This window comes from Thalassophryne amazonica, chromosome 7, assembly GCF_902500255.1.
Source record: "Thalassophryne amazonica chromosome 7, fThaAma1.1, whole genome shotgun sequence".
NCBI classification, from domain to species: domain Eukaryota; kingdom Metazoa; phylum Chordata; class Actinopteri; order Batrachoidiformes; family Batrachoididae; genus Thalassophryne; species Thalassophryne amazonica.
This window is the reverse complement of record NC_047109.1, coordinates 55,431,257-55,483,311: the sequence shown is the minus strand read 5'-3', so window position 1 is coordinate 55,483,311 and position 52,055 is coordinate 55,431,257. Positions and strand designations below refer to the sequence as shown.

Here is a 52,055-nt window from a genome sequence, read left to right as displayed (position 1 = left end):
CAAGGGCCCCGAGTGATTTTCCAGTCTGACAGGGCTTTAAATAAAGCATCATTTGGTCACATGCCCACTACTTGACCATGAACCCCCCCACCACCACCCCGCCAGTGTTAATGGGCTGTGGAAAGATTACAATATGTAGCATAGGTGCTCTACGGTTGATCCTTGACTTCAAACAATATCTTCATGTTCTTAGGATGCGTCTAAATCTGTTGTACTTTTAGCATAACTGACCCCAGGACCCTGATTTGTGCAACAGCCATTTGTAAGGAAAGCAACATGTTACTGAGGATTGAGGAAGGTATTTAAGAGTCGCCTGTGCTGCTGGAGAGCTCTTACGTTTTAGAGTTGAAGATGGAAATGATGCTGTGCTAGTCTGGAAACACCCTTAGTCCTCTATAATTATGTGGTTGTGGTTTTTCTATCTTTGTCATATGAACACTTGTGTCCTTGCAGTGTATTTCACATGCAGAGCAAGTGCCTGAAGCAGGAAAGAACAAGTGCAAAGAAAATCAACTCTCCAGCTATAGATTTTTACTGATATCTCTTTATAATTGGATGTAAAAACACAATTATTGGCTTGTGTAAAGAATAACCACTCTTGCTTCACAGTGAGAAGGTCCAGAGTTTGGTTTCAGCACTGCTCAGTATGATGTTTGCAAGTTCCCCATGTCTCCTTGGGTTTGTTTTTAGCACTCCAGTTCCCTCTCACCATCAAGAACAAACATGATCATCATTGCATACATGCTCCTTTCACTGCTTGTGATGGAGTAGTTCCTGGATGCTGTGGCTACACACTACTCCAAGTGGGTGGATTTTGTGTGTGTGTGTGTGTGTGTGTGTGTGTGTGTGTGTGTGTGTGTGTGTGTGTGTGTGTGTGTGTGTGTGTGTGTGTGTGTGTGTGTGTGTGTGTGTGTGTGTGTGTGTGTGTGTGTAAGTCTAAAAATTAGCAGCTAGTAGCAGGTAATGATGAACCACGTGTCAGCCATTTTTAATTTCATTCCAACAATAAATGCCCTTCAACAAAACACACTCGTAGTTCCGAGTTCTCAAATGGGATGCATCATCTTCCCGATAACACGTGAAGGCAACATTAGTGCGTGTGCACATCCATGAACTTTTGAAATGACCAGAAGTTATCTTTGACCTCAGATGATGTACGCACACGTAGCGTCCATATGTCTTGGAAATCACTTCAGAGGTGTTATCTGGTTACAAATAAACAGTGTTTTTGGAGTTAGAAGTGTTCATTTCTCACTAGCTTTCACATAATATAGTAGAAACACAGAAATGAGCTGTTTTGGAGCATTTTCTGCCATCTTGCATTTTTTTGTTCAAGTGGACAACCAAATGACGTTGCCATGTGTTTCTGTACTCTGACTGGTTGTCACTGTGCTTCCCAGCATCTCTTGCGCAAGTTGGGGGAATCTCACCATGTGATCTATGACATTGCTCTGGTCGCTATCATAGACTGTAAGGGTCACTCCCCTAACTAGTTCAAGGTCATCTGTCCTTCTGAATTTTTTTCCCTTCTAGTTATTCTTTTTTTTTTTTTTTTTTGAACATTGCAAATTTTGTTCATATTGGCTAAGGGTCATGGGGGCTGGACTCTATCCCAGCAGCCACAGGGCGTGAGGCAGGGCACACCCTGGACAGGACACAAGTCTCTCACAGGGCCACATATAGACAAACAAGCACATCTCAGTTTAGATGGGCAACCAGCTCTGGGAAGAGTCCTGGTTGGTCTGAATTTCTTCCATTTATGGATGATGGGGCAACTGTGCTCATTGGGACCTTCAAAGCAGGGGAAATGATTCTGTACCCTTCCCCAGATTTGTGCCTCGAGACAATCCTGTCTCTGAGGTCTACAGGCAATTCCTTTGACTTCATGCTTGGTTTCTACTCTGACATACACTGTCAACTGTGGGACCTTATATGTAGACAGGTGTGTGACTTTCCAAATCATGTCCAATTAACTGAATTTACTCCAGGGGGACCCCAATTAAGCTGTGGAAACATCTCAAGGATGATCAGTGGAAACAGGATGCACCTGAGCCCAATTTTGAGTTTCATGCCAAAGACTGTGAATACTTTTGTACATGTGATTTCTTAGTTTGTGTTTATATATATATATATATATATATATATATATATATATATATATATATATATATAATTTGCAAAAATCTTTAAAAAAAAACGTTTTACTTTTTTCATATTGTCATTATGGGATATTGTATGTAGAATTTTGAGGGAAAAAAAATTTCATCCATTTTGGAATAAGGCTGTAACATAACAAAATGTGGAAAAAAAGTGATGCGCTGTGAATACTTTCTGGATGCACCATGAAATAAAGATAGACAGGCCTATCAAATTGCTTGGGAAGTCTCACATGCTCCTGGTGGACACTTCTGCTTGTGGTGGCAAAAAGTAAGTACATCACTCAGCAGAAAAGCAAAAGGAGAATTTGGAATGTTGTCCAGTGCCACATCTGGAAACCTTAAGGCATCTGGTACTGTTCTACAGAATGTGACCAGCTCAGACAGCCTTTAGATGTCAGGAAAAATATGGTAATTACCAGACAGGGCTGAGATCAGATAGACACAGTTGTCTCCGTACCTGTTTGCCAATGGAATAGTTGAGTCAGAAAGAATTTCAACTTTCCTTTCACTTCTTAATGAAGCAAATCTCTCTGGAGTCGTCCATGTTTCCACTGGCAAGTCGTCCAATTCCACCAATGAGCTCAGGCCACCCAGTGATCTATGAATGAGAGAAAGCATGTTAACCTTTGTGAGTAAAGCAAAACAAGACAACAAAATGAGAAATATGATAAAGGAGACTTTTAAAAAAAGAAAACCTTTCTGATAAAATACCACAAAACACGTCAAGATAGCGTGCGTTCATTGTGTGATCTTTGAATTTAGTTTGGGGCCTCCATGCTTGCGCTCCCACAGGCTGCACACTGCAGCAGCTCAGGTGGGTTAAAGGGGCTTTTCACACAGAACTGTTGAATAGGCAAAGTGATGCTTTTAATTAGACCAAAATGACTCTTCCGTGAACACGATTTGCCCACACAGCCCTGCATTGAGTCCAGCCCATCAGGTGACCTCAGGAACGCAGAAAAACATCACGTGGCTACCAAAAGATGCGACCGCCTTGCTGGAGCGCATTGTGCAGCCATCACCTCGGTGTCAGCCTGAAAATGGCTTAATTCATTTGCAGTCGAATAAGATTCATTTTGTCTCAAAAGAATTGCCTACATCATTTTCCAGTTGGTGGAGATTCCACCACCATGGTGATTGCATCGTTAACGCACAATGACCAGAGGAGCAAAGTTTCTGAATGGTGTCGTTTGTTGCTGACGGATTTGAATGTCTCTGACTTTAAGACTGAGCATATTTTATATTGTAAGCCTACAGAGTGTACGAATGCCAGGTGATAGGAAAAAAAAATCCAAATGTTAAAGTAGTCTGACTCTCTGAGTCTGACTCTCTGAGTCTGACTCTCTACACCCAAAGGGAATAATGTGATTATTAACCATCAGATGACAAAGTAAAACATCTTAAATCATTCTAAAGTCAGTTTTAGGCTGAAGCAAGGTGATAATCTGTGAATCTCTGCTGATGCTCCGAAATAATGTGTGCAGTGAAGGCAGGGGACCGATTTTTAGGGGGGACCATTCTGTTGGCGACACCGGTAATCAAAATGGTCAAGACACCTTTGGATATAATGCAGCCTGATTAAAAAAAAAAAATTATATTAAGGTCCTTGCAGTAAATAAGCATGTACTTAATGCATGTACTGGTGTTTTTTATAGAATGTAAATGTAAGTAAGTCCCTTTGGCTGCTCCCTTGTTTGCACTCGGGGTCGCCACAGCACATCCAAGGTGGATCTGCATGTTGAATTGGCACAGATTTTACGTCGGATGCCCTTCCTGACGCAACTCCACATTACATGGAGAAATGTGGCAGGGGTGGGATTTGATACCGGAGCCTTGTGCACTGAAACCAAGTGCATTAACCACTTGGCCACCATCCCTGTGGTGTTTATTATAGAATAATAAACATTATTGTAACATAGACATTCATTCAAACATTTTATAGAATGCAAATAAACCAGTTCAGTTTATTTATATCACACCATACACCACACCATTCGTATGTCACCCTAAGGCGCTTCACAAGGGTGAAGTCTAACTTTACCAATAGCAAGCACATAGGCCACAGTGGGAAGAAAAAAACTAACATACAGCACTATATAGTTTGTATTTGTTAATGTTTGATGTAAATGAATTCAAGACATATCAGTCACTTTGAAATGTTCATCATGTGCCCTGAAATGTGTAAAAAAAAAAAAAGGCTGTGATATGTGTTAATAAAAATAATCCTTACATATATACAGGCAAACACATGTGTGATTCAAGCATCAAAATAACCAGTACAGTCTTTTAACTTTGTATGTTTGCTGGGGTTTTTTTTTCTTGATGTCTTAAAAAAAAAATCCCCTCATTCTATGCTACATGGTTCAGATAATGCTGATTAACTCTGACTTTCTCTATATACACTCTTTACAAAATTCTTGATTAGTGTCCACAGAGAAATTTAAATATTATGACTGAGGCTTCTGATTTGCAAGATAAACAAAAGCACTATGACAAAAAAGAGCTTGTGAACAAGAACAAAGGTGAGTTCTCATTCACTGTTATTATTCGTCCTCGAGCACTGTTTTTGCTCCCCTCCTTCTATCCTGTGTCCTCCTTTCTTACATACCGATGTCTGAACAAGCCCAGACAAGCTTAGGTGGCATTTGACTGTCAAAAAAGTCTCTACTATGGAATGTTAGAAGTGGGATTACATAAACGTCTTTGTGTTGTTTGCAAAGTATAACCTCAGGCCTCTTTTACATACTTCCATATTTTCTGCCTTTTAAGATGCAGAAATGATGACTAATATAATCTAATTACAAGTTTGCAGTCAACAATGACCTTAGCACAAACTGCAATGTCACCGTCTCTATTGCCTCAATCCTCTAACAAACTCACTGAGTTCCTTTGCCACAGTAGCAAGAACAAACTGGAAGATATTTACCTTTAATGATGGTAAAAGATGGAACATGACCTTAATTACTTTATTGTGGACACACAAGGTTTGTGAAGCATGAGGCTTAGTCACAGACCCCAGAGCAGAGAACCCACATTGACTGAAACAGCAAACTGGATTTATTTACAGTTCTCAGAACTGAACAGTTCACGGTACACCAGAGAACCAGTCTGTACGTTGTTATCATTCAGGTGGATCCAGTGACCAAGGATAACTGTCATTGAGACTTAAGGGTCTGGCAACAGACAGGCAGTCCACAGAGTGACCTTATCTATGAGGGAATTGGCAATCAGGAAAACCAGGAAAGCAGTCTGAGGGTCAGAACACAGAAGATCAACTTACCAGGCAAACAATCCAACACACGACAGTCGAAGATCAAGGTAGACAGAAAGGCGGCGTGGTCACCAACGAATGAACATGAAGAGTGAACGTGAGAGAACAGACACAGGATGTAATATAATCCCACTTCTAACATTCCATAGTAGAGACTTTTTTGACAGTGAAAAAAGGGGAGTTGATGGTCTAGTGGTTAAAGTGTTGAGCTTGAGACCAGAGGATCCTCGATTCAAATCCCAGCCTGACTGGAAAATCACTAAGGGCCCTTGGGCAAGGTCCTTAATTCCCTAATAGTTCCCGGTGTGTAGTGAGTACCGTCTATGGCAGGACCCTGACATCAGGGTGAATGTCAGGTATTAGTGTGTAAAGCACTTTGAGCGCCTGATGCAGATGGAAAAGCACTATATAAATGCAGCCCATTTACCATTACCATTCAGGATGCTTTTGCAGGGTTTTATCAGTAATGGCCAATTACTTGACTAGGTTCCGGTCCATAAAATCCTCATGTGCTTCATAGTTGATCAACATGTCGAGCTTGATGGGACCAGAAGAAGCTTGCAGGGTGGTGAGCACCGCAAGACGGGCTGTAGATAATTGGGTAGCTGCACAGCTCATCAGAGATTTACTACTTTTACTCATGAGTCTACCCTTCTGAAGTGTCCACTATGAAGTGCTCTGATGCTCCACAGTATGTACAGCATCCCATTCAGACTCAACACTGTCATTCCTCCGGTTCCGGTTCCAGCATCGGTTCTTCAGAGGATGGTATAGATACAGACACTAGGGTTCATAGACAGGGTCAGGAGACAGCTGCCAGAGCCTCAGGGGTTGAAGTCCTCTACCAGCGAATGGGTGTTGACCAAAGTCATTGAATATTTGGTGCTTGAAAACATTGGTCAATAGTGTTGACCTGTCCCTCATCCAGATGTTCCAGGGACATCTGGTTACATTCATTGCTCATGTTTGATCATTTCTTTGGTGTTTGTTTTCTTGATTACTACCTCTCTTGTCATATCTGTTGGGCCTGTTTACCTTTTCTCATAGTAGTTCTGTTCCTTGTGATAGTTCAATGGTTTACTTCTATTCACAGGTATTGAGGCTTCTGGTTTCATATGCACACTCACTTTGTGCATTGTGATGCAATATACAGCTGTCCACATCTTCACTCCAGTGCCAGACTATATTAGTTTTGGGCCTCCTTTCTTGCATTGTTTCTCTGTGTTAATTTCCAGTTGCCAACCTACACTACCTCCTTGTGTCTCTCGAGGCTTGCCTGCCGTTTATTGGACTGTTTGTCTGGTCCATTTGATGACTGTGTATTGACTCCCTGCCTGTTAACCCAGTTGCTGCCCAGTTGCTGTTTCCCACATGGACACTGCTGCCCCACAGACTAACTTCCTGTTGTGCTTTGACTGACAGCCTATCTCACCAGTTAACCCTTTAACCTGTTCCTGCAGACTGTTTTACTGATCAGACTGTGACTACTCAGTGTCCTGAATCCAGCATTTTTTTTTTCCACTGTAAATAAATCGACTAAACTTTTACTACCAGTCCTTGATTTTGCTAAAATCGTCACAATGTCAAACTATTAGAAAGAAATAGCAGGTTTCAGGACTTTGTTTTGACTTTTGGGAGAACCTTTCCCTTTATGTAAAAGTTAAGTAGAGAGCTTACTGCTCACCATTCACAGCTTATAATGCACAAAAAAACACAGACATACTTGTAGAGCTACATTAAGCCGCTCTCTGTTTGACATAGTATTGTGCAACAAGAATTCAACCTGCATCAACAAGAACATTCCAGGCACCTGTTGCAGAAACCTCAGATCACAACAGAATGATCTCAGGGGCAGAAAATGAAACAGGTGCCCCTATCATGTTCATATATGTTGTAAAGTGCAGCATCCAAAAAAATAAATAAATAAAAACCTGTCCATGTTGGTTTGTTTTATATTGGCACAGATTTGGAGGTCGGTTCAATATGCACTAATTGATTTAATATGGGGCAGCACCACAGCTTGGTGCTAAGCACTGTTGCCTCACAGCAAGAAGGCCCTGGGATCACTTCCTGGTCCTTTCTGTGTGCAGTTTACATGTTCTCCCCGTGTTTACGTAAGTTCTCTCTGTGTACTCCGGCTTCCTCCCACTTCCAAAGACTGGAGGTTATTTGAAATGGAAACTTTAAACTGACTGTAGGTGTGCTTGTCTGTCTGTATGTGGCCCTGTGATAGGCTGGCGACCTGTCCAGAGTGTACTCCACCTCTCTTTGAGTGGCTACTGGGATAGGCTCCTGCTCCCCATAACCCTTAATTGGAATAAAAAATGTAGAAAACAATGAATGAATGATTTAATATGGCATAAATGTTTGACCTACAAAATCTCCCCAAATTTGCTGTTATGTCTCACACTGATGTCGGACAGATTATGTAATAACTCAATACTTACAATCACCATTTTATCACTTTGTCTGTTAAACAGTGTTGTCAAAGTAACTTTGAAAAGTTACTTCATTAGTTACTTTAAAGTTATATTTTACAGTTACTTTATATAGTTACTTCATTAGCAGCAGCTGCTGAATGTAATTAATAAAGCAACTCATAATCTAACTCGGTTATTTTTAAGATTTAGTACTCAGAAAAGTAACTATTAGTTACTTTGCTGATTAGTTACTTTGCTGATTGCTCAATCTTAAGAGTAACCAAGTTAGATTACTATGTAGTTACCTTATTAGTTACATTACATATTAGTTGCAAGTTTTCGGCAGATTCTAATAAAGTAATTGCATAAAGCTGCTAATAAAGTAACTGCATAAAGTAACTGTATAAAGTAACTAAAAAACGTAACTCTTTTCAAAGTTACTTTGACAACACTGCTGTTAAAGCAACAAGTAAAGATGAAACACAACTTCAGCATGTTAAACAAAGATGATCATGAGATTTACAGTGCATTACTTACACGTGTACTTACTGTTTATTTGTACATGTAAAAAACGTAACAGTATAACCGGAAAAACAAGGTAAAGTCCACAGATAAACAGGTTGTGATCAGCAATTATTGTGCTCTAAAGTGACAGAACAGCGCCTATTGTTGTGCGATCTCACCTCAAGCTTAACTCAAAAGAAAAATAATATTTGACATGTCAATACTGAAAAATGTAGTAAAACTATGATCAAACTGGCCTTATTTAGAATTGTGACAATCGTGAAAATATATGGCTTCAAAATACCATGACACTTTGACGGTTAAACACAAACAATGCTGTCATGTCAGCAAGATCAACAACAAACACCAGCACTCAGTTTTAATTAACCTTTTGTTTTCTGATGAAACAATGTTCTTCATTTTATTTGTCTTTTTATAAACACAAATTCTAGTACAGACTAATTTGATCAGGAAAAAGTTAATTTAGTCTAGTTTTTGCCTGTGAAATTTTTTGTAATGTAGCATTTTGTCCAGTTTTAGTTTGAGTTTTTTTTTTTTTTAATGTCTTGTTAATTTGTGCTTCTTCTTCAATCTTTAAAGTGGTATTTCATCAAGTTCCAACAAACATCATACTGAATTTAAAGATGTGCAGCCCGCAAATTTCACACAACAGATTAAATTTAGTTTCTACCAAAAACTAAGCAATATAATGTAGGTTTATTTTGTAACTCACCCACTCACCTTCAACTGCTTACTCCAATTAAGGGTCACAGGAGGGCTGGAGCCTATTCAGTCATAGTGCATGAGGCGGGGTACACCCTGGACAGGACACCAGTCTGTCGCAGGGCCACGTATAGATAAACGAACACTCTCACACACACCTACGGACAATTTTCAGTTTCCAATTCACCTAACTTGCATGTCTTCGGATGTGGGAAGATGGAGCACCCAGAGGGATCCCATGCAAATACGGGGAGAACATGCAAACTCCACACAGAAAGGCCCCAGGTAGGAAGTGATCCCACAACCTTCTTGTTGTGAGGCATCAGTGCTAACCACTAAACTACTGTGCTTCCTATTTTTGTAACAAGTTGAAAACTTACAGCTGACCCCCCCTCATTACAGCCCTCTTAACCCCCTGCCACTTTAAGCATTTTTTTAATGTAGATGTAAATTAATATTTAAAGTTTTCAGCTCGTTGACAGAAGGGCTGTACAATATGGTACAATATGGCCAAATTATTGTATCTCAATATTGTCATGTAAATGTCACTTACAGTATATACATGCTGTCCATATTCTTGAGCCGCTTGGGTAGGGAGATTTCCCATGGGATAAAAAAGCTTTTCAACCTCCCATCCCTGGTTCTCAAGACCAGGTACCTAAGTGGCTCTACTCTCTCTTTTTTTTACTTTTTATTTTTTATTTTAAAGATATTTCGGTGTACCTTAGTAAACACTAGTAGAGTTCCACCTTAGATTTGGAATGTATAATAGAACCTTACTGAATTTTCATATCAGTATGATATACTATATGACTATGATTTGACACAAAGTGCAGCAACAGTGAAAATTAAACATTCTTAAACAGCACAGTGATTAATACCACACTCATTTTGCACTCATCATAAGGTTAGGACACTGTGCCCTCCAAAAGTATTGGAACACTTGGAATTTCACACATTTTAATTTGTTTATGCCATTTTAAATACAAGAAATACAAAAAAATAAAGAATAAAATTTTCTAAAATTATCTTCCTCAAACTCAAACTGAAAGCAGATCTCTAAAACTTGATAAAAACCTGTAAATAATAATCAGTTTTATTGCCAGTTTTCTTTAGACAAGTCAGGGGATGGAAACATGAACATTTCCAAGTCACTGAATATGTCTTGGACTTTATTTACATCAATTATGAAGAAATACAAAAGTTTCTTTGACCAAAACATCAAATCTAGGCTTGTATCTCAAATGTGCTTTCTGTCAAATTGTAGCTGAACTTTCAGGTCTTCTTTTTAAGAAAATCCTCCTCTACACCACTTCATCAGGAAGGTGGATTTTATATTTTTAATTAAGATAAGAAGATAATTTTAGAAAAAAAAAATGTATTTGAAATGGAATAAACAAATTAAAAAAGTGTGAAATACCAAGTGTTCCAATACTTCTGAGGGCAACTGAGAAACACTGAGGAGCAGCATCTTACATTTCATATATCAGCTCAGTCTCACTTTTTTTTTCACGCTTGATTTTGAATGTCATGTAATCCCATTATTTCAAAAGTACAGGGGTATATATATGCCTTTATTCATTATTCAAGCTGGAAAATGATTAAAACAATACAAGATTATAGAAGCAGTAAATATTTTAAACATGAGCAATCACAATGTTCTATTAGTGAATCTACAAGCAATATGTTGTGTTGCTCATTTAAGCACCAGGACTGGTCATGATGACTTCCTTCAACTGCGTCTGCTGATTCTCAGGATATTTGCCGACCTGTTGAAGGAAAAAAAAATGACCAAAAACCATCAAGAATACACAGCTTTTTGAATATTCATTGGTTTTTGCAGCACCTACTACCAATACCCCATTTATCCATTATTTGAGGCTGTTTTATTCTGTTTTGAGGACTACAGGTTTAGGGGTACATGCTGGTCAGGCCACCAGTCCATCACAGGAAAATTTAGTCACCTCTTCAATACTTCACCCATGGCGTGATGTGTATTTTTTATTGATCAATAGGCTGCATGTCTTTTGAATGTGGCAACGTAAGCTCAAATTATGTGTATTTTGCCTTTGTTCATACCTCTCCATCCTTTTTGATCAAAGCCTTGATACCCAAAACAGCCAAGCTAATATTGACACACAGCTGAAGAACAGCCAGAATGATCAACGTAGCATCCATGGAGGTCAACAAACTCTGATGAGAGAGCAGTGAAAAATCTGTTATGTCAGCTCATTAAATAATCTGGAATACAAAATGTAAATTGTAATACAAAATGTAACATTTTAAACAGACACTTCTACATAGTCACGTCATTGACTGGCTGTGTCCCAGTGCAGGACGCTTCTCAGGACTGTGTCTTAGAAAATTCTTCAGTCTGCAGCCCTTCAGACACAGTGGAGGCCAAAACAAATGATCTGAAATGAAACGGTCTAACCTATGGAGCGTTTTGCTGTTGCTTCATTTCATTTTCCGCTACTACCTCCTGTGGCTATGCAAACCTTGACAGCTGCATGTGCCAAGCTAGCGTAGTGGGTTTAACCCATAGTTTAGTAATAATTTTTCAGTACTTAAATATACTTATTAATATTGCTTATTTGCAATTGTACATACAGAGCCTAAAAGTGTCCTTTCAGGGGTTTTTTTTTGGGGGGGGGGGGGTTGTAACTTTACAAACCTTTTGTCTTGAAGTCAAAGAAAGACCTTTATGGACGGTCACAACAAAAGGTCATTTAAACAATTGGACTTTATTAATTGTAATACTACTTTTGTTGTTTATTGACTGTTTTATCCTTGTCCAGAAGATTTTTCTATGTTGGTTGAACTAAGAGGTGTTTAAGAGATCTCCTTGCAGAACATAAATATGCAATTAGAGTCAATAACCAGGACTATCCAATGGTGAGGTATTTTAATACGCATCATAATGCCAATGACTCTCTCCTCCGAATTGAGGCTATTGAACATACCAAACCTCTTACAAGAGGAGGAGAATTGAAACTAAATCAAAGAAAGGCCTTTTGGATTCACAAGTTAAAAGCATGTGTCTATCCTGGACTAAATGAGAATTTTGATTTGTCCTGTTTTCTGTAACTGTGCACTGAAGGGGGAGTCACCTTTTTCTCTGGAGGCAGGTTAGTTCTCTGCTGTCCCGCCAGCTTCCCACACCTGTGTCTGGTTGTTTTTTGTTTGTTTGTTTGGTTGGTTGGTTTTTTGTGCTGTGGGGATGCCTAGTTTTTACTTCCTTTTTAAGTCAAGTTTGTTTGTCTATAATTTTTTATGAAAGCCCTGAGGAAGACCGGGTGTATGGTCGAAACATGTTGGCTTGGCCATTAAAATAAAGGCCTTTTAACACCTCCTTGTGCAGCTCATATTTTTGGAGTGCCTGGACTGCATTTGTTTTTGTTAAAAGTTGTTGAAGTCTAAACAGAAATGCAGGCTAATTTCTAATTTTTTTTTTAAGTATATTTTTTATTCAAGAAAGCACAAAGTAAGATGCATTTAAATACAATATCTTGAATTGGATTTGTGTTCTTTTTTTTAACAAACAAAACCCACCCACCCACAACACCCATATACTGCTGTAACGGAGAGAAAAAAAAACAAAACACATATAAGCATAGATAGCAAAGTTAAATAAATGAACAATACAATAAATAATAAATAGATTAAATAAATAACTAAAGGGAAAAACAATAATAATGATAATAGTAATGCTAGTAAGAGTTGAATTGTCCATACAGTGATAAAGTTGAGGGGGAAAAAAAAAAATTAATGACAGACAATGGGGGCATTACATATTCAAGTACATGTCAATAACTGGGAAAGATCAAATATATATCTCAGGGCTCCATAGGTTTACGGAAGGGTCTTGAGGTTTTTAAAGTACTCAATCAAAGGGTCCCACATCTTGTGAAATTGTCTTGTTGAGCCTCTAGTGAAGTATTTAATTTTCTCTAATTTCAAGAAAAACATTAATTCAGTGAGCCAGACAGACACTTTGGGTGGTTCAGGGGATTTCCAATGTAAAACTATATTTCTACGGGCTATCAAAGATGCAAAGGCAAAAGCGTTCATCTTGTCAATGGGTAGCATGTGCTCATCAGCCAACACTCCATAGATGGCCATATCTGCAGACGGTTTGACTTTGGTGTTAAATGCATCATTTAGTGTTTTACAGATAGATGACCAAAATTCAGTTAGCTTAGGGCAATTCCAAAACATATGGGTCATATTTGCTGGAGCAAAATTGTCATCATAAATTCTTGAGAGCTTAGATTTGGTGTAGTAAGTTTTATGAAAGACTTTGAACAAATATATCCAGGAATTTCAGAGCCAAGTTCTTCAGACCATGCAGTTCTAAGCCCATCTAATGACGTTTCCTGAAGAGAGGTAATTATATTTGAGATGTTTGCGATATGCCTCCTGAAATGCATAGGGTTACGCAAAATCTTCTCAAGTCCTGAGTCTGCTGGAGAAGTAGGAAATGTTGGACTCTGGCTTTGAACAAAATGACAGAACTGAAAATATCTGAATAGGTCAGATTTTTGTAAGTGGAATTTGGCAGAGGTCCGTAAAATTGGCAAAAATGCCATCTATATAGAGGCGGTCACGTGCATCCAAACCATTCCTCCTCCATAAAGTGAAGGTATGGTCTATTCTGGCAGCAGGGAAAAGGTGATTATTACAAATAGGGCTGTATATAGAAAAAATATTTTAGTTTGAAATGTTGTCTGAATTGTATCCATATCCTCAGAGTAGAAGATACCACAGGGCTAGAAGTGAATTTAGAGGGTGAAAGTGGTAAACCGGCAGTGACCAAAGCAGGAAGTGAGGTAGAGGTACAGGAGTTTGCCTCAATCTTACACCAATCTAGCTGTGGACTCTGGCACCAATATATGACTTTTTGAATATTAAATGCCCAGTAGTAGTTTCTCATATTAGGTAGTGCCAGGCCACCCTTGTCCCTAGGCCTTTCTAAAAACTCTCTGCGGATTCTAGCATTTTTATTTGCCCCCCAAAAAGAGGAGATTAATTTATTTAAAGATTGGAAAAAAGACTTAGACAAAAATATTGGGAGACACTGAAACAGGTACAAAAAACGGGGAAAGACATTCATTTTTATACAGCTAATTCTACCTGGAAAAGATAAATAAAGACCAGACCATCTCTTAAAATCAGCTTCCAATTTAAGCTAGAGGGGTTTAAAGTTCTTTTCATAGAGATCAGAGAAAGCACGGGTGATGTGTATGCCTAAATATTTAAATCCAGACTTTGATATATGGAAAGGGAATGCATTGTCTGGTAACTGAAGAGCCAAATTATTAACTGGAAAGCATTCACTCTTAGAGAAGTTTAATTTGTAACCAGAGAAAAGCCCAAAGTCGTTAAGGACATTGACAATATTAGGAATACATGATAATGGGTCAGAAATATACAGAAGTAAGTCGTCAGCATATAAGAGATTTTATATTCGGTTTGGAACCCACGAATAGCAAAGATATTAGGGGTTGTCCTAAATTTAATTGATAAAGGTTCGATAGCTAATGCAAATAAAAGTGGGCTAAGGGGGCAGCCCTGGCGTGTACCTCTTGAGAGAGAAAATAGTTGGGAAGATATCCTGTTTGTACTGATGCTTTAGGAGATGCATATAATAATCGTATCCAAGATATGAAGTTTGAGCCGAAGCCATATTTCTCCAATACAGTAAATAAGTAACTAAATTCCACTCTGTCAAATGCTTTTTCCGCATCCAGGGAGACAACAACTTCAGGAGTCTCCCCGGATGCAGGAGAGCAAGTAACATTTAAAAGTTTACGGATATTTGTGAAGGACTGACGACCCTTTATGAAACCAGTTTGTTCTGTTGAGATGATATTGGTGGTAACATTCTCTAGTCTTGAAGCTAACATTTTGGCTAAAATTTTAACATCAACGTAAAGCAAGGATATAGGTCGATATGACCCACAATCATTTGGGTCCTTGTCTGGCTTTAAAAGAAGTGAAATGGAAGCCTCTGTTAAAGTTTGTGGTAAATGGCTCTGAATGAAGGAGTGATTAAACATTTCAAGTAGCAGGGGAGCGAGTTGAGGAGAGAACTTTTTATAAAACTCAACAGTATAGCCGTCCGGCCCAGGTGATTTGCCACTTTGCATTTTATGAATGGAGTCAACAATCTCCTGTAACCTTATAGTTTCTTCAAGGCTGTCTTTGGCCTCTGTATCTACTTGTGGGATATCAATGTTGTCTAAGAAAGTCATCATATTTGATTTATCTTGTGGGGAAGAAGATGTATATAGTTTGGAGTAAAAATCTCTAAAAGTGTTATTTATCTCTATTGGGTCTACGGTCAAGGATTGTGATGTGTTACGTATTGGAGGTATTAAGCGAGACACGGATTTACACTTAAGCTGGTAAGCCAGAAGATGACCTGCTTTATCCCCATGTTCATAATAATGTCCTTTTAACCAAAGCTGGTGTTTTTCTGTTCTTTCTGTTGACAATAGGTCATATTGGGTTATCAGTGCAACCCTTTCTTTATATATCTCAGGTGTTGGGGTGGTAGAATATTGTTGGTCAATGTGTCTTATTGATTCCAGGAGTTCTTTTTGTTTTCTCTCCTTACAACGTGAAATAGAATAAGAAATAATCTTCTCTCTTATAGCGACTTTAAGCGTTTCCCATAATGTAGATGGGGATATGGAGTCAGACCTGTTAAAGTATATGAACTCATCTATTGCTTCACCAATGAATTCACAGAAGTGACTGTCTGATAGTAGGGATGTGTCTAATCTCCAAACTCTTGGCTGTGTAACATTTTGAGAGAATGAAATATCCAAGGAAACTGGTGCATGATCAGATTCGACAATTGCAGTATATTCAGTTTTCTTTGTAAAAGGGAGAAGTGTCTTTTCAATGAGGAAAAAATCAATCCAACTATATGTATGATGAACGTGTGAAAAGTAGGAAAATTCCTTTTTGTGAGGATTAAAGACCCTCCAAGGGTCAACACAGCCTGCTTTGTCAGCAAACTCACCAAGAGCAAGAGACATTTTAGAGCATGCCAAAGTTCTAGGGCTGGAGCGGTCCATAGCTGGGTCCATAACCATGTTAAAGTCACCAGATAGAATAAGACTGTTTAAGTTTGGGAAAAGAGAGGTGAGTTTATGTATAAAGCTAACATCATCCCAGTTTGGAGCATAAACACTTGCTAGTATTACTGGAGTGCTAAATAGCAGCCCAGATACTATCACAAATCGCCCTTGGGGGTCTGAGATGGTTTGGGATGGTGTAAACAATATTTTTTTATGGATCAGGATGGCTGCCCCCCATGCCTTATTATTGAAGTTAGAATGGAAGCTCTGTCCAATCCAGTTCTTCCTAAGCCTGATATGATCTGCTATTTTCAAATGTTTTTCTTGTAAAAATATTATTTCTGCGTTTAACCTCTTTAAATGAGAAAATACCTTTGCTCTCTTATTAGGCCCATTCATTCCTTTCACATTCCAGGTAATGAAACGTGTTGACGTTACACCTATATCCACCCTGACATTATTTGTGTCATGCGACATATGACATGATTAGAAATGAAAAGCAGGTTGTGCACCCCAAAGCGTCTGTCAGTAACAAACAAAAACATACTAAATAATATAAAAAAGCAGTATAAAATCTCTGCTCAGTAGAAAAAAACAATAACACTTTCATAGGAATGAACCCCCCTTTAACCCCAAACATAACATAACCTATGCCCGCCCCCGGAACATGGGCAGACTGCAGGCTCTCTTCTAACTCCTGGACCTTCCGATACACCCTCTCCTTCTAAACTGTGAAGAGCCTATGACCATTTAGCAGTGATGGCTTTTATTAGTTGAAACCATTTCCATGTTAAAATTTAAATGAAAAGCACAGTCAAATATGCTGCTGACGGTCCTTCAGTCACGTTCAACACGTTCAATGAATAAACAAAAGGGAAAAAGGTCCGACCACCATCAAACATTAGCAGAGCAACAGCCAGCAGGTAAGCTATCAGTCGACCATTATCTCCAAAAAAATAAATAAATAAATAAAACACAGGTAAAGGCACTTACCAAGGGAAGGTGGAGAAAAAAAAAAAAAAGGGAAATGATCCGTTAGATACCATAGTCCTCATAACCAAGTAGACTGACCAAAGTAGACGTTGACGAAAGTTCGAATTCACAGACATGTCAAACCGTCCTCCAAACAGTAAAACAGCTTCCTTCCATCAAGTATGCATAAACTGTCCAGGTCCTATCAATCTTCTTTGCCAGCCACCTGTTGATCATAGTAAGCCTGTGCCTCCTCCGGTGTGTTGAAATCGTAGGTCTTTCCCTTGTGGAAGACTCGTAAGACAGCTGGATAACGCAAGTGGAATTTTATACCCTTCTTGTAAAGTGCTTGTTTAATACCGTTAAACCCAGCGCATTTCCTCGACAGGGCAGCGCTGTAATCTGGATATATTCTCAGTGTTAACGCCCTGGTAGGTGATAGTGTTCTGCCTTGCCCATTGCAGTAATCGTTCCTTCTCCTGGTGCCTTTGAAAACTCACCACAAAGGGACGTGGGGGGTGAACAGCATCGTCGGGTTTTCTGCCCACTCTGTACGCTCACTCCAGCACTGGAGCAGAGTCAAACAGTGCATTGCCGCCGGTGATCTCCATAAACATGTTCGCCACGAAGTTAACAGTATTCTCAACACCCTTGCTGCCTTCTGGAACATTTATAATCCTCAAGTTATTGCGGCGTGACCTGTTTTGTCAGAGCACAAACCAAGCATGAAGTCAAAGGAACTGTCTGTAGACCTCAGAGACAGGATTGTCTGGAGGCACAAACTGGGGGAAGGTACAGAAACATTTCTGCTGCTTGAAGGTCCCAATGAGCACAGTGGCCTCCATCATCTGTAAATGGAAGAGGTTTGGATCCACCAGGACTCTTCCTAGAGGTGGCCACCCATCTACAGTAACGAAGAATGCGATGGTCACTCTGTCAGAGCTCCAGCATTCCTCTGTGGAGAGTGGAAAACCTTCCAGAAGGACAACCATCTTTGCAGCAATCCACCAATCAATGACCCCAAGCACACAGCCAAGATATCAAAGGAGAGACTTCAGGACAACTCTGTGAAGGTCCCTGAGTAACCCAGCCAGAGCCCAGACCTGAATTTGATTCGATTGGAGCCTGTCCCACCAGTCATATGTCGTGAGGCAGGGTGCACCCTGGAAAGGGCCCTAGTCTATCACTGGGCCAAATATGGACAGACAAAGCATCCATGGTCAATTTAGAGTCATCATTTCACTGAGCTTGCATGTTTTTGGAAGTGGGTGGAAGCTGGATAACCTGGAGGGAACCCACGCAAACATGGGGAGAACATGCAAACTCCACACAGAAAGGACCATTTGGTAAGCGAGCCCATAAGAAAAACCTGAACTTAAGACCAAATACTTATTTCTGTAATTTTGGGGTGTATTGAATGTTGCTTGTTAAGGGGGAAAGTATGATCTTCTAATTTAGTTTTTGCATATGGATGCATAAAATTACTTATTTTGCCTTGTTCAGTGTTAACACAAGTCCAGATGATGGAGTGTGCCAAAGTATAGGAGTCTATGTTTGTGCTTTACATAAATTAATGTAATTCTTCACATTAAACAAAAAATGTGAGTCATCTCAGCTAACAACAATGGTGGGGCTTATTGTTGTAGCAGTCAATGTATGTACCTAAAATGTGTTTAACAGGTCTCTGGCTATATGTTGAGGTATGCTTTGTCTATGGGATATTTTGGCTATAAAATCTATATTCCAAACATCTGAATGGAATATACGTAGATTTGTGATTGTTTGTGATTGATTGTTTAATCAATATATTTTTTCTAAGTGCTCAATGGAAATTACTCTTACCTGCACAAGGAAGGCCACATTAGCACAGTTGTCACTGTTATAGTCACCGCTGTATTTGAGCAAAGAACACATCCAGAGGACAGAAGCATCACCCAGGTCTATGGCATATAGCGCAATGCCGGTAATGGCAAAGATCGCTCCAGAAATGTTCATAAACACAGTGAAGCCCACCTGTGAAGCAAGATTAAAATGTGAAAGAAAACTCCACATTGGTGTCTCATTTGTTGGGGTTTGTTCTACCACTTTATTTTTGAGTAAGTTACTGGTGGTTGGGGGACTTGACTTACCAAGCAAACAGTAGGACACTGCCCGGCCAGAAGAGACAGGATTCCAGTTACAATGTACTAAAGAGGCAGCAGCAAAAAGCTCATATCAGTAAAACTTTGTGGAATATGTTGAATCTTTTTAACACTTTTATCACAGTGTCACTACTTTTGCAATGGTAAATATTTGTGTAGCACTACCTGAATTGAATGTTAACACAGCAATATTCATTTACCACACTTCCCAGCCAGTAAGCAGCACCCAAACTGGCAAAATCCCCAGAACGCAAGCTTGTTCTTCCCGGTCCAAGTCCAATGTTGAACAAACCAAACATAATCTGTATAGTCTGTAAAAGATTCAAAGCATTAAAATTTTTCACCTAAAATAAAAAATTTAAAAAATACCCAAATGGTGTGGTCACAAAAGAAATTGGTAACACAAATTTGTATCAGGCTAGTTTGGGACAAACTTGCAGATTTCCAGTTTACAGTAACTTCCTTGTGCTTCTAATTTGTTGTCAGTTTGGCATCAATATCAATCATTTTGCTTGGGGTTACTACTGAAGATCTTGTATTGGATCCACATCTTGATTTGGTAAAAGTTTTACGCCGATACCCTTCCTGATGTAACTCCAGATACATGGGGCATGGATGACCTAGAACCATGGACTTTCTGTTGAGCACCACTGTGCTACGCGTTTTTAACATCACAAGTGCAATATTAAATCTGCAGTAAAGCCATTAATTCTTCTGTAGCCTATAGCAACCCTTTGAACACAAATTAGCTGAATGTGGATACATTTTTGACTTAGCAACATGGCTGAGTGAGTCATTATATCAACTGAACTAAGTTAACCAGTATTGTTGCTAACCAAATAAGTTCATTATTTCCAGAGTTTATTCTTTGTATTATGCAGCTAGTATAGCCATCACCATATTTGGCGTCTTGTCATCACTCATTATGTAACATCACTACGCAATGCTGCAGGCACATAAATTTTTTTTTTAAGAGTTTCAATTTGTGTTGAATTGAAGACAATTTAAATTTAAAATTTAAATTGTTTTCAAAATGTATTCACATTTTCAATACTAATATTTCAAATCTTTCGAGAACATGCACAGTAAATTTTGTAAAGTATACAACATTTGGTCCCAGTTCAAATCAAGTTAAATATACTCTATCACAGTGCTAAATCAATTCTATCACTGGGTAAAATCACCTCTATCACACTGTGAATGACTCTTATTGGAGTTGAAAAATGTGATTTGACAAGACAGTAGAGCTGATTTCACTCTATAATAGAGTGTATTTAACTCTAATTGGACTTGGACCAATGTTATCCTGGCAGAGTATATTATACTCTACAAAATTTACTGTGTGACTATCTTAGGATCACCAAATCTTAGGGGACTGTTAGCAAAGACGATTGCAGCCGCAAGACCAGATTGAAAATGTCTGACATTCCCTCAAATGGTAAATGGACTGCATTTATATAACGCTTTTCCATCTGCATCAGACGCTCAAAGTGCTTTACACATCAATGCCTCACATTCACCCCGATGTCAGGCTGCTGCCATACAAGGTGCCCACTACACACCAAGAGCAACTAGGGGATTAAGGACCTTGCCCAAGGGCCTTAGTGATTTTCCGATCAGGCTGGGATTTGAACAGAGGATCCTCTGGTCCCAAGCCAAACGCTTTAACCGCTAGACCATCACCTCCACTAAAAATGTCAGCAGTGACAATACACATTTGATATTGACCCAAATTATTTCATAGTTGACCAGCAGGGCAGCAGGGTGGCTTAGTGGTTAGCATTGTTCCCTTCCAGAAAGAAGGTCATGGGATCTATTCCCACCTGTAGCCTTTCTGTGTGGAGTTTGCATGTTCTGCCTCTGTTTGCGTGAGTTGAAGATGAGTAAGTGAATGAGGTGACCAGCATTTTACTTGTAGCCTAGCAGGAGCACAAACATTTGCTCTGAAATGTGTTACAACGCTTGTGTGACTAACCCATAGAGAAAAAGAAAACCATACAACACACACACTAGCGTGGACATCATCATACATTGAACCAGCCATTACAAGTAGCTTGGGTTGCCATCCCTTTAAAGAAGTTACACAGTTTAAAGACAGCAAACTGCTTTGTTTTCACTAGAAGAGGGGTTTTTTTGGGGGGGGGGGGGGGGGTAGCAGCTGTTCAACCCGTTTACTGGCCAAATGCAAATGCTTTAGCATCAGAATCATCACAAGAACACAGCAATTACCTGGATGACAAGTCAACTAAAAGCTTCAAACAATTGTAGTGATAAATATATAAAGATTAAACAACTCGAAGCCGTGCATTACACGGTTTGAATGCACGACGCGGAGTCTGAAACACCGCAAAGTGCATTCAAACCATGTAATGCACGGCTTCGAGTTGTTTAATCCGCTTATACCACGGTCCCACACAGTGAGCTAACACAGAAATATTTATTTAAGTTGACAGAACTTGATAAAAATGTGTGAGTATTTGGGACTATTTTATGTTCTGTCTCTGACGCGCGAGTCTGTGGGCTCGCGCCGCAGCGGGCCGCTCACACCGCCCCTCCTCTCTCTCTCTGCTGTGTCGCGCTGTGACAAAAACTCTGTCAAACAGGTCCAGAAACTACGCTCGCTGTTTTGATGCGGAGCGCTCGGCCGTCCACAAGGATAGAACCGTTCTCTTCTTCTTTCCCGTCTTCACTCTTGTCAAGTTCGTCCGATGTTAAATCTTTACGCTGTTGCTTTTGCTGTTCTTCTTGTTTGCTCTCCTCTTTCCATTCCTCAAACGTTTTATTTTGGCCAACAATATTAAAATTCACTTGGAAATCCATGTTTTATCGCGTTTCTGTCATTCACTTGTAAAAACAGCTGATCTGCGGCGTTTGGTCCGTTGCTATGGTGATGACCAGAGCGGAGTGATTATTACAGTGATTTAACTCGCCGAACTACGTGTGCGTATATACGAAAATAATGCACGCCAGTTAGACATGGAATTCTCACTGACCATGGTATAATCCATTTTAATGCACATAAACACAGTGATGAGACTCATTTACATTATGTGGAGTTAATTAAATAGAAGGCTAATGGAGTACCTATAATGATAGATTCTTATTCAAAATGCCAATGTAATTCCTTTCATAAGATAGCGGATGAAACAATCGCTGAAACAAGCATTATAGTCCATGAGTCAGTAGTAAATTCTGGCTAAATGACTAAATGATTAGTAAATGGAGTACTTTTGACCATGTTGAATGCTGGGTTTCCAAAGTCCAAACGTCAAACAAGTTCAACATATATTGGACTCTGTTCTCAAGGTCAGTCATCCAGACATTTAACCTCAAGGGTTTTGTCAGTGAAAACATCGCCGAACTCAATACAAGTACATGTAATTTGGTCACTTTTCAAAGGGGTCAGACTCATCTATAAAGTCACTTTAATGTACAAAGGTTAATTTCAGGTCAGCTTGGTGTATAAATCGCAATGATAGAACATCAGCTCACCATTAGAAGCCAGATGTTTTAATTAAGCAGTTGGATTCCCCTGTTTAATTAAAGTAGTTAAAAGGTAAGACCTTAAAGTCTGCTGTCACAGAGACAGGAAGCCATCGAGGGAGATGCCAGAATGGGGGTAACATGGTCAAACCATCTGCTTCATGTCAAAAGTCTGGCAGCAGCATTTTGAACCAGCTGGAGACCCCTAATGCTGGATCTGTTCTCCAGGTGATGCGTCAAGCTCAGAGCAACTGATTTCAATAGAACAGCATACAGACGGAGCGTTTTCACCAAGTGTCCAGTCATAAAGCACAAATGCTCACCTTCAGATCGGTCACTTTGCTGAAGCCATGTAGCACCGACCTCGAGAATATGACATATGTTACCCCATAACGTGATAACTAAGCATCACACATGGTGCAGACTATTCCTTTTTAAAAATCCTGTTAAGTCATCCAGTAACTTGCATCACTTTTTCCCAAAATTGGAGCAACTTTAACTTTTGACCCTTGTAGAAACTGAAATTGATCTTTGTCATCATTTTCACTGATCTTACCCTGTAACTCCATAATATTCAGTCATAGATAGTGCAACCTATACCATTTTACAATTTTTATGATCAGACAAATTATGTGGTGTACTTTTCAATATGGTCGGAGCATTTTTTAAATTTTGACCTCTGTAATTCTTCATTGACTGCTACCTGGCTGTAGCTTCCACCCTGGGATAGCTGTCATACATTTTTGTGTAGGCCATGGTACACTGAGGCTGGTTTGTAAGTGTCATTTAGTCCCCTAAAGTGGTACAGAAAACCTACTCGGCCCATGGGCTATGATATGAATCATGTGTCAATATGTAGACCTTCATTTGAATCCTGCTCATGCTGTTTTTTTGGTCAACACACTTAATTTACAGTTCACACAGCTGTAAAAGAGTACTGGCCTTGACTGGGGAAGTAACTGGTGCCCCATTTGGGGGAGTCATGGAGTCTCATTCACTTCACGTGACAGAACTTGTAGATAAGCACCGACACCTCAAGGCCTACATAGGACTTACTTCTTCTACATGTTCTTTCTTCTACAGAGTAACCCCTTATACTAGCCTTTAATATGCACTGGATTGTAAATAAATGGATTTTAATTCCACTCACGCCGAGTGCTGCAGTGACACAGGGTTGTGTGAACCTGAGGCACCGTGAGCAGCACTCTGCACTGCAGCAAAGAGCCTTCAGCAGCTGGCACAGCGGTGGAAGCATATTCTTACTATCAGCTGTCACAGTGTAAATGGTTAACGCTGCATCTTTGGTGACAGCCGCTGGCATCCTTCAAACTGCTGCTGACACACCTGTAACATGAAATGGAGACTTATTTTGTTGACATATAACACCTGGTTTCATCCAAGTCAGAAAAAAATAACTGCCTTTGAGTGAGGTGATGGATGAATATTTTCACTTAAGGGTAGTCTCTTTGTGTGTGTGTGTGTGTGTGTGTGTGTGTGTGTGTGTGTGTGTGTGTGTGTGTGTGTGTGTGTGTGTGTGTGTGTGTGTGTGTGTGTGTGTGTGTGTGTGTGTGTGTGTGTGTGTGTGTGTGTGTGTGTGTGTGTGTGTGTGTGTGTGTGTAACAATGGTAGGAATGTCTTAAAATGTCAGAACCTACAAAAGTAAACAGTGAGTCAGAGTTATCATTCAGCAACCATATCAAACCCAAATATGCAGAAGGATTACAGCCACTTCTGCGTTTTAGGGAACTAAAAGCTACGTTTTTAATCATTTTTAAAAATTGCATTAGATTGTTGATATACAAAGTCCAAAATGTTTGAGGCTTTGGATGATGAGCTACACTCTGGAATAATAAATGAATTCATTTATTTGGCACACACAGGTCCAGAACAACAAAAAACTTACAACGAAAGAGAGAAAGAAAATAGTCCAACAATGCACCCATGTGCCCTAAAGGGTGTAGGCAGAAGAAAAAAACTGTAAACGCCTACCCCTTAATACTAATACTAATAATTATGCAATAATATTATGTTGTCTCCTGTCTGTTGGTTGTGTCAGAATGGAGGACTCTCTACTGCAAACCGACTGTCGATGGGTGCAAATGAAGTAACCTGAACACAGAGCAGTCAAAAATCAAAATTGAGATCCAGACTAAATGTTTTATTCAGCAAAATATTCATGATCCAATCCACCATCATAGAATAAAGTTGACAGTTTCAGATAATTAGGACCTCATTTACAGGAAATCTTTATTCATTATACAACTGTTATGTTTCTCCACCGAGTCCAACTTTTGTCAGCTACAGTGAAGCATATTCACATTTATAGCAATTTATCACCTGATACAAAAACAGACTCTTTGCAAAAATGTCAAAATAATCAAGCTGGAATACACAGAAAACTCACCTGTCCCAAGATCCAACCTGTGACTGTCTGGCTGAATATCTGGGGAATATTTAGAAGGGGGAGGGGGAGCCATTGGACAGCTTCAGAATAAAAGCATCATATTTACAACGTTTTCATCTGAAATGAGGAGAAAACATGAGTAGTAAACACCCGAGCAAAGTGACGCTGTAAAATATGGGCTTATTAATAAATTTGTAGTATGTTTTTGTTGTTTTTTGCAACTTCTAAATGTAGAAAAATCTTGCTAGATATTTATTTGGTTTCTGGGAGTGGTATTTGCTGTACGGATTTTCTCTCTGTACTTTTTAACTCATAATTTTTTGGTTTCCAACTACAAGATAAATTTGGCATTTTTTAAATGATGTAACCCTTTAGATGCAGGAAACAGCAGTCACTCAATCTCAAGGTCAGTTACCGTGATGAGTCAGTGAACTCAAGCTGCTCATTGGCATGCTGTATTTAACAAATCCAGATTTTTGTACCTACTTCCTCCATCCTGCTGGGACTGAAGCAAAGCATCCTTTCCTTGTTCATCTGATGGATGGTGACGTACCAGTAATTCACACAGCCTTACATCTGGCAATGATACATTCCCTAATGACTATTTAAACATAACCTTTAACATTACACCTCAGACATGCTCTTGGGTCAAGTAATTTAGAAATTATTATTATTCCCACCAACAGGAGTATTTTGGAACAGTGGTGGTCACCAACCCGGTGATCACCCATCCTTCATGTTGTCCAACTCACTGCTCCACCTACTGCTAATTCACTAGGTCAGGTGAACTTAGACAATCAAGAAACACTACAAGTGACTAATCAACTGTGGTTCCAGCAGGTATAGATACACAGAAAATATGTGCGGTAGGTGATCTCCAGGACCAGGTTTGGTGACCTCTGCTTCCCACATTATGTCTGTGTAACTCTTTTAGCTTTGCACACCACAGTGTTCTGCAGGCTGCCATCTGCCTTTTATTAAGGAGAGGCTTCCATCTGTCCACGCTACTATACAGGTCAGATTGGTGAATTGCTGCAGAGACGATTGTCCTTCTGGAAGACTGTCCTCTCTCCACAGAGGAATGCTGGAGCTCTGACAGAGTGACCGTCAGGTTCTTCGTCACCTCCCTGACTAAGGCCCTTCTCCCCGATCACTCAGTTTAGACGGGCGGCCAGCTCCAGGAAGAGCCCTGGTGGATCAAAACTTATTCCATTTAGGGATGATGGAGGCCACTGTGCTCATTGGAACCTTCAAAGCAGCAGAAATGTTTCTGTACCCTTCCCCAGATTTGTGCCTCAAGGCAATCCTGTCTACAGACTACTCCTTTGACTTCATGCTTGGTTTGTGCTCTGACATGCACCGTCAACTGTGGGACCTTATATGTAGACAGGTGTGTGCCTTTCCAAATAGTGTCCAACCAACTATATTTACCCCAGGTGGACTCCAATTAAACTGTAGAAACATCTCAAGGATCATCAGTGGAAACAGGATGCACCTGATCTCAATTTTGAGCTTCACGGCAAAGGCTGTGAATACTTATGTACATTTGATTTCTAGTTTTTTTATTTTTAATAAATTTGCAAAAATATTTTAAGAAAATCTGTTTTCACATTGTCATTATGGGGTGTTGTGTGTAGAATTTTAAATAAAAAGTTAATACCATCCATTTTGGAATAAGTCTGTAACATTAAAAAATGTGGAAAAAGTGCAGTGCTGTGAATATTTTCTGCATGCACCGTGCGTGTGTATATATATATAAGCCCATTTCGGCCGCTTGTACCCGCGATCTAGTTCTTTCAGTCATGACCCAACACTCATGACCATAGGTGAGAGTAGGAACGAAGATTGACCAGTAGATCGAGAGCTTTGCCTTTTCGGACAGCTCAGCTCCCTTTTCATCACAACAGTACGGCAGAGCGAATGCAATACCGCCCCTGCTGCGCCAATTCTCCAGCCAATCTCACGCTCCATCGTCCCTTCAGTCGTGAACAAGACCCCGGGGTACTTGAACTCCTCTTGGGGCAAGGCCATATTCCCTACCTGTAGTAGGCAATCCATCGGTTTCCTGCTGAGAACCATGGCCTCAGATTTAGAGGTGCTGATCCTCATCCCAGCCGCTTCACATCAATAAATCCAGTTTGTTTCAGATTCACACAAACCAGTTTAACTGCTAAATATGCCTTAAATTACATTTACTATTTTTATTTAAAATTGCATTAGTCTCACATGCAATGACAAATGGGTAAATTGTCTAAGTCAGCCTAAATATTTTTCAGTGGACAAATATTAAGTTAATGTCCCATTCCTGTTTATTCCATATGGCACTACTGCAGCCTCTTTCACTCAGTCACTTTCCAGGTAACACATTTAAGTCTGTGAGGGTTCAAGGGTCAGGCTTAGGGAGGATACTGGAATTGGGCCTTCGGACAATTTTGCATAATAGCACTCCTTTAATTGCAACTAAAATAGTCATAAACTAAGACCAAAATGGCAACTGCAAAAAAAACAAAAAAAAAAAGCATGCCATGGTTTGACCCCTGAGTATGTCAAAAGCGTGGTCAGTGATAAAGGACTGTTTAGGCCTCAGTAATGTGCTTATTTTGTGCACGTACGCTCGTGCACACACGCCTTTTCTTCAGTGACAATACGCTCAATTTTAATGACTGAAAACAACTTTTCAATTAGCTGGTTTCATTTCATTGCAATTCATTTAAAAGAACAGCAGAAAACCACGAGACCACAGTTAGACAAGATAGAGTTTTCAGCAGGTTTGATGCATTTACTTTGCAACATCTGTGAATATCGTACATCATTTTCGTGCACATTCATAAAGTTTCTCTGTTCCAAAGTATAAGCCATATATTTGATAAAAAGTAATAAGAAAATGTAGGAACCAGTAAAATGATATCAGTACAGGCTGTATTGGAAAGTAGAATAGCCTTCGCACAAATATAATTTTTGAAATATACCATTATAAACAATAGTGCAAACTTTTAAAAAACAAAACAAAAACCCAAAGAAGCCCTGCAGAGAGTGTGACCTCAATTAATATAACTCACAGAGATTTGATTCTTTACTACTAGCAGTATAGCAGCTGATTACATAATGCAGAGATTTTTATTTAGGGTGTAGAGTTTGTGGTCACTTCCTCCAGCAGTGGTTTGTAGTCCTCTGGATTCTCAGCAATCTAACGGAGAGAAGAAGAAAAAAAAAATTGGATGATGGAGAGCTTCACGACTCAAACGCTTCTACTCTTTGCAAAACCACAACTCGGAAAGAAAACTGGACCAAACACTCCTTGTCATGTGAAGGCAGACTAATGACAATATTAAAAGGATTATTAACCAACCACGAAGTCTGTGCCGGGAAATATCAGACCGACGTGTTGTCAGTACGGACCGAGCGTGAGTGAGATCCATGCAAAAACACTGAGGTCTGGTATCCCCATATAGACAGAGGAAGCGAGGTTAATACCTCGTTTATTATATGGCTATTTATATATATATATATATATATATATATATATATATATATATATATATATATATACGGAAACTTACAGTATCGCCCAAATATGAAAGCTGCTGACAGCTCATAGTCAGAACTGTTCGCTTCACCTTCATGAAGAACTTGCTGGTCCAGTCGTTAGCTGGTAAGCTTTCAATCTGTGTATTTTTCAGATGCTGTTTAGATATTTCTGGAGTATGTTCATGTCCGACTTGGATTTCATAATTGTGTTTTTTGCTTCCTGGTTAGTAAAGAAAACATGCGTTGCGGAATGATTGTCATGGTAACCGGTCCGGATATGGGAAAATATCCGACTGGTAATCAGCCATTCAGAGTGTGTGTAGCGTTGCAGCCATATAATAAAACAGGACATTTTCCTTTTTGAGAGACAAGACCTGTTCGTCTTCCTAGTAGGACCGAATTTTTGTTGTCCAATGTACCAAATTTCACTTGTACTGTGAGGAATTGGTCAAATGAAGTCTCTGATCTATTAATAGAAACATGACAAAAAGTTGATCGTGATGCAGGGGAATGTCGTTCGGGCTCAAAAAGTTATTCTTTCATTTTCTATACCTGCTTACTTTAATCAAAGGTCATGGGATCATGCTGGAGCCTATCCCAGCAGTCATAGGGCGAGAGGCGGGGTACACCTTTGACAAGATGCCAGTCTATTGCAGGGCCACATATACAACCCCAATTCCAATGAAGTTGGGACTTTATGCGAAACATAAATTAAAAACAGAATACAGTGATTTGCAAATCCTCTTCAACCTATATTCAATTGAATACACCACAAAGACAAGATATTTAATGTTCAAACTGATAAATTTTATTGTTTTTGTGCAAATATTTCCTCATTTTGAAATGGATGCCTGCAACATGTTTCAAAAAGGTTGGGACGGGGCAACAAAAGACTGGGAAAGTTGATGAATACTCAAAGAACACCTAATTGAAAACAGGCGAGTGTCGTGATTGGGTATAAAAGAAGCATCCCCAAAAGGCTCAGCCGGTCACAAGCAAAGATGGGGCGAGGATCACCACTACCTATACAAGATAAATTACATAGGTAACATAATTATTATGCAATTCAAACAATATACTGTATGTATTTTAAATAAATACTGTCATTATTGATTTAGAGTAATTATATTTTATTAAGGTTTTAGAATTCATCATAGTACAGAAACAGCATTAGTGAAGGTTACAAATGATCTTCTTATGGCCTCGGACAGTGGACTCATCTCTGTGCTTGTTCTGTTAGACCTCAGTGCTGCTTTTGATACTGTTGATCATAAAATTTTATTACAGAGATTAGAGCATGCCATAGGTATTAAAGGCACTGCGCTGTGGTGGTTTGAATCATATTTGTCTAATAGATTACAATTTGTTCATGTAAATGGGGAATCTTCTTCACAGACTAAAGTTAATTATGGAGTTCCACAAGGTTCTGTGCTAGGACCAATTTTATTCACTTTATACATGCTTCCCTTAGGCAGTATTATTAGACGGTATTGCTTAAATTTTCATTGTTACGCAAATGATACCCAGCTTTATCTATCCATGAAGCCAGAGGACACACACCAATTAGCTAAACTGCAGGATTGTCTTACAGACATAAAGACATGGATGACCTCTAATTTCCTGCTTTTAAACTCAGATAAAACTGAAGTTATTGTACTTGGCCCCACAAATCTTAGAAACATGGTGTCTAATCAGATCCTTACTCTGGATGGCATTACCCTGACCTCTAGTAATACTGTGAGAAATCTTGGAGTCATTTTTGATCAGGATATGTCATTCAAAGCGCATTTTAAACAAATATGTAGGACTGCTTTTTTGCATTTACGCAATATCTTTAAAATTAGAAAGGTCTTGTCTCAGAGTGATGCTGAAAAACTAATTCATGCATTTATTTCCTCTAGGCTGGACTATTGTAATTCATTATTATCAGGTTGTCCTAAAAGTTCCCTAAAAAGCCTTCAGTTAATTCAAAATGCTGCAGCTAGAGTACTAACGGGGACTAGAAGGAGAGAGCATATCTCACCCATATTGGCCTCTCTTCATTGGCTTCCTGTTAATTCTAGAATAGAATTTAAAATTCTTCTTCTTACTTATAAGGTTTTGAATAATCAGGTCCCATCTTATCTTAGGGACCTCGTAGTACCATATCACCCCAATAGAGCGCTTCGCTGTCAGACTGCAGGCTTACTTGTAGTTCCTAGGGTTTGTAAGAGTAGAATAGGAGGCAGAGCCTTCAGCTTTCAGGCTCCTCTCCTGTGGAACCAGCTCCCAATTCGGATCAGGGAGACAGACACCCTCTCTACTTTTAAGATTAGGCTTAAAACTTTCCTTTTTGCTAAAGCTTATAGTTAGGGTTGGATCAGGTGACCCTGAACCATCCCTTAGTTATGCTGCTATAGACTTAGACTGCTGGGGGGTTCCCATGATGCACTGTTTCTTTTTATTCACCTCTTTTTGCTCTGTATGCACCACTCTGCATTTAATCATTAGTTATTGATCTCTGCTCCCCTCCTCAGCATGTCTTTTTCCTGGTTCTCTCCCTCAGCCCCAACCAGTCTCAGCAGAAGACTGCCCCTCCCTGAGCCTGGTTCTGCTGGAGGTTTCTTCCTGTTAAAAGGGAGTTTTTCCTTCCCACTGTCGCCAAGTGCTTGCTCATAGGGGGTCGTTTTGACCGTTGGGGTTTTTTCTGTAATTATTGTATGGCTTTTGCCTTACAATATAAAGCGCCTTGGGGCAACTGTTTGTTGTGATTTGGCGCTATATAAATTAAATTGATTTGATTTTGATTTGATTAATACTAAATACATAAAGCTGAGGATTATGCATTTCAAATAAATAGGATTAATGAATATGCATCATGTAAGGTGTATTTGGTAGGTTTATATTAAAACTTGCTAAAAAAAAAAGTAAATGGGAATTTGTCATGTAATAAAATTACATAAATCTTAAAAGTCAGGGTTAAATATTTATGTGAGTGTAGAAGGAAAGGTGATGTAACACAGTGATAAACATACCACTGTCCCAGCTTTTTTGAAATGTGTTGCAGGGATCCAGTTCAAAATTAGCAATTATTTGCACAAAACAAAGTTTGAACAGTAATCCAAATTTGTATAATAATCCTCAATTTGTAAATAACCATGCATGATTTTATTGGGAGTGTTATCATGTTTGCACAAGTTTTAACATACGCAAGCCTTTAGTAAATCAGGCCCAAAATATGTCTCTCATCCAGATCATCTTGTTTTACAGCGGTTGACATCTAGCTTACTGGTGCATTACTGCCACCTTCTGCTTGACAACAAATATAAACTGACTGAGGCACAAGACTAAAACGAACCAAAAATTTAAGAATGTTTTAAAATTGGCACTGGAATACATGCAATTGCACAACTGTGAAGCAGAATTAAAGACTTCACATTTCCTATAGGTAGAAAAGATCTGAATTCAAATAACAGCAACACAAACAATGCACACTGTACCATATCTTGCTCCTTTTCAGAGCACTTCAAGTCCTTGATTCCCAAGACGGCAGAGCTGATGGTGAGGCAGAGCTCAAGAACTGACAGGATGAGCAGCACGGCACTGATGCTTCTCGCAAGCATCTGTTGGGATACAAAAATTCAGAACAATATCACTTACCCCACAGAAGATGCAGTGGGTAAAATAAGTATTGAACACATCACCATTTTTCTCAGTAAATATATTTCTAAAGGTACCATTGACATGAAGTTTTCACCACATGTCAGTAACAAACCAAGTAATCCACACATACAAAGAAATCAAACCATAGCTGTCCACAAATTATGTGTAATAATGTGAAATGACCTAGGAAAAAGTATTGAACACCTGAAGAAAGGAAGGTACAACAAGGCAAGGAAAACCAAGATACCATCTGAAATCTATCAGTAATTACAAAGTAATACTGCCCCTTGTCAGTGCAAATTAAGATCAGCTGGTTCAGTCCCAAGTGATGTCATAAAAGAAACATCTCATGATGGGTTAAAGAAAAGAGCTTTCGCAAGATTTTCGCAATCTTATTGCTGCAAAACCTACTGATGGCAATTTCTAAACTTTTGAATGTTCCAGTGAGCACTGTTGGGGCCATAATCTGGCTACAACCAGGTGCACCTTGCAAGATTTCTGACAGAGAAGTGAAAACAATTATCAGAAAAATTGTCCAAGAGCCAAAAACCACTTGTGGAGAGCTTCAGAAATACCTGGAATTAGCAGGTACAATTATTTCAAAGAAAACAATAAGTCATGCACTCAACCACCATGGCCTGGATGCACGCTCACCACACAAGACTGGGAGATTATAGCCTGGTCAGATGAGACCAAAACTGAACTCTTTGGATGCCATTATACACCATGTTTGCAGATCAAATGGTACTACACATCACCCCAAAAACACCATCCCACCAGTGACATTTTGAGTTGGGACATCAGGCATCAGGGTGTGGGGCTGTTTTTCAGCATACAGCAGTGGCAAACCTCATATAACTGAAGGAAGGATGAATGGAGAAATGTCCCAAGACATTCTTGTTAAAAATCTGCTGCCATCTACCACAATGATGAAGTTGAAATGAGGGTGGACATTTCAGCAAGACAATGATCTCAAACACACAGGCAAAAAAAGTCTCAACTGGTTTCAGAATGAAAATAAAGCTGCTAGAAAGCCAATCACCTGAACTGAATCCAACAGAAGATCTATGGAAAGAACTCAAGATCAGCGTTCATAGAACAGGCACACAGAACCTTTAAGATTTGAAGACTGTTTGTGTGGAAGAATGGACCAAAATCACACTCGAGCAATGCATGCCCCCAGTTTCTCCATACAGGAGGCATCTTGAAGCTGTCATTACCAAAAAAGGCTTTTGTACGAAGTATTAAAAAAGTTTGAGTAAGCGTGTTCAATATTTTTCCCTGTCATTTCACATTATTACACATAACTTAATTTCTGTACTTATTTGTTTTGGTTTCTTTGTATGTATGGATTACTTTGGTTGTTACGGCATCTGGTGAAAATGTCAGAAGCACCTTTAGAAATATATTTACTGAGAAAAATGGTGAAATATTCAATACTTATTTTATTTGTATAGCATGTAGGGGAAAGCCATTATCAAGGACAAATGTGGATACACTGAGCTGAATGTAGCAGCACCGCAACAGAAAGACATCACAAATCCCGTTGATGAAACTTTACGTAGGTGCATGTGCTGTGGCAGTAGCATCTCTTTCCAGCATTAATTTATTTTAGTTTATATAGCGCTAAATCACAACAAAGTTGGGACAAGGCACTTCACACAAGTAAGGTCAAAGCTTACCAACCCCCAGAACAAGCATCATCAAGCCACTCAGTGGAGCCTTCTTATGATTCTTTTCCACCGAGCGGTCTGGGTCAGTACAGCACGGGTCAGATGTTAACATGCACGCCATCGAGCACGCATACACTGTTGCAGCAGCCTCACCCCTCCACACAGAGGTCAAACTGAGTAATGTAACATTTTTTAAAATTATTTTATTTTTATCTTGGTGGATCAGGGGATTTATTTTCATCACATGCAGGATGCTCAAGAGTTGACTGATCCCTGTAGTAAATGCTGGCATGAATGAATAAGGCACTGTGACTCTTTCAATTTTAAAAAAGCTAATCTTTTTTGTTGTGGAACAAAGCACCGGCATCCTTCGGTTCAGGCTGAGAAACAGACCTGGAGTAGAAAAACACCAATTCGGGGTTTTCACGTATTCCATAATCCCTTGCGCGCCAGAGAGTCGCTGCAGTCAAAACAACATAGAGAATCCACACAATGACAATTGTAAATGAATATACTACAAATATGTCATTTTTTTATGCTTTTCATCACGTTAATAAGAGATTGATGCATGATACCCTGAAAACTTGCTAAAACAATTATAACAAAAAAATCCGTGTCTGCTACGTTTAAACTGCGTGGAATTTAATAAACGCAAACTGAATTTCAGACATACGCGTATTATATATATATTAGTCTGGAACAAAGAGGACAAACAGTGTTGTAAAGAACAATAATCAAGACGTTAAAAGAGCAAACTTCACTTGCGTTTGATGTCTCCTGCCACCGTCTGTGTTGTTGTATGTGAAAAGTAAATGACATTTGTTTGCAGCAGCCGGCAGCTGCCCCGTCCCCTTCTGCTGGGGAAGGGCCGAGCTCCTCACAGCGGCCTGACTGCTGCAGACACACACCAGACAGGAACTAATATAACATGTATGATTTTAGGCCTTCCAAACGTTTTTGACTGTTAAGCTTTACTCACTACGCCAGCAAAAAATGTCACCGAACAGAAAGTTAGCGGAACTAAATTTAGTGAAAGCTAATTGGTCCGCTGGTGGCTTTCAAAGTTAGCTGAAAAGCTAATCCGCTAATGAAAAAGTTATCTTCTCTAATTAGCAGTTAGCGGATTAGCAGAACTGTGCTCACGACTGTTTGGCACTATACAAATAAAATAAATTGAAACTGAACGGAAACTGAACAACTGGAACGAGAGGGACACTATGCTGCCCTATTTTAACTTTGTTAAAAGAAAAAAAATGAATAAATAAAATGAAAATTTACCTTTTCTGAGTACGGAAAATAAATGTGACAAATCAACAGTTTCCATTTTGACTGCAGAGGTCATGTCTTCCACACTTACCAAAACCAGTGCTTTCCCTTCATTATATTTTTCCAGTAACATCTTTTCCTCAGGTGAGTCGGTTGGGTTTGTGGTTCTGTAACTGTACCAGTAATAGTCACTTGAACACATCCACCACATTCTGATATTGCCAACATTAATGGAGTAGAGTACGATGGCTGCTATGGCAAAAACAACTCCTGACAGGTTGAGAATCACATTGCTGACGACCTGTAGATTAGATTTCCACTGTTGTAACACAACATAACCAAGAAAGTAGTATCACAAGCTACTGTATTATACAACATATTGCTTAATGCATCACAGAAGCAAGTGGACAACCTGAAAATTTAGAAGGAAAAAAAGAGGATGGGGTCTTTTGCTGACAACAACTTTCTTTTCATGGTGTGATAACTGCTGAGTGGCTAGAATTCATTTTATACTCCTTTACAACTTTAACAATAGCAGCCTGTCTGCTCTGTGTAAGCCTGATCGTGTTAGACCTCAGAAGCTAAGCAGAGTGGGTCCTGGCTAGTACTTAGATGAAGACCTCTTCGGAAGACCTGAGGCGGTGTGTGGTTCTATGGGTAAAACTGGACTGGTGTCAAGAACAGCATCCATGGTAAAACTTGTGCCAAATCCCAGTGTGGATCTGTGCTGGATCCACTATGGTGAACTCGGACAAAACAGAGCAGCCACAAGGCAAACAGCAATGCCAACAATAAATATTTCTACCTGCAAGAAACCTGTGTGCATCCTTTGTTGGAGATCTACTTCTTGCTAAACCTGACAGCTGGGAAATAGGGTTTTAAGTTGTTGCCTTGGTAACCAATTAAACCACTGCAAGAAACAGCCTTTGACTAATCCCGCCCTCAAAAAGGGTGGGTTGAGCAGAAGAGATAACAATTTATCTTAAATCTGATTTGCACCAACTACATTCAGAAAAAACCTTTCCGGTTCGAGCCAGCTTTAGCCTGAATCCCACTCAAGCCAGATTGCCAACCCCAGGCTGACTAGGGTCTAAAATCTCCTGGTAGACACATGTGTTCACTTTAGTTTTATAAAACATAGTGCACCAACACCAGCAGATGACATGACATCCCAAACCATCACTAACTTCAGAAACATCACACTGAACTTCAAGCAACTTGGATTCTGCTCCTCTACACTCTTCTTCCAGACTCTAGGCACTTAATTTCCAAATGAAATGCTGAATTTACTTTCATCTGAAAAGAGAACTTTGGAGCATTGAGGAATGGTGCAGTTCTTTTTCTTCTTAGCCCAGATAAGACACTTCTCACAACATCTCCGATTCAGAAGAGGCTTGACACTAGGAACATGACACTTTTAGCCCATTTTCTGGGCACGTCTGTGGATGGTGGCTCTGGTTTCAGTGATTCCAGCCTCAGCCCACTCCTTGTCAAGCTCCCTCAACTTCCTGAATTGGCTTTGCTTGACAATGGCTTACAATCCTTGTGAAAGGTGCCAATGAATGCCTTCTGGACAACTGTCAAATCAGTAGGTATCCTCATGATTGTGGTTGTGTGTAATGAACCAGAATGAGAGATTCATGGTATTCTGCAGAAATAGTGACTTGAAGTTCACTCACTAATCTTCAACTGCTTATCTGGGATTGGGCATCAGCTCCTGCAGGGGAACTCAGACTTGCCTTTCCCAGGCCACATTGACCACCTCCAACTGGGGGATCCCGAGGCACTCCCAGTCCAGTGTGGAGATATAATCTCTCCACTTGTCCTGGGTCTTCCCCGGGGTCTCCTCCCAGATGAATGTGTCTGGAACACCTCCCTAGGGAGGCGCCCAGGAGGCATCCTCACCAGATGCCCAAACCACCTCAGCTGGCTCCTTTCAATGCAAAGGAGCAGCAGCTCTACTACAGATGACCTAACTTCTCACCTTATCTCTAAGGTAGACACCAGTCACCCCCCTAAGGAAGCCCATTTCGGCCACTTGTACCCGTGAATTAGTTCTTTCGGTCATGACCCAACCCTCATGACCATAGGGGAGAGTAGGAACGAAGACTGACCAGTAGATCGAGAGCTTCGTCTTTTGGCTCAGCTACCTTTTTGTCACAACAGTTCAGTATGGATGAGGATCAGCACCTCTAAATCTAAGGCCATGGTTCTCAGCAGGAAACCGATGGACTGCCTACTCCAGGTAGGGAATGAGGTCTTGCCCCAAGTAAAGGAGTTCAAATACCTCGGGGTCTTGTTCAGGAGTGAGGGGACAATGGAGCGTGACTTGCAATTAAATACTGTAATATTTTTAAATAAGCATTTCTAGTTTTGGAGCTATCTGTTGTAATTATCAAAATTAAAATAAGAAAATTCTTGCAACATTTTTAGTTTATATGCAACAAGTCCAGAATACAAAAAAAGTTTCACTTTCTGAAATATCTGACAGAAAAAAAGAACATTTAAAATATTTTAATTGTTTGAGCTGTACCTGTACACACCCATGCAGCTGTATATTAAAATAAAAAAGTAAAAGGGCAAATCAATCCTGAGAACATTACTTAAAACACTTACCAGACAGGGACTGGGAAACTTCTCAGACAAAAGGCACGTGATGCCGAATGCAATATACTAGAGAGAAGGTAAAGAAAACCACCAGAAAAACATTTAGTGAATCTACTAAGTGTAAAACACATGAGACAACAGCAAGTATTAATTTTATCTGAGAACAAATGGACAAGACATGACAGAAAAACAAAAACAAAGAACTTGGGTTGAGATGAGGCAGAAGTCCAGAAGTCAGCAGGTGGAGATATTGCCATGACGTAACCAGAGACAACTGGAAAGCCAGCTACTGTATACTGCTCGGGGCCGATCTTGAAGATCTATGGTCCAAAGTGCACAGTGTAACTGCATTTGTGATGTGTCCAACTAAACTTTATTGAATACGTCCCTTCTGCTTCTTGTTTTTTTCCTCACTCAGGATCACCACAGCACATCCAAAGTGAACATGCTTTAGCCCGTTTTACATTAGATGCCCTTCCTGATGCAACTCCACATTACAGTATAAAACCAAAGTATATAAAACAGCCTACAAAATTAGCTTTTAGGCAGTTTTAAACTACAGTTTAAATCTTTCTTTTATTCTGTGACTTTATCAATGCTGTACAGTGCATCCGGAAAGTATTCACAGCGCTTCACTATTTCCACATTTTACGATACAGCCTTATTCCAAATTGGATGAAATTCAATTCTGAGCTTCATGGCAAAGGCTGTGAATACTTATGTACACATGATTTCCTAGGGGTTTTTTAGTTTTAATAAATCAGCAAGAAAAAAATTAAAAACAAACAAAAAAAAAACTAAAATTTTCACATTGTCATTATGGGGTATTGAGTGTAGAATTTTGAGAAAAAAAATGAATTTCATACATTTGGAAATAAGGCTGTAACATAATGTGGAAAAAGTGAAGTGCTGTGAAAACTTACTGAATGCACTGTATGTGAGTGAGTGAGTGAGTGTGTGGATGAGTGAAAGAGAGAGAACCCAGGGGAGAGTAGAGGCAACGAGGGACTGTCAAAATAACTTATCTTGTGAGGACGTAAGTCTTTAAACTCTGCTCACTGTCCAGGTTGACTGTTTGTAAAGTACGACAAACTGTCCATAAACAGGCCCCTCTGTATGCGCTCAGCTCCGCCCTCGGCCAAATTGGCTGATTTTAGCCGGTAAGAGCAACACTTCCAAGCTGGATTTTAAACCAGCACACACACACTGGAGGCCTAGCAGCAGAATTCTGATCAAAGTGGATATTCTTGGGTCTTTGACTTACCATTTATAATATTTAGACTAAAGTAATCCAGTTTGAGTCATGTTGACTTTGAAAACAAGTTTGTTTTTTATCGATTTATTGTCAACATCAGGAAATTAACAAACATGCTCTGAGAGCACAACATCCCCTCCTGGAAAATGCTTGCTACATTCTGATAACATTTCAAGAATGTACCAAGTTTCACGAAATTCCTAAATGTGAGGAGTTGATTTTAGAATGCTGGCACCAACTCATGAAACTGTGATTAACACAGCATGCACTGGATTAGTGAGGTCAGTTGCACCTCACTGAATGCATGTTCAATCTTTCAGTTTATGTAAGTATTGTTAGCACTGCATTCACAAGCACTCATTACATAAAAAAAACAGACACCGGGTTAAAAGCAAAGCAGACAATGTGCACACACTTATTTGGTGACACAAGTTTAATTAATCTGATACAGATCAATTAAAAAAAGAAACTGTGATCGGACATTTCTGCTCAATTATGTTCCTTTCTAGTGCCATCCACATCAGTACTGCTGCATGGCTTAGCAAACTACTGTGGAATGGGGGTCACAGACGTGCGTGTGTGTTCATACACACACACACACACACACGTATATATGTTTATGAATATCCACATGAAAATTCTTACCAGAATTCCAAGCCAAACTGGAAACATAGTCATATATATCTCGCACAAGCATGCTCCAGTACATAAGAGGATTGTTCCAAAACCAATGTTGAGCAAGCCAGTCATGATATGCAGAGCCTGTGATGAAGAAAGCAGTGGTTTCAAATCACTTCATCTTATTTAATTTTGCTCAATTTACTCTCCTCATTAACAGAGACTCAATACTACTGAATCACAAAGGAAAACAGCATTTAAGACAGTTTTGCAAATTTATACAAAATGTGTTGGGGAAACTATAAATAACATCAGATGCAACAGCTTTATCATTGTGTTAAGGATCTTACCGCGTGGGCTCAGGAACACTTCAGAAAACCATTGTCAGTTAACACAGTTCATCACTACATCTACAAGTGCAAGTTAAAACTCTACCATACAAAGCGAAAGCCATACATCAACATCGAGAAACGCTGCCGCCTTCCCTGGGGCCGACCTCATTTGAAATGGACAGATGCAAAGTGGTAAAGTGTGCTGTGGTCTGATGACTCCACATTTCAAATTGTTTTTGGAAATCATGGATGTCATGTCCTCCGGACAAAAGAGGAAAAAGACCATCCAGACTGTTATCAGCGCAAAGTTCAAAAGCCAGAATCTGTGATGGTATGGGGGTGTGTTAGTGCCCATGGCATGAGCAACTTACACATCTGTGATGGCACCATCAATGTTGAAAGGTACATCCAGGTTTTGGAGCAACACATGCTGCCATCCAAGCAACGTCTTTTTCAGGGACGTCCCTGCTTATTTCAGCAAGACAATGCCAAGCCACATTCTGCATGTGTTACAACAGCGTGGCTTCGTAATAAAAGAGTGCGGGTACTAGACTGGGCTGCCTGCAGTCAAGACCTGTCGCCCATTGAAAATGTGTGGCGCATTATGAAACACAAAATATGACAACGGAGACCCTGGACTGCTGAACAACTGAAGTTGTACATGAAGTAAGAATGGGAAAGAATTCCACCTACAAAGCTTCAACAAACAAACTTTCCCAAATGCTTATTGAGTGTTATTAGAAGGAAAGGTGATGTAACACAGTGGGAAACATACCACTGTCCCAGCTTGGGACAGTATTGGGGTTGTGTATAGAAATGTATTTTAATCAATAAAATCAATACCATTCTCAGTGTGCAGTTAATAAGTACAGTAACATTAATCACACAGCTGGTGCACTCACCCCCAGTAGTGACTGAGCGCTCCGCTGGGCCTTCCTCAGATGCTGAGAGACTGAATAACACACTGGGCTGTAACAAAGACCTTTAAGAATTTGGCACATTGGAGGACAAGCACTTTTGGGGTCAGAGGTCAAAGTGAAGACGGTCACCCCATCAGTTCTTGCCACAGTAACAGACATCCTGCTCACTCCTGCACAATAATGGAGAAAAGTGTGACAACATTCAGAGTTAATATTTAGCAGAAATTAACACTGACACACCTGAACTGGTTTAGTGAGTAATAAAATGGTTTAGTTATTTAGTTATTTATCAACTTTGTCTGTTAAACACTTTAAAACCACCGCCGTAGACCAAAGTGCTGTACAGAACAATAAATCAAAAACATAGTAAAAGACATAACAGTCACATAAGGCATGAAATAAAATACAAATAAAGTCATTAAAAAGCCATTCGCTGTTTCGCAGTTGTGAGTATCACACATCTCGCGGTCCATGACTCACGCGAGAGGTCGGTTCCAGCAGAGTTCCGGTGTCAGGAGCTCAGCACTCACAGTGTAATCACATCTCATGGAGCATGGACCATAAGACAACATCGGGGCACAGCAGAAGTTCATCACAGGTGCTACACCTAGTGATGGGATGAACAGCACTGGTGCGTCAACACTGTGCCGAGCACACAAGAGTGAAACCCCGTATTGGTGCGTGTATCGCTTTAAGACAAAATCACGTGACCGATACAGGAACTGTGTCGTTCGACTGCGCCGTGCCAAATTGTGTTTATAAGGAAATCAACTGTATCGACATGTTGCGGATTTGTTGGATGGAGTTTTGCTGGTGGATTTTTACTTGCCCTCACCTTGTTCCACTGACCTCATGGATCGTTCAAAGACGTTTCCCCAGTCTGGAATAATTTTGATCTTCTGACACCAAATAAGATTACATATGTTTGTACTCCTTTACAATACTGGAAGAATAACCAGAAAATATATCCACACCTTTATCAACTCGCACTGAAATGTTTATGCTCACCATCTTCATCTGTACCCTGTGAAAGAGTTTTTTTCTAAGGCAGGGGAACTGGTGTGTAAGAGGAGAAATCGCCTTAGAGCAAAGACACTTCAGAAACCTTTGTTCCTCAATAAAAATGCATAAATGAATCTACTTTTAGTCTTAGTTCATATCATATCAAGTTAACAAATTTCCATACATAATTTACAAATTTTAACTCTGACTTTTATTACAATTTTGCTATATTTTACAAACCAACTCAGTTTAGCATTTACACAAACAGGGTTTTAAGCAAATTTTAAACTCTTCTCATGAACAGCTTAACTCGACACACAAATTGAGCACATGGAATTATGCAATGATGAGATCATTTCACAGGCTGATGTTGCATTTGCATGCAGCACGTTAGCTTTTCCATCTTATTTTCATTTTATTTACCTGCAATGATTTTATAACTACTGCAGGGGTCACTATTGAGCGACCAATACAGTGTCAATACAGTGTCGACACAATTTGTGTAGTGTGTCAATACACTCCTTGAGGATTTCATCATCCCATCACTAGCTACACCTCCTCTAGATAACCCTCTCAACTTGGGAGAGCGTATTGTTAGATAATAACTGTGCTAATTCTTTATTTTATGTTAGCTATCAACTATTTGTGTTATTTGTTTGGAAGTTCTGAGAAATATAAGTTACTTTATCATGTGTCCAACTTTCAGACACAGAGAGATCTTCCCCTGTTAGTGAGAGCCAGTAACATTAGAAATGTGAGACTAAACCACACCCATGTTAACACCCACAAGGTATAAAAAGTGTTGTACGACTCATTGTAGGGGTCTTTCACAAGATCAATCAATCAATCAATTTTTTTATATAGCGCCAAATCACAACAAACAGTTGCCCCAAGGCGCTTTATATTGTAAGGCAAGGCCATACAATAATTATGTAAAACCCCAATGGTCAAAACGACCCCCTGTGAGCAAGCACTTGGCTACAGTGGGAAGGAAAAAGATGGACACTGTGAGGGTGCCAGGTCTGGTTTCTAATGTGACCTTGAATAAACTCAAAATGAGTAACACAATGGTTTGGTTTTTTGTAAGGGGTAGAATCTTACATAAAAGAACCGGGTAGAAATAACAGTATAATCATCATAATCCCCCATGAACTCGCTAAATTAATGCCATTGTTTATATGCGCTGTGATACAGCAGAACTCTGCTGGTGCCACGGTGCATTCTGGGAAGTGCAGTCAGCCACCAGAGGCATCATGGGAAACACTGAAATACCGAATATGAAATGTGCTATTGCACACTCTGACCACCGCGCATGCTCGCACTACCAGGGGCAGCGTTTAGTTAAACATGGTAGAGTTTGTTTTGCTGGCACACAACAATCTGAAGGAGCTAATTGACACTGCTAATTCTTCTAACAGAAAAACAAATCCACCACGCTGTAAGCCGTCTGGAGGCATGAAGAGCTGTGAGGATGAAGTTAGGATGAAAAAGTGGACAAATTTTTCACTGGCGTGGGGAAAGCAGACAGCAATCTGTACACAAAGTCAGTGGACGGCTTTACAGACAAACTGAGAACAATTTTGGACTCCTATTTAAAGTTTGTGTTGGACTGTTAAGCACCAGTGACAAACACCAAAATGTATGTCCCTTTTCTGTTGCTTATAAATTAATATAAAGTATCAAATGAGAAGGATCTATTTTCGCCTTTATATAAAACAAATAATGAATGTTTTAAACCATTTTTTCCAAATGGGACATGAAAGCTGGAACGGACCATTCAACTCTGCTTCGCCTTGTTTAATGGTACGTTCCATCTTTCACCTCATGAAATATTCGTACCACTGAACTCAAACATTCATGATTTGTATACTATTCTATATTCTATTTTACTGTCCATAACTTGGAGCACAGAGTGCATTTGTTTTTTCTCTTTCCCTTTTTGTGACAATCAATCACAGCTATTAGAAGACTGCCATTACCCAGCAACGGGTCGACCACACCTCCTCATGAACATAAACATTTTGCTTACTCCTTGCTCAGAGTTGCTCTCAGACACTTCCTGGATCACTCAGTCTAATATTCCTTGTTAGGAAACTTTAGGCTAAGATAGGAACTCGGACTCTGAGATTCTTTGTGATATGGGCCTAGACATAAGCAAATTAAATAATAATTATAAACTAGGACTGCAAGCAGTCATATACGGGCTCTCGTTCCGCGCAACTGCCTACCCAGGCCAGTGGGTGCCCTTGTGACCACATGTGGGCATGTGCATGCAGGGGCAACCACTCATCACACAGTTAAAAGTTTAAACAAATCACACAATGCATCAAGGAGTTATGACATGTTGATTGTTCATCCACTAGGGGGCGCTCAGTATACAAACAGAGGGGCTGGGTGTGTTCAGGGGCCAACCGTCATCATACATGTGAAGTTTCAAGTCAATTAGGCAAAGCATGAAGGAGTTATCATGACTTGATGTTCCATGGCAAAGGGTCAAAATGGCGGCACCATAGCGGCCACACCCTTTAACATAGAGAAAAGCATTCGATATCTTTTGGTCAGTATCATCTTTGGATGCTGTCAAAGAAATTTGAAGTGCATTGGACAAAATCCCTAGGAGGAGTTTGTTCAAATACAACATGTGGAAATCATTTCAAAATGAGAAGAAAATTCAAAATGGCCGACTTCCTGTTTTGAGTAGACGCATGGTGCAAGAGACGTTTTTGTACGTCTATGCAAGTCACACGTGTACCAATTTTCATCTCCCTACTCCAAAAAAACCCCTATGGGGAGGGGTTTTTGAAATTTTCAAGGGGGCGCTATTGAGGCACTTTGCCCCGCCCATGGGCGAGGCCCCTATGAATTGTAGGAGGTTGTCATGCTTCACCTGTGTATCAATTTTCATGATGATATGACAAAATTAAAGCCATCAAAAGGAAGAACGTAATTTCATGACGAAGGGGCGATATTTGGTACGCCGCCACACAGAAGCCGTTACTCGTAAGTTCACAGCGTTCATCGCCTACGTTCAACAACTTGTTCTGCATGTTTTAGAAGTGGAAGGAAGTTCATGGGGTTAACTATGTGACTTCAATACCTGTTTAAGTATAATGTTCCATGGCAAAGGGTCAAAATGGCGGCACCATAACGGCCACACCTTTCAACATAAAGAAAAGCTTTCGATAACTTTTGGTCAGTATCGTCTCTGGGTGATCTGGAAGAAATTTGAAGTGCATTGGACAAAATCCCTAGGAGGAGTTCGTTCAAATACAACATGTGGAAATCACGCCAAACTGAGAAGAAAATTCAAAATGGCCGACTTCCTGTTTGGAGTAGAGCCATGGTGCAAGAGACTTTTTTGTACGTCTATGCAAGTCACACATGTGTACCAATTTTCATCTCCCTACTCCAAAAAAACCCCCTATGGGGAGGGGTTTTTGAAAGTTTCAAGGGGGCGCTATTGAGGCATTTTGCCCTGCCCATGGGCGACGCCCCTATGAATTGTAAGAGGTTGTCGTGCTCGACCTGTGTATAAATTTTCATGATGATGTGACAAAATTAAAGCAGTCAAAATGAAGAACGTAATTTCATGGCGAATGGGCAATATTCGGCACGCCGCCACACGGACGCCTTTACTCGTAACCTCACGGCGTTCATCGCCTATGTTCACCAATTTGTTCTGCATGTTTTAGAAGTGGAATGAAATTGATTGGGTTAAGTATGTGACATCAGGACCTCTTAAAGTAAAAATAGGACATTTCCCGCCACCACCGGGGGGCGCTATGGCGCAGGTGGGAACTTAAGATATGTAGACATTCAGGGCTGAGTCCTCATCATGTCCAGTAAGAGACTTTTTCGTGCATCCTGGCATGGTAAATATGTGTACCGAATTTCGTGAAGCTACGACGAAAAAAGCCCAATGCGGAGGGGTTTTTGAAAATTTCTAGGGGGCGCTATTTCGTGATTTTTCTGCGACCATGTGCGACACCCCCAAAATATCGAATTTCGGATCCGGCCGGACAACTTTGGAAAGTTTGGTGAGTTTTTGAGCATGGGAAGAGGCCGAAATTTCGATTTCAAGAGTGAGAATAATAATAATAATAACTAGGACTGCAAGCAGTCATATACGGGCCCTCGTTCCGCGCAACCGCCTACCCAGGCCAGTGGGTGCCCTTGTGACCACATGTGGGCATGTGCATGCAGGGGCAACCACTGATCACACAGTTAAAATTTTAAACAAATCACACAATGCATCAAGGAGTTATGACATGTTGATTGTTCATCCACTAGGGGGCGCTCAGTGTACAAACAGAGGGGCTGGGTGTGTTCAGGGGCCAACTGTCATCATACATGTGAAGTTTCAAGTCAATCAGTTAAAGCATGAAGGAGTTATCATGACTTGATGTTCCATGGCAAAGGGTCAAAATGGCGGCACCATAGCGGCCACACCCTTCAACATAGAGAAAAGCTTTCGATAAGTTTTGGTCAGTATCATCTTTGAATGCTGTCAAAGAAATTTGAAGTGCATTGGACAAAATCCCTAGGAGGAGTTCGTTCAAATACAACATGTGGAAATCATTTCAAAATGAGAAGAAAATTCAAAATGGCCGACTTCCTGTTTGGAGTAGACTCATGGTGCAAGAGACTTTTTTGTACGTCTATGCAATTCACACATGTGTACCAATTTTCATCTCCTTACTCCAAAAAAAAACCCTTATGGGGAGGGGTTTTTGAAATTTTCAAGGGGGTGCTATTGAGTCACTTTGCCCTGCCCATGGGCGAGGCCCCTATGAATTGTAGGAGGTTGTCATGCTTGACCTGTGTATCAATTTTCATGATGATATGACAAAATTAAAGCCGTCAAAAGGAAGAACGTAATTTCATGGCGAAGGGGCGATATTTGGTACGCCGCCACACAGAAGCCGTTACTCGTAAGTTCACGGCGATCATCGCCTACGTTCAACAACTTGTTCTGCATGTTTTAGAAGTGGAAGGAAGTTCATGGGGTTAACTATGTGACCTGTTTAAGTATAATGTTCCATGGTGAAGGGTCAAAATGGCGGCGCCATAGCGGCCACACCCTTCGACATAAAGAAAAGCTTTCGATAACTTTTGGTCAGTATCGTCTGTGGGTGATGTGGAAGAAATTTGAAGTGCATTGGACAAAATCCCTAGGAGGAGTTTGTTCAAATACAACATGTGGAAATCACGCCAAAATGAGAAGAAAAAATGAAGTATGTGGGCGTGACAGCCGTTCGAAGTGAAATGGCGTGCTCCGAAAAGCTCGCCAAAGTTTGACGACCCCTAGCAGCCATGCCTTTTGTGATGATTTTGACCAAATTTGAAGACGATCGGATGAAATCCCTAGGACGAGTTCGTTCAAATGTAAGTAGTGGAAATGGCCAAAAATGGCAAAAATTTGCACAAAATCGAAACTTAAAATCCAAATGGCCGACTTCCTGTCGATATTTCACCATGACAGTAAGAGACTTTTTCGTGCGTCCTGGCATGGTAAATATGTGTACCGAATTTCGTGAGGCTACGACGAAAAAAGCCCAATGCGGAGGGGTTTTTGAAAATTTCTAGGGGGCGCTATTTCGCGATTTTTCTGCGACCATGTGCGACGCCCCCAAAATATCGAATTTCGGATCCGGCCGGCCGACTTTGGAAAGTTTGAGTTTTTTTGAGCATGGGAAGAGGCCGAAATTTTGATTTCAAGAGTGAGAATAATAATAATAATAATAATAATAAATAATAATAATAAACAGCGCAATTACAATAGGGTCCTCGTAGGACGTTGCCTACTCGGGCCCTAAAAAAGAAAACCCAAGTAGCTCTGCTACAGTGTCTCTTCCGGGTCACTTTTGTTAATTCAAAGCCCAAAAATCAACAGAAGAAAGATCATTTGTAGTTTTTCTAACTCACTTTTTCAATTATGCAAATTTGATGATGACGATTTTTTTCTGATTAATTCGAATTATACCGATTTTTAGGACAACAGCACTTGTACTATAATTTTATTTGTTTTTTTGTTTGTTTTTTAGCAGTCAGGTTTCTACTTCCGTCACCTGGATTCATTTGTTTGTGCTGCCGTGTGTGAAGTTCACGTTGAAATATTCTGTGAATTAAATATGTGCTGTACTGCATTTCATGGTGTGTGCTCAAAAGTTTATCTTAAATTTTGCCCCTTTTCGCTACAGACAAATGCCAGTTTTTACCATTTTCCTCTACTTGCACCCACCTTGTGTGTTTTCTTAAGAGCTGACGTAACGTGAATTTCTCCTCTGTGAGATCAATAAAGTTTTTCTTATCTTATCAAATGTCGGAGGAACATCAGAGATTATTCTCATCGACAGGAACAAAATTGCTCCTTTAGGCTTCGGGGATGAACTGTCACTTTTCCACAAGTCAGAAAGCGACACACGGAAGGTCCAGCCTTTACTTTACAGATTAAACACAGACGGCAAACCTGAACCAGAAATTACTCCCAGGAAATAGGTGCTCCTCACTGATCTCGACGTAAAATCCCACTGAACTCTCCAACCCGGACCCCTCAGTCCGCCATGTTGCCACTCCCTTTGTACCTGGCTGATAGCTTTGTCGCTGGTCACCCTGATCGCGTTGGAGCGACAACACACAGAATGTGTCTCTTCCCAGATAGATCTCGTTCAGTGCAGCTTCTTGTTCTGACTTTAACTAGAAGTTAACACCCAAGTCTTTCATCGCCAACTGTAAATGGTAATCAAAACATTCCAATCATATCTTTCTGAACTCTTCCGCATCAAACTCCATCGTATCAATGTTTACAATACTCATAAACTTTTAATTTTCGTAAACATTTATTATGACTACTCTTAAAGCATCGGTTCTCTTTGTAATTTTATTACTGGTAAATTTTAGAATTGATTTAAATGAGATATACTCATTCTCTCACAGGAATACAGCACAATTATCGGGGAACTACTTTTTGCGCAGGAATTCATCAAGCACGTCGGCCGCGGGCGCGTACTAACACATAATACCCAGAAACTGGACAGTTGTTCGGCCATATCGAGAGCATCCACTTTTAGCTAAATGCTCAAAGTGCTTTACACAATGCCTCACATTTACCCCAATGTGAGGCTGCTGCCATACAAGGCGCCCACTACACACCTGGAGCAACTTGAGGATTAAGGACCTTGCCCTTAATGATTTTCTGTTCAGCTGGGATTTGAACTGAGGATCCTCTGGTCTCAAGCCCAACACTTAACCACTAGACCATCACCTCCCCTGGAGGTAAGGGTGGTAATAAATTAAGTAAAGCTTGTATGAGTTGGAATGGTGTGTGTCCACAATTATTTTAGAACCTTAGACTAGACCATTTTTAGAGGAAAACTCGACTCTTTTATTTCCTGTTAATTATGTCATTTTTTTAATGTTAATTTACTGTTAATTTATTCATAAATTATTTAGATTCTTCAATTCTCCAATCAGCTGCTTCTAAACGTGCCAAGAACACGTTTAAAAACCAGAGGAGACAGGTCCTTCTCTGTAGCTGCTCCCAAATTGTGGAACAGCCGTCCTTTTAATATTAGAGCTGCGCCCTCCATAAATGTTTTTAAGTCATCTCTAAAGACCCATCTCTTTGCACAGGCTTTTATTACCTAGGCGGAGTTGCACTTTTGTATTAAATTTTTATTGTATTTATTAGTGTTTGGATTTTGTATTTTTAAATATTTTTTATTCTGTACCAGTAAAGCACTTTAGGCAGCTTTGCTTGTTGTAAACGTGCTATATAAATAAACTTGACTTGTTATCATATACACTATTATTATATTTCCACTTCTGTTTTGTCATTTGATTTTTAAATGGACCACAATGGAAATGTTTTTACTTTCTTGTGTCATCCATGTATTTTTTATCATTTTTACAATGATATTATGTACTTACATTAACTTAAAATCACTCACCACACACACTTTTAATATAAAAACGACTTACCGCCCCCTGCTGGAATGCCATGAGTCCAGAAAGTACTAGCAACATCAATCAATCAATCAACTTTTTTCTTATATAGCGCCAAATCACAACAAACAGTTGCCCCAAGGCGCTCCATATTGTAAGGCAAGGCCATACAATAATTATGAAAAACCCCAACGGTCAAAACGACCCCCTATGAGCAAGCACTTGGCCACAGTGGGAAGGAAAAACTCCCTTTTAACAGGAAGAAACCTCCAGCAGAACCAGGCTCAGGGAGGGGCAGTCTTCTGCTGAGACTGGTTGGGGCTGAGGGAAAGAACCAGGAAAAAGACATGCCGAGAAGGGGGGCAGAGATCGATCACTAATGATTAAATGCAGAGTGATGCATACGGAGCAGCCCTAACTATAAGCCTTAGCGAAAAGGAAAGTTTTAAGCCTAATCTTAAAAGTAGAGAGGGTATCTGTCTCCCTGATCTGAATTGGGAGCTGGTTCCACAGGAGAGGAGCCTGAAAGCTGAAGGCTCTGCCTCCCATTCTACTCTTACAAACCCTAGGAACTACAAGTAAGCCTGCAGTCTGAGAGCGAAGCGCTCTAATGGGGTAATATGGTACTACGAGGTCCCTAAGATAAGATGGGACCTGATTATTCAAAACCTTATAAGTAAGAAGAAGAATTTTAAATTCTATTCTAGAATTAACAGGAAGCCAATGAAGAGAGGCCAACACGGGTGAGATATGCTCTCTCCTGCTAGTCCCCGTCAGTACTCTAGCTGCAGCATTCTGAACCAACTGAAGGCTTTTTAGGGAACTTTTAGGACAACCTGATAATAATGAATTACAATAGTCCAGCCTAGAGGAAATAAATGCATGAATTAGTTTTTCAGCATCACTCTGAGACAAGACCTTTCTGATTTTAGAGATATTGCGTAAATGCAAAAAGGCAGTCCTACGTATTTGTTTAATATGTGCTTTGAATGACATATCCTGATCAAAAATGACTCCAAGATTTCTCACAGTATTACTAGAGATCAGGGAAATGCCATCCAGAGTAACGATCTGGTTAGACACCATGCTTCTAAGATTTGTGGGGCCAAGTACAATAACTTCAGTTTTATCTGAGTTTAAAAGCAGGAAATTAGAGGTCATCCATGTCTTTATGTCTGTAAGACAATCCTGCAGTTTAGCTAATTGGTGTGTATCCTCTGGCTTCATGGATAGATAAAGCTGGGTATCATCTGCGTAACAATGAAAATTTAAGCAATACCGTCTAATAATACTGCCTAAGGGAAGCATGTATAAAGTGAATAAAATTGGTCCTAGCACAGACCCTTGTGGAACTCCATAATTAACTTTAGTCTGTGAAGAAGATTCCCCATTTACATGAACAAACTGTAATCTATTAGACAAATATGATTCAACATGCACGCACAGCTGCTGTTAAGAACAGGGTTTTAATTTGAGAAAACAAACACAGTGGCTGAAGACATTAAAACTGCTACACATTTCACTCATGGTACCAACATGACAGTTAACTCACTCATTTTTAATGTTTCTGTGTAGGCTGTCAGTTGTCCAGGTGGTTTCCATAGTAGAGAAGCTTGAATCTTCGACTGGACTGGGTTGCTTGACGTGAGGACAGATGTGTTCTTACAGAACACATCAATTCGGTGGACTCCAATATCAAGTTCACACGTGAGGATGCCAGAAACAACCATTTAGCCTTCTTGGACTGTGATGTTACGATTGGAGAGAACAGGCAGCTCCAGACAGAGATTTACAGAAAACCCACTCACACTGACCAATATCTGCTCTTTGGCTCAAACCACCCCCTTGAACACAAGCTCGGGGTGATCAGGACTCTTCAACACAGAGCCCTACAGGTGCCAACTGCAGAGGGAAGGGCTAAAGAACAACAACTTGTACGGAAAGCTCTCACAGTATGTGGGTACCCACGTTGGTCCCTGGACAAAGTGCAGAAGTCCCAGAGAACAAAGAGACCAGATAGACAGGAGACGGAGACAAGAAGAAGAGGAGTGTCTCTCCCTTATTTAGCAGGAGTAGGGGAAAAACTACAGAGGATCTTCAGAC

General features: G+C 40.0%; 2 protein-coding genes across 4 annotated transcripts; both read right to left on the bottom strand.

The window, feature by feature from the left end:
- Nucleotides 1-10,630: 10,630 nt before the first annotated feature.
- LOC117513293 lies at nucleotides 10,631-25,206 on the bottom strand. Of its 2 annotated transcripts, XM_034173539.1 has the most exons (7): nucleotides 25,166-25,206; nucleotides 23,912-24,105; nucleotides 19,479-19,589; nucleotides 19,267-19,323; nucleotides 18,980-19,150; nucleotides 11,157-11,270; nucleotides 10,631-10,846 (listed from the first exon to the last, which is right to left on the bottom strand). In XM_034173539.1, exons 2-7 carry the CDS (start codon nucleotides 24,080-24,082, stop codon nucleotides 10,778-10,780), a joined length of 693 nt encoding a protein of 230 aa, XP_034029430.1. In that variant the 5' UTR covers nucleotides 24,083-24,105; nucleotides 25,166-25,206; the 3' UTR covers nucleotides 10,631-10,777. The 2 variants fall into 2 exon arrangements, with proteins under 2 accessions (XP_034029430.1, XP_034029429.1); XM_034173538.1 differs by lacking the exon at nucleotides 25,166-25,206 and having other exon boundaries at nucleotides 23,912-24,184.
- Nucleotides 25,207-28,243: 3,037 nt separating this feature from the next.
- LOC117513966 lies at nucleotides 28,244-48,715 on the bottom strand. 2 transcript variants are annotated; one of them, XM_034174231.1, is made up of 7 exons: nucleotides 48,593-48,715; nucleotides 40,989-41,176; nucleotides 39,782-39,898; nucleotides 37,891-37,947; nucleotides 35,366-35,575; nucleotides 32,173-32,295; nucleotides 28,244-28,352 (listed from the first exon to the last, which is right to left on the bottom strand). In XM_034174231.1, the coding sequence occupies exons 2-7, from the start codon at nucleotides 41,163-41,165 to the stop codon at nucleotides 28,287-28,289; spliced, it is 750 nt and encodes a 249-aa protein (XP_034030122.1). In that variant the 5' UTR covers nucleotides 41,166-41,176; nucleotides 48,593-48,715; the 3' UTR covers nucleotides 28,244-28,286. The 2 variants fall into 2 exon arrangements, with proteins under 2 accessions (XP_034030122.1, XP_034030120.1); XM_034174229.1 differs by lacking the exon at nucleotides 48,593-48,715 and adding an exon at nucleotides 48,250-48,543.
- Nucleotides 48,716-52,055: the final 3,340 nt, after the last annotated feature.

Excerpts from the sequence above, each read along its gene's own strand:
- LOC117513293 (XM_034173539.1), bottom strand. The coding sequence starts at position 24,082 with ATGCCAGCGGCTGTCACCAAAGATGCAGCGTTAACCATTTACACTGTG. Across the intron at positions 19,590-23,911 it reads GTGTCACTGCAGCACTCGGC|ACTATACAGATTATGTTTGG; the intron begins GTGAGTGGAATT and ends AATCTTTTACAG. Across the intron at positions 10,847-11,156 it reads TGATCAAAAAGGATGGAGAG|GTCGGCAAATATCCTGAGAA; the intron begins GTATGAACAAAG and ends TTCCTTCAACAG.
- LOC117513966 (XM_034174231.1), bottom strand. The coding sequence starts at position 41,165 with ATGTCTGTTACTGTGGCAAGAACTGATGGGGTGACCGTCTTCACTTTG. Across the intron at positions 39,899-40,988 it reads GCGCTCAGTCACTACTGGGG|GCTCTGCATATCATGACTGG; the intron begins GTGAGTGCACCA and ends TCTTCATCACAG. Across the intron at positions 28,353-32,172 it reads CTGAAAAGGAGCAAGATATG|ATTGCTGAGAATCCAGAGGA; the intron begins GTACAGTGTGCA and ends TCTCTCCGTTAG.